General features: G+C 54.3%; 2 protein-coding genes and 1 long non-coding RNA gene across 9 annotated transcripts; 1 reads left to right on the top strand and 2 right to left on the bottom strand.

The window, feature by feature from the left end:
• Positions 1–4,886: 4,886 nt before the first annotated feature.
• On the bottom strand, positions 4,887–10,483 carry LOC129462608 (brain-specific serine protease 4). Its single transcript, XM_055242721.2, has 7 exons — positions 10,277–10,483; positions 9,526–9,704; positions 8,744–8,770; positions 7,982–8,153; positions 7,474–7,751; positions 5,753–5,910; positions 4,887–5,217 (listed from the first exon to the last, which is right to left on the bottom strand). Exons 2-7 carry the CDS (start codon positions 9,605–9,607, stop codon positions 4,981–4,983), a joined length of 954 nt encoding a protein of 317 aa, XP_055098696.1. The 5' UTR covers positions 9,608–9,704; positions 10,277–10,483; the 3' UTR covers positions 4,887–4,980.
• Positions 10,484–24,321: 13,838 nt separating this feature from the next.
• On the top strand, positions 24,322–52,626 carry PRSS27 (serine protease 27). Of its 7 annotated transcripts, XM_063618370.1 has the most exons (7): positions 24,329–24,567; positions 48,524–48,550; positions 49,166–49,328; positions 49,954–50,061; positions 50,713–50,984; positions 51,351–51,520; positions 52,234–52,626. In XM_063618370.1, exons 5-7 carry the CDS (start codon positions 50,723–50,725, stop codon positions 52,525–52,527), a joined length of 726 nt encoding a protein of 241 aa, XP_063474440.1. In that variant the 5' UTR covers positions 24,329–24,567; positions 48,524–48,550; positions 49,166–49,328; positions 49,954–50,061; positions 50,713–50,722; the 3' UTR covers positions 52,528–52,626. The 7 variants fall into 7 exon arrangements, with proteins under 7 accessions (XP_055098575.1, XP_063474438.1, XP_063474440.1 ...); XM_055242600.2 differs by lacking the exon at positions 49,954–50,061 and having other exon boundaries at positions 24,322–24,698; XM_063618368.1 differs by lacking the exon at positions 49,954–50,061 and having other exon boundaries at positions 24,326–24,567.
• Positions 32,233–35,798, bottom strand: LOC134732527 (uncharacterized). The gene is made up of 3 exons (XR_010115827.1): positions 35,731–35,798; positions 33,043–33,104; positions 32,233–32,307 (listed from the first exon to the last, which is right to left on the bottom strand). It is a non-coding gene; the product is annotated as an uncharacterized lncRNA (long non-coding RNA).
• Positions 52,627–54,700: the final 2,074 nt, after the last annotated feature.

Consider the following 54,700-nt stretch of genomic DNA (forward strand, 5'->3'; position numbering starts at 1 on the left):
GTGGGGAAACCTGAAACTAACTGGGGGACCCTTTGAGGGTCCAAAATTCTTGTGGCTAGTTGGGAGCTCAAGGCCTTCATAATTTGGGTAATTTATATGGGATTCAATTGTGCTGATGAAATCTGGCATCCCGTGTCCATGAAAACAAAGAGTTTTCTGTAAAAAAAAAAAAAAGGTTTTCTGCAAGTCTAAAACTGTTATAAAATAGAAGGTTTGGACTAGATGTATCAGTTAGGAATGCATTTAGCTGCGAGTAAAAGAAAATCCAACCAATCATGGTTTAAAGCAAACAAGAAGCCTGGGACTGGGTGCAGTGGCTCACACCTGTACTCCTAGCACTTTGGGAGGCCGAGGTGGGTGGATCACCTGAGGTCAGGAGTTCAAGACCAGCCTGGTCAACATGGGGAAACCCCATCTCTACTAAAAATACAAAAAAAATTTTTTTTTATGGGCATGGTGGCACATGCCGGTAATCCCAGCTACTCAGGAGGCTGAGGCAGGAGAATTGCTTGAACCCAGGAGGCAGAGGTTGCGGTGAGCCAAGATCTTGACATTGCACTCCAGCCTGGGCAACGAAGGCAAAATTCCATCTCAAAAAACAAAACAAAGGCCGGGGTGGTGGCTCACGCCTGCAATCCCAGCACTTTGGGAGGCTGAGGCAGGTGGATCACCTGAGATCAGGAGTTCAAGACCAGCCTGACAATATGATGAAACCCCGTCTCTACAAAAAATACAAAAATTAGCCGGACATGGTGACATGCACCTGTAATCCCAGCTACTCGGGAGGCTGAGGCAGGAGAATCACTTGAACCCAGGAGGTGGATGTTGCAGTGAGCTGAGATCGCACCATTGCACTCCAGCCTGGGTAACAAGAATGAAACTCCATCTCATAAACAAACAAACAAACAAACAAACAAACAAAAAAACAGGAAGCCTGGAAGGAGGCAGGCTGTGTAGTGCTAGGGCAGCATCTTGACCTCACCATCACACCCATAGCTGTTGAATAGTAGTTCACTGTCATTAGTGTGTCATAAATGGCTGCTGAAATCTGGGCATTGCATGTGCGTTCAGGACTAGAAGAAGGAGGAAGGAGAGAAAGGATGACGACAGCTGTATATGTCCCTTTAATCAGGGAAAAACAGTCTTCCTAAGAAACCACCCATCTCATCGGCCAACACTTAGTCCCATAGGCACATGTGACCATGCAGGAGACAATGAGCAGTTAGCTCTTCCAGGTGGGGGAAGCAGAGAAGAGTTGAAATAGGGGCTGGCTTAGCAACCAAGGGAACCTGCCACGGAGGGAAGTCACGTATTTAAGCATGTGCTTTTAAATGCTTGCTTCGGATGCAAAGTGGAGAAGAGTTAGGAGGTCCCAGGCATAGAAGAAAGTCCCCTCAAGGGCTCATGATTTGAGGAAGGAGTAGCCAGACTTCACAGTCTGCATCTAAGGCAGTTCCTGATGTAATGATATTTGTCGCGGAGGTCAGATGGTCCCCACCGGTGCTCTTAGGGAGGCAGAGAGAGCTCTGCAAAGGGCCGTTCCATGGGAGAGGTGAAAAAGGAGCCAGAGCCATCTGCCCAGGAGTCTAGGATGGACGTGTAGCCGGCCATGTGGGCCCAGTACAACTGGAACATGTGGGGTTCCCTCGAGGAGACAGCCGGGCCTACGGGTCTCTGCAGCCCCTAGAGACAGGTGATGCTGGTGGGGCGGAGATAGCGAGGTCCCCCCCCCTCAGCATGGTTCACATGTGGGACTTGTTCCTGGGCCAGGCTCCAAACAGGGAGAAGGGGGCTGTTCTGTCAGCTGTAGGCTCAGCATGTCCAGCAAAGTTTGGGGACGTGGGCTGGCCCGACTCTGAGTAGGGTGCACATGCTATGAGCCGGCAGGACCCCCGAGGGAAGGGTCCCCGAGAAGTGGGAGACGCACGTGCTGCCTGAGCCCCACAGGGGCTGGGGAGACTCTGTACCCACCTCCTGGAACCCCACCCTGGTTTGGGGAGGGCATCGTTGGAAGTCCTGTTGCCCTGCAGAGGCAGAGTTGACTTCCCGCTCCACCCCCAGCCTGACCCTCAGGGCCCTCGGATGCTGTGGAGCCACTGGGGAAGGCTCGAGAGCCTCCCTTAAGCTCAAGGCTGCCTGGAGGCGACCGTCCAATTCAGAGAAATCCCCACCCTCCTTGGTGAATCCTGCCACTCACGGGGTGGCTTCTCCGCCCTCTCTAGGCGCTATATTCTCAGGGGCTTCTGTCAGGACCCTATTAGAGGGAGTAGATGCACGTGCACCAGGGCATGTGGAGGGATAGGGTTAAGGGACAGGCACCCACGAACCTGAGGGTCGGAGAGCGAGAGTTGACAAGGAGGAGAAACGACAGAAGCAGGGAGAGGAGAGGAAAAAGAGGAAGACGAGGGGCAGGAGAGGGCTCGTCTGGTGGCACAGAGCAGGGGGGCAGAGCTGACAGGGCGGAAGGAGACACTGAAGAGAGAGACTGCAGGACAGGAGCAGGGGAGGGAGGGAGAGAAATGAGGGAGGGGGCACTCAGAGACGGAAGAGGGCAGTGGAGGAGCAGGGGCAGAGGGGGAAACCTAGTGAGGGAGAGAGGCCAGCAAACGAGGGCTGGAGAGGGGAGGGGCTAAAGCCCACAGAGGAGATAAGGGGAGCCAGAGCATCGGGTGACAGATATCAAGAGGGGACCAGGTCACAAAGGGAGGGGCCGTGGGGATTGGCTCCGCTACCTGGGACACCTGAGTCACCCCAGCACTCCCTGGGCTGGTCACTCTGACAAACAGCAGGGCAGTTCTGGTTGGTTGGTTGGTCGTTTTAATAAAAACAACCCCAGGCCAGGCGCGGTGGCTCATGCCTGTAATCCCAGCACTTTGGGAGGCCGAGGTGGGCGGATCACGAGGTCAGGAGATCGAGACCATCCTGGCTAACACGGTGAAACCCCGTCTCTACTAAAAATACAAAAAGAAATTAGCCGGGAGTGGTGGTGGCAACTGTAGTCCCAGCTACTCGGGAGGCTGAGGCAGGAGAATCGCTTGAACCCAAGAGATGGAGGTTGCAGTGAGCCAAGATCGCGCCACTGCACTCCAGCCTGGGCGACAGAGCAAGACTCTGTCTCAGAAAAAAAAAACAAACAAAAAAACAAACCAAAAAAAAACAACCCCATAGCATTTATTGTGATGTGATAATCATATAAAGGTAATCGGGCTGGGCCAGTGACTCACGCCTGTAAGCCTAGCACTCTGGGAGGCCAAGGCAGGTGGATTGCTTGAGGCCAGGAGTTGCAGACCAGCCTGGGCAACACGGTGAAACCCCGTCTCTATAAAAAATTTAAAAATTAGCCAGGCATGGTGGCACACATCTGCAGTCCAGCTACTCGGGAGGCTGAGGTGGGAGGATCACTTGAGCCTAGGAGGTAGAGGCTGCAGTGAGCCAGGGTCACACCACTGCACTCCAGCCTGGGCGACAAAGCAAGCCCTACCTTGAAAAAAGTACATAAATAAATAAGGCAATCAAAACAGTAAGAACAAATATTTTAGAACTGCACTTCCAACAAAGGACACCAAAAAATAAATAAATAAATAACTAAAACTGTGTTGCCTTCTCCAAACTTGGCCATGTCCTCGATCATTTCTGGTTGGAGACATTTCATGGCGGAGTCCTAGTGTCTCTTTCTTCAGCACAATTGGACCTGGTTGTTTTCTAGACTTCGCTTTGGGTGAATCTCTTCTGTATCGGCTACTAAGAGGGTCACATACTCACCAAAGCCAGCGGCACAGCCCTCTAACCACATACCTACTTGTAGCAGGGATGCTGGGGAAAGCCTGCACCCAGGCAGGCTGGGATGAGGGCCCTGGGTCCAGGAGGCCAGAGCCGGCTGCAGATGAGTGACTGTGGGGAAACAGAGTATTAGCCTGCATCCCTAAGCAGGCAGGAAGCCAGACAGACTCCTCCTCTCGGCCTGGGATCAAACTACCACCCACCATGGGGACAGGTGGGGTGACTCAAGCCCTGATGCCCGCAGAGCCGGAGGCCTGCCCTGCCACTGTCCGCAGCTTCTTCCAAACTGGGGATTTTAGAGCCTCGGCAGTGAGTCGCTCGACGAATCGGCTCCTGGGGATGAGGACCCAGCAGCCAGCCCACGGAGACGGGGCTCTGATGGGGCTCACCTGGGTGCCTCCCTCCACCACCACCCTCAGTTCTGCCATCCTGAGGCTCCTGAGGCCTGTGGTGGGGAGAGCAGAAGTGGGGGCTTGGCCTGGGGTGGAGAGGTAGCACCTCACTCTCATGGGGCTGGGTGTCTCCTCACCAGCCCTGTTTTGGAATCCAATGCATAGTTTGGGGGTCCCAACCCCTCTCCTCCCCTTCCTGAAGCACCAGAGCTGGGTCTCCCAGGCCTCTAGACTCTGCCTCTTCTCCATCGGCTGCCCTGCCCTGGTGGGAGAGGGATAAAAGGGAGGGTGGCCCAGGGCTGCAAAGGTCAGGGGTCAGGAGGCTGAACCCTAGGTGGAAGCAGGGGTCAGCGTCAGCCCCAGGTGGACAGGACGGCGCAGTCTCTGGCTAGGGCCAACATCCAACCCCCAACATTAACGCCCTCTGGACCCTTGCTTTCCAGTGTCCCCAGGCATGAGAAAAAACAGACACTGGAGAATAAATAATTTATTGAAATTGGAGGAATAAATAAGATATGTGGGCAGGGTTACAAATAGCTATAAAAATCATTAACATTTATATACACAAAAGCGCTGGGGCCCGGTGGCGGGGCCGGAAGTCGTGGGGGCGGGGCATGAGGCCTTGGAGGCTGGGCCTGAGGCCGTCGGGCGGGTAGGGGAGGGGTCTCCTTTCCGCAGCAGCCGTCCCGGCCCCCAGAGGTAGATGAGCCTATTTACAGCGGGGGAAACCGCCCGAGGCCGCCGCAGATCCAGATCCAGATCTGGATCTGGCCGCCTTTCAGATCCGAGCCCCGCGTCCCGCTGCACCCTAGGAGCGCGCGGCGGCCCCAGAGCCCGGACTCGGTGCCCTGAGGGCCCCAACCCACTGAGCGCGCCCGCGGAGCTGCACCCCTTGCACGATCTTCTCCACCCAGGAGCGGTGCGCAGAGAGGCTGATGTAGACCCCGGGCCTGTTGCGCTCGGCACAGCCCTCGCCCCAGCTGATGATGCCGGCCAGCAGCCAGGCGCCGTCCACCTGGCACATGAGGGGGCCCCCGGAGTCGCCCTGCAGAGAGGAGGCGAGGTTAGGAACCCCCGTGGCACAGGGGGTGGCAGAATCCAGGGCCCATGCCCTGTCAGGGGGCAGATGAGCCCCTTCCCGGGAGCACATTTCTCTTTCCTGGAGGAGACAGGACCTGAGCTCCACCCAGGTGAGAAGTCCCTGGCGGCAGAGTAGGAGCTGCAGCCAGGCCTTAAGACGTCCAGGCCCGGGTGCTGCCGCTGCACCATCTAACCGTCTTCCAGACAGTCCCTGAGCTAGAGCTGGCTCTGGGCACTGAGGCGTGGGAAGCCCCCTGAAGGGAATGAAAGCTCGCGGAGGGCGAGGTGGTGCAGCTGGGATGCCCAATTTAATGTCTGAACAAATAAGTGAGTGGCTGAGCCAGGCTGAGGCTGGTTCTATGGGGACCCGGGACTGTTAGGCACAGCCAGTTCTGGGGAGGAGGCCAGGGAGAGGTTGTGGGGCTCAGTGGGGACAGGGCTGATGCTGGCTCCTTCTCGAGGCCCTCCTGGCCAGGGGTGGGGGGCTCGAGGGGGCTCACCAGACAAGCATCCCGCTCCCCCTCCAAGTAGCCGGCACACAGCATGTCCTCGGTGATGGCTCCCTGTCCTGCGCCCCGCCAGTATAGGCGGCTGCAGACTTCCGAGTCGATGATAGGAACCTTCAGCTTCTGCAGGGTCTGAGGGTGGGGCAAGGGCACTGGGAGGAAAGAGGACAGAATCAGGCTTGGGGGTCTCCCCTCCTCGCTGCCTCCTCAAAGGACTATCCCCCCCACCACCATTCCTCTCAGCAGCGGTTCTCAAAGGCTAACAGATTAGCTCTACCAGGCTCTCCCAAGATGCCTTCAGAAAATTGAAATTCCAGGTCTCCACCTCTGGCCCTGCTGAATTAGAACATGAATGTGAAACCTAAGACCCTGCCTCTTTAATAAATTTTCTGATATCCACAGATGGTTAGAGCCTTTCCTGTCTCAGATACTGCATTACTTCATCCAGCACCAGGACTGCTATAGAAGAAGTGTTCAGTAAATGTCCACTCGATGTTGAAAATTACCAGGACCTGAGGGATCCCCATGCCTTGCCTGGAGCTGGTCTACAGACTGTGGTCTGCAGATTGTGGACTGAAAGTCCGCGATTCTAGCTCTTGAAGAAGCCCCTACAGAGATTATGGGGAGGTTGCAACCTCAGAGTTACTGGGATCCCACACACCTGAGCTAGTGTCATTTCTCTTAATTATTCTGGAGTCTGGTTAAATTTTCATCTGTCTTACACTTTGTTCTTACTTAGTCTCTATCTCTCTCTCTCAAACTCTTTCTTCCAGGTCTTCATTGTATCCTCATTTCTGCCTGTATGTTTCTTTTCCTTGGCCCAGTCTCTATCATCCATCTGCCTGTCGATCTGTCATCTACCTTTCTCTTGCTTCCTCCCTGCTTCTTCCTTTATGTAATCTAGTTTGAGTTTTGAGATGATGCTTTCCAAACCTCCAGAGGTGGTTTGAAAATTATATTTTACAATTAAGGAGGCTGCATTTTCTCCTGAGAATTTTGCCCGCAATTGTGGCATGCTACCACCAGGGGGTGCCTGTTCCCACACTGGAATCAGGCCTCTTTATATTCACCCTGTATTCGGTTTAGTCTCACACACACCTCCTTTCAGCCATTCCTTTATCGATGAATTGAATAGCTTCACGGGTCTGGCTCTTGCCTCAAAACATAGCCAGATACTTTTGAAGTAGAAACGAGGCCAGGCACAGTGGCTCACACCTGTAATCTCGGCACTTTGGGAGGCTGAGGCTGGTGAATTGCTTGAGCCCAAGAGTTCAAGACCAGCCTAGCCAACATAGAAAAACCCTGTCTCTACAAAAAATACAAAAATTAGCCAGGTGTGGTAGCACACACCTGTAGTTTCCAGCTACCTGGGAGGCTGAGGTGGGAGGATCACTTAAGCCTGGGAGGCAAAGGCTGCAGTGAGTTAGGATCATACCACTGCACTCCAGCCTGGGTGAGAGAGTAAGACCCTGTCTCAAAAAAAAAAAAAAAAAAAAAAAAGAAGAAGAAGAGAGAAAGAAAAGAAAAGAAAAGAGAAATGGCCTGAAATTGCCCACCAAGGTTTCTTCTGGATTGCAGCCCATCTTTTCTTCCACCTCTGTCATGCTGTGCCTCTGGCCTCCACCCTTTGTTGCTCATGGTGTCTGTGTCCCTGAGTGTCTGCCATCCTCCGTCCCCATCCACCCCCAACCACCTTGGAGAGGAAGAAGCCGCACCTCCATCTTGGATGCTCCCCCAGCCTGAGATCCAGCAGTGGGTGTTTGGAGGGAGGTGGATAGAGGCATCAGGTAGGCAGATGGGCAGGACCCGCTCTGAGAACTGTATGGAGCGCTCGAGACGCACCAGGGCAATGTCCGCACGGGCACCCTCCTTCCAGGAATACACAGGGTGGGGCTGCACCCAGGCAACACCCACCTTCTGGGACCGAGAGCCAGGGTTCCCCAGCTGCCAGGCCCCCAGCAGCACAGAGAACAGGGATGGTTTGTTCAGGTTGCTGGAAGGAAAGGGAAGGGGAGGATCAGCCAGGCCTGGTCTGGGAGGAGGTACCTGGGGGAACAGCAGGGGTGTGAAGGCCCCTGAAGGCAGGAGAGGCTTCTAGGTAGAATCAAGGGGCACCAAGATTGAACAGAGGCCTGGAAGCAGAGCCTGTGAAGGGAGCCCAGGGCCTGGGGCAAAAAGCCCAGGGCCTTGGAAGATCAAGTGCCCCAGGCCGGCTGTACATACTCCTTGAAACAGTGGGCAGCAGTGATCACCCAGCGGCTGGTGAGCAGGGAGCCGGCGCAGTGGTGGGTCCCATTCTTCTGGATGCTCACGACCCAGGGCCACTCGCTGTCAGTGCTGTCCTCGCCGCCCACAACCCGGTTCAGCTGCTGGGGCTTCCCACAGGCTGGGGGAACTGGAGGGGACAGTCAAGTTTTGTTATCTCCAACTTCCTACAACCCACCCTCGGAATCCCAATCCCTAGGCCTGCACCCCAAGCTCTGCCCACAGCCCAAGCTCCGTTCATGCCCACATCCCAAGTTCCACCCGCACTCCAAGCTCCACCCACACCCCAAGCTCCACCCACACCCCAAGATCCACCCACACCCTAAGCTCCACCTGCACGCCAACCCCACCCACGCCCCAAGCTCCGCCCACCTTCCCGTCCCTTCCCTCCCTCTATCCTCACTCCCTGCTGGTCCTCACCTGGCCCTGGCCTTCCCACTCACTCCCTGTCAGCTGCACCTGGTCTCTCCCTCCCCCTCTTTCCTTACCCTGCTTTCCACTCTGTTCACCTTCCTGGCTCTCTCTCTCCTCTGGCCCCGGCACCTCTCAAGCCTTTCTCCTTGCGTCCATGTCTCCTTTCTGCCTCCCTTCCCCTCCAGCTCTTCCCCCCTCTCACCCCAGCCCCTTTCTGACCTGTGCCCAGCGGAGGGACACACAGACACTGCCTGTGCGTGGGCCTCCTCCCTTCTCCCTCCCGTCAGAGCTGCCAGCTCCACTCACCGGGTATCCTGGCCGCATTGAGGATGGCTGAGGGCAAGAGAAGGAAACAGTTATGCCAGTGAGGGGCCCCAGGACACATTGGTGAGGGGCCCTCAACGCCCAGTGAGGAAGTCCCCCAACACCCAATAAGAAGGGATCCCAGTGCCCAGTGAGGAGGGGTCCCAACACCCAGTGAGGAGGGGTCCCAGCGCCCAGTGAGGAGGGGTCCCCCTGAGTGCCTGGTGGTGAGGAACCCCTAGCCCTCCAGTGCCCAGGGAGGCTCTCAAGTCTGTCACCCCCGGGCCCCTCCTGGCGGGGCATTTCCTGGGGCCTGGCCAGGCCCTGGCTGCACAGCTGTGACCCTGCCCTCCCGCAGCTTCCCGTCCAGCCTGCCTACCGGGGACCAGGACCGGCTCCTCGAGGAGGCACAGACCTGAGCCCCTCGGGTCTGGACGCTGCTGCCGCTGGTGCCCTCCCCTGACCTCCTGCCACAGGAACAAAACAAAACGGTGCTGCCCCAGAGGCAAGCCGCGGAGGACGAGGAGATGGGAGAACACGGAGGCGGGAGGGAGGAGGCGATGGCGACGCCGACGGTAACTGGAGACCGAGGCGCGCTGCGTACTTGCTGCGTTTTCTGTGTAATCCTCACAGCCGTGGAAGAAACCGAGGCACAGAGCAGTTAAGGAGCCAGAGATAAACAGAGAGCAGAAGCAGAAAGGAGATGAGAGAGGCAAGGCGGGGACCGAGGGAGGGAGGGAAGGAGGAGGTGGGAGGGAGGAGGGAGGAGCAGCCTCCGGACGTACCTGTCGATGCCAGCAGCAGCAGGGAGATGCAGGTGCCGAGATAGCCCCCACCCAGGGCTGGGGGTGCTCCAGAAACCACCATGGCTGATGGGGCGGGGGAGCAGGCAGCAGGCTCGAGAGACCCGGGGCGATGCGGGTCAGGGTGTGTAGGTTCCCTGCAGGTCGCCCCAGGTTTTATCCTGGGAGGCGGAATGCCGTCAGACCAGTCCCCAGGTGGCTCCCGCGGCCACCCTGTCTGTGGGTCATGGGCAGGGGGCGGGGCTGCGGGGAGGAAGCCAGCGGCTACAGGGCTCTGGGGGGGCTCTAGCTGAGACCCCAGGCTCCAGCTGTGGGTCCAGGATGTGGCCTCTGGAAGGGCAGGGGAGGGGGCTTCTGCCCAGTGGTCCCTGACATTGACTGTCCAGGGGCAGAGAAAGGTCCCAGGGCACTGAAAGGAAGGGGTTCCGGGCTGGGGAGGGCCTGGGTTTGGAGTGGCTGAAGCCTGGGGTACTGGGTGTTGGGGGGGGGTCCTAGGGCCTTAGGGATCAAGGGGGTGCCCGAAGCTCAGTAACGGCTCCCACCTGCAGGGCCCCTGGCCCCTGTGACTCAGCCCAGAGACCTGGCGCAACCTGGGGTTCGGGAATCCCGTTAACCCACTTCCCGAAAGCTGTGAATCAGGTGAGCGGCGACCTTGGTGGCCTCCTGGTGGCCACCCTCCTGTCGTTCCTGCAGGCGGGGCTCGGCCCTGCCGTTCATACACCTGACGACTCACCTCACCTGGACTCCTGGGAAGGGGAGGAGCCCATGGGCACCAGGGCTCGGCCAAGCAGGGTGGTTGAGAGAGGAGGGGCCCGGGGAAGGGCTGGATTCAAAGAGCTCCTGGGCTGGGCTGTGGGGGGCCAGGTCCTGGGCTGGGAGTGGATTCTCGGTGCTTCCACCCAGCGGCTGCGGCAATGACAACCCGGGGCTGAATCCTGTGATACCTTCCCTGACTCAGTGCCCTGCAGCGCCCCACACTTGGGACACTCCCACCCAAGCAGGGTAGGCTTTCTCCTCGACAAAGAGGCAGGAGCCTGCGCCCCTTCACTCATTCAATCAACAAGCCTCCAGCAGGGCCCTTGCTACTGCCAGGGGTGAATTAAAAACAACTATAGCGTCTGGGTGGGGTGGCTTATTCCTGTAATCCCAGCATTTTGGGAGGCCAAGACGGACAGATCATGAGGTCAGGAGTTCAGGACCAGCCTGGCCAACATAGTAAAACCCCATCTCTACTAAAAATACGAAAAAAAAATTAGCCAGACGTGGTGGCAGGCGCCTTTAGTCCCAGCTACTTGGGAGGCTGAGGCAGGAGAATCGCTTGAACCTGGGAGACGGAGGTTGCAGTGAGCTGAGATCACACCACTGCACTCCAGCCTGGGTGACACAGCGAGACTCTGTTTCAAAAAAAAAAAAAAAAAAAAAAAAAAACCCTAGTAGTGAATATGTATGTAATAAATATATTTATACAAATATAAATATAGTATTTATATAATAGAGCAAACATTGAGGAGTGCCATGCATTGCCTCACCTAATCCTCAAATGTCTTTATTATTCCCACTCTGCAGATGAGGAAACTGAGGCAGCTTAGGGTGGTTAAGTGACTTGCCCAAGATTGCTGGGTGAGTGGTAGAGCCGGACCTGCACCCCGACTCTGGGGGTGGCTGCTTGGACTACCCCCATGGGGGCTTCGGGAGCCTGGAGGAGGTGCCTCACCCTGCCTGGGGTGAGCCCTACCTTGCTCCCTGTAGAGTCAGGGTGTCGTGGGTCAGGAGCTTAGCAGACCACCGAGGCTGCTTCAGGGACTCCACGGCTCTGAGCAGGACGGGTTTTGCCCCGGGGGTGGATTCTGTGCTGCCCACCTCCTCTGTCTGTTAAGGGTTAGGGTGGCAGCAGGACGACTGGCGCTTTCTCGTGGCAGAGAGGCCATGCCCTGCCCCACCGAGAGAGAAGTCAAAAAGCAGGGCCCTTGGGAGCCCCAGAGGATGCATTATTCTCTGTCCCAGGACTCAGAGGGGGTTTGGGGGAACTGCAGGAAAAGGCCACGCAGAGTGGCCGAGGAGGGGCAGTGTCTCTGAGCAGCAGCAGCCCTGGAGCAGAAATTTCCGCTGGGCCACCCCCAACCCTACTCACTGTCCCCTGCTCAGCTCTGCACCCAGGGTGGCCAGGGCCCTCCTGCTCCCCACCCCACTGCCTTCTGGAATAAGGCGGGTGGCCTCCCCAGCTCACCCAGCAAACATGTGTTGAGTACCTGCTGCATGCCAGCCCTGCTGGGCACCAGGACACATGTGACGAATAAGACGCAGGGCCTGTGTTCAGGAAGCACATGACCTCCTGGGGGAGGGAGGCAGGTGACGGATGACAGTGAGGTGTCCGGGAGGTGGGCACAGAACCATGGGACCAGGCGGGGGCTTGGACCCTAGAGGGCCACTGTGAAGCTGGGTGCTGGGGAAACAGTGTGGGCAGGGGGGCTCCCTGTGGACCCCCAGGATCATGTTCAATGCCTGCTGCCCCCTGGGGCTCAGCGAGTGTTTGTTGAATGTATAAATGAGCGTGGAAGAAGCAAGTCTGCAAGTGGCTGGGGACCGACCACTCCAGCCTCCCTCTCTGCCTCCCACCCAGGTTTCCTCTCCATTCCAGCTTTTCTGCCTTTCTGAACAGCTGGCTCACTGCCCCGGAGACACAGCGGCCCTGCCACTGTCCCTGGCCGCTGTCCCTGAGACAGGGTGGCCAGGAAGAGGGCCCTGAGGAGAAGGGCCCGGTAGGAGCCCGGGGAAGCCCTGAGGAGCTGGATGAAGACTTCCTGGCACAAGTCCTGGGGAAGGGCCCCAGACAGCAGTTCCCCAATTCCCAGGGTATAGAGGGTGGAGTCTCTGAAAGGTCACGGGGTGGAGACACTGGCATGATTCAACGTTCACTCAACGAAATATTTATTGAGCACCTGCCAATGCTAGACCCACATGCTGGCCGTCATCCCTGCCTGTGCAAGCACTGGATGAGCTGCACGCCCCTGCCACCCACCCCCCCGCTCCCTGCCACCCACCCCCCCGCCCCCTGCCACCCACTCCCCCGCTCCCTGCCAGCCTGGCCTCAGGGCCTCTGACCCATGTGCACTGGAGTGGTGATGACTGACAGGGCCACTGGGGCATTTCCGTGCCAACAGCAGCTGCCACTGGCAAAAGAAGTGACTCGCTAATGGTGGCATCTCAGATGTGGGCCCAGGAGCTACTTTGAACAGGGCTATACGTTCATTGTCCCACCAAAGGCTATGGAGCCTACCCACCACGCGCTGGAGTTGTCAAGGAAAATAAGACACTCTCCTTGTCCTCGTTAACTCCACCAACAAGTATTTGCTGATCACCGCCTGTGTGCCGGCACTGTCCTAAGTGCTGAAGATACAGCAATGAGCAACCCAAAAGTCATGGACATCGGATGAAACAGAGAATTTTAAACAATAAGTAAATCATTTAGCTCTGTGGAAAACAGGATAGAGATTTCTCAAAGAACTAAAACTAAAACTGCCATTCCACCAGCAATCCCACAACTGGGCATCCACCCAAAGGAAAAGAAGTCATTGAATCAGAGACACCTGCACTCGTGTGTTCATCGCAGCAACACTGTTCACAACAGCAAAGTCATGAAATCAACGTAAGTGTCCGTCAGCAGATGATGGATAAAGAAAATGTGGTGAATATATACACAGTGGGATACTATGAAGCCATAAAAAAGAACACAAAACCATGTCTTTTGCAGCAACGGGGATGGAACTGGACGCCATTATCTTAAGCGGAACAAGTCAAACACAGAAAGACAAATATTGCATGTTCTTATTTATTTATTTATTGAGATGGAGTCTCGCTGTGTCACCAGGCTGCAGTGCAATGGTGCAATCTTGGCTCACTGCAACCTCCACCTCCCGAGTTCAAGCGATTCTCCTTCCTCAGCCTCCCAAGTAGCTGGAACTACATGCGTGCTCCACCACACCCAGCTAATTTTTCTATTTTTAGTAGAGGCAGGGTTTCAGCATGTTTGTCAGGATGGTCTCAATCTCTTGACCTCATGATCCGCCAGACTTGGCCTCCCAAAGGGCTGGGATTACAAGCATGAGCCAGTGTGCCTGGCCTTTTTTTTTTTTTTTTTTTTGAAACAGATTCTTGCTCTGTTGCCCAGGCTGGAGTGCAGTGGTGCAATATGGGCTCACTGCAACCTCTGCCTCCCAGGTTGAAGTGATTCTCCTGCCTCTGCCTCCTGAGTAGCTGCGATTACAGGTGCACACCACCATGCCCAGCTATTTTTTATATTTTTAGTAGAGACGGGGTTTCTCCATATTGGTCAGGCTGGTCTCGAACTCCTGACCTCAGGTGATCTACCCGCCTTGGCCCCTTAAGCATGTTCTCATTTATAAGTGGGAGCAAAGCGGCCGGGCGCGGTGGCTCACGCCTCTAATCTCAGCACTTTGGGAGGCCAAGGCGGGCGGATCACGAGGTCTGGAGGAGATCGAGACCATCCTGGCTAACACGGTGAAACCCCATCTCTACTAAAAATACAAAAAATTAGCCAGGCGTGGTGGCAGGTGCCTGTAGTCCCAGCTCCTCGGGAGGCTGAGGCAAGAGAATGGCGTGAACCCGGGAGGCGGAGCTTGCAGTGAGCCGAGATCAAGCCACTGCACTCCAGCCTGGGCGACAGAGCGAGACTCTGTCTCAAATAAAATAAAATAAAATAATAATAAAATAAAATAAAATAATAATAAAATAAAATAAAATAAATAAAATAAAAAATAAAATAAAATATAAAAATAAATAAAATAAAATAGTGGGAGCAAAGCAATGTGCACCCATGGCCAAAGAGTGGAATAACAGACATTGGAGACTGGGAGGGTGGGAGGGAGGGAGGGGGCAAGGGAGGAGAAATTGGCTATTGGATCCAGTGTTCATGATTTGGGTGATAGACACTAAAAGCCCAGACTTCACCACCACACAATATATCCAGGTAACAAAAATGTGCTTGTACCCTCTACTTTTTTTTTGTTTTTTTGTTTGTTTGTTTGTTTCTGAGACAGAGTCTCACTCTATCACTCAGGTTGGGGTGCTGCAGCGTGATCTCAGTTCATTGCAACCTCGACCTCCTGGGCTCAAGCAATTCTTGGGCTTTCGCCTCCCAAGTAGCTGAGACTACAGTCGTGCGCCACCATGCCTGGCTAATTTTTGTATTTTTAGTAGAGACGGGGTTTCGCCATGTTGGCCAGGCTGGTCTGGAACTCTTGACCTCAGGTGATCCACCCGCCTCAGCCTCCCAAAGTGCTGGTGTGAGGCACCACGCCTGGTCTAGTACCCTCCAAATCGATAAAGATAAAATTTTAAAAATCATTTAGTTCTCACCTGTAATCCCAACACTTTGGGAAGCCGAGGCAGGAGGATCGCCTGAGCCCAGGAGTTTAAGACCAGCCTGGACAACATAGCGAGATCCCTTCTCTATAAATTTTTTTTAAATTTTTAATTATTTAGTCTCATAGTTGATGAAGTCAATGGGGGAAACCAAAGCAGGCAAGAGGCGTGGGGAGTGGGTAGGGCTTGGGGTGGGTGAGGATGAAGGGTCGCAGTCTTAAATAAGTGGCCCCGGCAGTTCTTCCCAATGAGGGTAACATTTGAGGAGAGGCCGGGCGCGGTGGCTCAAGCCTGTAATCCCAGCACTTTGGGAGGCCGAGGCGGGCGGATCACGAGGTCAGGAGATCGAGACCATCCTGGCTAACACGGTGAAACCCCGTCTCTACTAAAAATACAAAAAATTAGCCGGGCGTGTTGGCGGGCGCCTGTAGTCCCAGCTACTCGGGAGGCTGAGGCAGGAGAATGGTGTGAACCCGGGAGCCGGAGCTTGCAGTGAGCCGAGATCGCGCCACTGCACTCCAGCCTGGGCAACAGAGCGAGACTCCGTCTCAAAAAAAAAAAAACAAAAAACAAAAAAAAACAAAACAAAACAAAAAAAAAAACATTTGAGGAGAGACCTGAGAGGGGAGAGAGCTGTGTGGAGCGCTCAGGGGACCGTTCCATCCCCAGGATCGCAAAGGCCAAGGCCGGGATGTGTGGGTCCAGGTTGGCGGTCCCAGGGCGCAGGGAGAGAGCGGCAGAGGGTGTGAAGCATGAAGGCCTTTGGCTTTGTTGAGGGGCCGGAGCCCCCCCAGCGCTGGCTGCATTTTAGCGGGATCCCAGGAGGAGCCACGTTAACACCTGGTTGTGAGGAGGCCGGGGAGAAGCAGGGCTACCTGTCAGGCCCAGGACAGAGGAAATGGGGTGGGGAGAGGGATGGATTCTAGGTCTTTCCCTGAGGCCAAGCAGACAGGACCAAGGGCCAGAGGGCCAGTGCAGTGGGGGCAGTGGCTGCCTGAGGCAAGGGTTAGGGGCAGGATCAGGAGTGACTCTGGATCTGTTTAGCTGGAGACGAGGCCCAGGGCAGGTGAGCTCAAGGCAGAGGTCAGGCTGGAGGGAAACCTGGCATCTGGAGCCTGGGGAGGATTTAAAGTCTGGAGGCTGTTGAGGTGACCAATGAGCGGGTGACATTTGCCATCGGAGACCACGCGGGCGTGGACAGCCAAAGAGTTCCACATCCCTCACTCACCTGCAAATGTGACGGGACTGGAACCGCCACAAAGCAGAGATGTGGGCAGCCAGCACAGTCTCCCAGGCCAAGGGAGCCCCTGTAGGAACCAACCACGTGGCTCTGGCACAGGGGCTTGGTGCTTGGGCTGGCCGAGGCCACCAGACCACGGAGGTCCTCCTGGGCCCCGAAGAGAAGACTCTGCTCAAGGGAAGGGAAGGTACTGCCGGCTTGCAGCAGAGTCAAGCTGGGATCTGAGCTGGGTTAGAGGTGTGGAGGGGACGCAGGAGGCAGGTGGGGAGGTGGGTGAGGGCTGCATCCAGGAAGAAACCGTGTCAGGGACTCTGGGGGAAATGGAGATGGAGCAAGGGGGATGGCAGGTGCCAGCGAGCCAGGCAGGTGGTGGGGTGACCAGCTGCCAGGGATGCCCAGGACCGAGAGCCTGCCTGAAATATTCTCCGGCAGGCTGAGACTGTTGGCTGCCCCAGGCGGTGCCTGTGTCCACTTCGATGGCGGAGGTCGGCAGAGCGTTTCAGGCCCAAGGGGCCCGTGGTTGCAAATTTGGGAAGGTGGGAGATGGGAGTCTAGGATGCCCTGGTGTCTAAGTGGGGCTAAAAGAGGCAGGTCTTCAGTGTCCCTTTAATCCCCCCACCCCACCCAGAGAAGGGCTGCGGTGGGAGCCGTGTGGGGCGGAGAGGCCTTGCAGGGGGTGACGGTAACGTGCTGCCTGCCTCTCCTCCGCAGTTTCAATGTTTATGGAACTCTGACCCTGGCTCGGAGGTTGCTGGCTGTGTTTTGTGCAAGGAGGGGCTGGGTCTTTCTGGGCTGAGGAGGTGGGGAGGCTGGTGGAAGGGGAGGCCACCAGGAAGTTGTGAACCTGGGTGTGAAGCCGCTGTGATCCAGGCAAGCTGCCTGGCCTCACAGAGCCTCCATTTCCTCCTTGGCCCAGCGGCTTGTTCTGGGACCGGGTGTGGAATCCAACCCTCCGGGGGGTCTTGTTAGACCTGCCATGTTGTTTCTTTTCTTAAATTGAACAAATATGCATTTTTTAAAAAAATCTGAATTTCAAATGATGGTGCTGTGAACATGGATGTGTAAGTATCTGTTTGAATCCCTGTTCAAACACACGTGTACACGGATATTCACTGTGGCATCACTGAGAGTGCGTTAGGTGGAAACCACCACGTGTCCATGGACGGGTGAGTGGGTGAACACAATGCGGTCTGTTCCCACCGTGAGAGGACGTGCAGCCTCAGCCTCAGCCTGGATGGACCTGGAGGACGTTGAGTTCAGTGACAGGGGCTGGACACAAAAGGACAGACACTGTATGATCCTCCTAAGAGAGGTCCCTTGAGCAGTCAAATTCATGGAGACAGAACATAGAATGGGCCAGGCACGGTGGCTCATGCCTGTAATTCCAGCACTTTAGGAGGCCGAGGTGGGAGGATTGCTTGAGCCCAGGAGTTTGAGACCAGCGTGAGCAACATGGTGAGACCTCATCTCTACAAAAAATACAAAAAGTAGGCCGGGCGCGGTGGCTCACGCTTCTAATCCCAGCACTTTGGGAGGCCGAGGCGGGCGGATCACGAGGTCAGGAGATCGAGACCATGGTGAAACCCTGTCTCTACTAAAAATGCAAAAAATTAGCCGGGCGTGGTGGCGGGCGCCTGTAGTCCCAGCTACTCGAGAGGCTGAGGCAGGAGAATGGCGTGAACCCGGGAGGCGGAGCTTGCAGTGAGCCGAGATTGCGCCACTGCACTCCAGCCTGGGTGAGAGACTGAGACTCCGTCTCAAAAAAAAAAAAAAAAAAAAAAAATACAAGAAGTAGCTGGGCATAGTGGTGCATGCCTGTAGTCCCAGCTACTCAGGAGGCTCAAGTGGGAGGACGGCTTGAGTCCAGGAGGTTGAGGCTGCAGTGAGCCATGATCATGCCACTGCACTGTTGCAGCCTGGGCAACAGAGTGAGACCTTGGAAAAAAAACAAAAAGAAGGAAGGGAGGAATGGACGGAGGGAGGGAGGGAGAAAAGGAGGAAGGAAGGCAGGCAGGAAGGAAAATGGTGGGTGCCAGGGGCTGGGGAGAGAAACGGGGAAGGAAGGAAGGGAGGGGAGGGGAGGAGAGGGGAGGGGGAAATGGAAAGGAAAGGAGGGGAGGGGCGGAGAGGGGAGGGGGAAATGGAAGGGAAGGGAGGGAGGGATGGAGGGGAACGGTGGGTGCCAGGGGCTGGGGAGGGAAATGGGGAGTGAGGGTTTTCTGGGGCAGAACTTCAGTTTGGGAGGACGCAGAAGTTCTGGAGCTGGATGGTGGGGTTGGCTGCACGGCAGTGTGAATGTGCTGAACGTTACTGAACTGCGCACTGAAGCAAGGTTAAGTGGCCAATTTTACATATATTTTACTAGAACTGAAAAAATAAAGATATCTGGATTCTCACTTTTTCATGAAAAATCAGAAGCTCTGATTGCAGAACAGTCCCCACTTCACCCCTCTGTGACACTGGCCCTACACTGGGTCCCCAAATGCAGGGTCCCGGGGTGATTGAGTTCTGGACACTGCTCTTAGCAGGTGGGGTCTAGGACAGAGCCAGTGCTCCATCTGCTCCTCAGGTGACTCAGGTGAGGCTCGAGTTGAGCTGGACTGAGCAGAGCAGAGCATTGCAAGGCAGCCCACCAGTTCCTTCCTCCCCCTGTGAGCAGGGCTGAGGCGTCCCAGGGCTAAGTGTGGCTGAGTGAAGGGCAAGCTGGCTGCTCTGTGGACGGCCTTTTCTGGGGCACTAATGGTTTTGAGGAATCTGGCCTGTTTGGCCCCAGGGATGTTGCAGCATCCACTGAGGTAACACTGCTCACCAGCTGGCGTTTCACCACCTTCCCACGGGGATGTCCCTCCAGCTGATCAACCTTCTGAGCTGCCCTGGGAATCTGTTTCCTTTGTAACCTGCCCAGCACTTGGGGCTTCCTTGCCTCTCGGGGACTTGGGTCAAACTGGGTTCCAGCCCATCCCAGGTCCCAGTCCTCTGCCTCCACCGTGGGCTCCTTAAGGCCTCAGCTCTGTCCATCTCAGGCCTGGCCCCCAAACTCTGCCCCTCCTCACTTTCCACCAGAAACCCAGCCTGGATTTCCTGCAGCTCAGCAGCTTCCTGAAGCCTCAGGGAGGTCAGGAGGGTGGCCTCGAATTGCCCATCATGTGTCCAGCACATCCAAAGCCAGACACAAGCAGCCCAGCATCCTCTGTCTCTTCCACCTGGGACCAGCCAGAACTGACTCTTGCATCTCAAAGCCCCAACGCTGAGAGCTCAGTCTGGAAGAATTACGCCTCCTCCACTGCCTGGAAGCAGAGAGGGAGGGAAGGACAGGACGGTCTGGGCAGCTGGGATGCAGCCCGTGGGAAGAGTCGAGCTGGGGAAGTGACACAGAGGAACTGGGCGAGCAGGGCCAGCTGACTCCCTGGGTGTCCGTCGCCAGGCTGGGCAGCTCCTACGCTGTCCATGACTCATCAGTGACACAGAGGAGGGGCAGGACCTCAGAGTCCCGAGATCAGAGGTCATGGTGGGGCTGTGTGCCGGTTTCAGAGAGTCTGCAGATCACAGGAGAGGAGGTGGCTGACCACACAGAGATTAGCCACATCTGGGGACACTCTGGGATGAGGGACCCCAGTTCAGTTCCAGAGTGAGCTGTGCAGAGCTGGGATCTGCAGGTCTCTGCCTTCAGGGCCACCTTCCTAGCTGCGACCTAGTCCCCCATGTGACCTGGGCAGCCACGTCATGCCTGCTGGGAGAGGAGGCAGAGAAACCAGCTCTGACCACCCCCGCAGGATGCGAAGCCAAGTCCAACCCGGGTCCTCCTCCCCACTCATCCTTCCAGGGAAATGAGTGACTCTACTAATCACTGCGAATGAGTGGCTTCAGTGATAAGTCAGAGTGTGGAGTTTCTCCACCAGGAGGTCGGACAGCTCTGGGGCAGAGGGGCACACGTGTGTGGGGAAAGTGGGTCAGCAGTTGGGATGGGCTCACCCCTCTGGGCTGGTAGAGATGCAGCTCCCACTTCCACTCCCACAGCTGTCCCTTCAAGCCATAATCTGGGCACTGGGGACTTGGACGTGCAACAGGCATCTCAAAGTAGGAAATGTGGAGTCACTCCAATCCAACCCACCCCCGGGCTTCCCTGCTCAGAAAATGGCACTGCTATTCATCCGGCTCTCCAGCCACGAGCCTGTATGTCGCCCCTGGTTTGTCCTTTTTCTCCTCGCCTGTATCCGTCCATCAGCAAGTCATGGCGTTTCAGGCCTGGAAGTCGCTGGTGGACGCAGGCACTTCCCTACATGTCCACAGGGCCCCGTCCATCTCCTCTGCAACAGGTGGGCGGGTACCTTGCGGTCCCTCAAGTCTCTTCTCTCAGCAATCAGAGCTGTTTAGTGCAACATAAATTAGATCATGGCACTTCCCAGTTTAACTCTGTCTAGCAGGGCCCACTGCATTCAGGAGATCCTCTAACTCCTGGCGTCCTCCCTCGGGGCTTGGCGTCATCAGCCCCTGCTGACCTCTCTGCCCGCCGATGGTCACCCTGCCCAGCTCACTCATGTCCAGCCACACTGGTCCTCTATTTGCCCTAAGCCCTTTTCTACCTAAGGGCCTTGGCACACGCTGCTCCATCTATCCCTGTTCAGAGCTGACAGGTCTCCTCAGGTCTTAGTTTAAGTGACACTCTCCCTGTTATTCTTTTACTCATCCCTACAGGGAAAACTAAGGAAGATACGAAATGAGCAAGTGAAATGATTGTATATACTTTTGAGGGGAAGCTGGAGCCACCAGGGATTACCCCGTCCTATAGGGGTACTCACCTTGCTTAGGCTACTCTGTAAAGACAGAAGTTCATTGGCAGGAAACTGATAGTGATGTAAATAATCCCTGTGCATAGAAATGCTACTGTGGGTATCAACAGTTCTGACAGCTCCACATCCACTGGCGAATTCATTTCAGCATTATTTATCTGACTGTGAGTGTATGGTGCTTTGAATAAGTTGCTATATATATATATATATATATATAATTTTTTTTTTTTAGACGAAGTCTTGCTCTGTCACCCAGGCTGGAGTGCAGTGGCTCGATCTCTCAGCTCACTGCAATCTCCACCTCCTGGACTCAAGCGATTCTCCTGCCTCAGCCTCCTGAGTAGCTGGGATTACAGGTGCCCACCACCAAGCCCTGCCAATTTTTGTATTTTTAGTAGAGACCGGGTTTTGCCATGTTGATCAGGCTGGTCTCAAACTCCTGAGCCCAGGTGATCGACTGGCCTCGGCCTCCCAAAGTGCTGGGCTACAGGCGTGAGCCACTGCGCCTGGCTGAACATGACACTTTTAACAGCTTAGTATTTTATCTTCAGTGCCTGTCATGTAGTGGCCTCCCAATATTGTTGAATCAATTGATGAATTAAGTGAAACACCATTTACAAATTTTTACTTAATAAAACAAGCTACAGATCATTTTTTTTGGATATTATTGGAATCATACTGTGACATTATCTTAATCTGCTTTTAAAATTCAATATGGCATTTTCTCATATCAGTAAACCATTCATAACATGATTATTAATGTCTATATAATATTCCACTATATAATTGTTACAGTTTGGCTGTGTCCCCAAAGTTCATGTGTTAGAAACTTAATCCCCAAAGCAAAAATGTTGAGAGGACGGCCGGGCGTTGTGGCTCACGCCTGTAATCCCAGCACTTTGGGAGGCCGAGGTGGGTGGATCACCTCCGGTCAGGAGTTCGAGACCAGCCTGACCAGTATGGTGAAACCGTTTCTACTAAAAATACAAAAATTAGCCAGGCATGGTGGCAGGTGCCTATAATCCCAGCTACTTGGGAGGCTGAGGCTGGAGAATTGCTTGAACCTGAGAGGTGGAGGTTGCAGTGAGCTGAGATCGTGCCACTGCACTCCAGCCTGGGCGACAGAGTGAGACGCCATCTCAAAAAAAAAAAAAAAAATGTTGAGAGGTGGGACCTTTCCCAGGTGATTAGGTCATAAAGCCTATGCCCTCCTGTATGGATTAATGCCATTATTTTGGGAGTGGGTTGGTTATCATGGGGTGGGTTCCCGAAAAAATGTGTGAGTTCCACCCCCTTACTCTCTTATGTATATGCTCTCTTGCCATGTGTTGCCTTCCGCCATGTTGAGGCAGCAAGAAGGCCCTCATCAGATGCAGCCCCTCAATCTTGGACTTCCCAGTCTCCAGAACCATGTGCCAATGAATTTCTGTTTATTATAAATTACCCAGTCTCAGGCATTTTGTTACAGCAACACAAAACAGACTAAGACAATAACATATTATAATTTACTCAATCCCATGCCCTCTGATACTGGACATTCATTCCTTTTTCTTTTGTATGTAATGTGTCAATAAGTAACCTTGTTCATCAGTCTTTGAAAGAATCTCTGGTTATTTCCTCAAGCTACATTCCTAGAAGGGAAATTGCTAGGATAAAGGTTTTAAATGTATTTACAGTTTTTGATGATATATATTATCAAATTACACTCTTGAAAAGTTATGTAGTGCTTAGGCATAATAGCTCATGCCCATAATCTCAACACTTTGGGAAGCCAAGGCAGGAGGATCGCTTGAGGCCAGGAGTTTAAGACCAGCCTGGGCAACATAGCAAGACACTGTCTCTACATAAAAATGTTTAAAAATCAGCTTGGTGTAGCGATGCACACCTGTAGTCCCAGCTACTTGGGAGATTGAGGCAAGAGGATTGCTTGAGCCCAGGAGTCCAAGGTTGCAGTAAGCTATGATCGTGCCACTGCACTCCAGCCTGGGCCACATAGTGAGACCCTGTCTAAAAAAGCTAAATAAAAGAGAGAAAACTTGTATGTGATTTGTTTTTCTTCCCTTTCTTTACCATAGAAAAATAGGATCCAAAAATTTCCGCAAATATCCTGGCAGGGCTTGGAAACTCAGTCTTTCTTGCCCTTGAGGAAAAGAGAACTAGTTTTTTGGCTTTTAATGATTTGGTGTCAAGGTCTATTGTCTTTGTCTAAAGTCATGGTGTCTTTGCTATTCGTGCTGAATACTTGGTGTTTTCCAAAGTAAGTATACGATTAACTAACATTATTATTATTTTTTTTTCTGAGACAGTGTCTCGCTCTGTCGCCCAGGTTGGAGTGCAGTGGCACCATCTCTGCTCACTGCAAGCTCCACCTCCCAGGTTCACGCCATTCTCCTGCCTCAGCCTCCCGAGTAGCTGGGACTACAGGCGCCCGCCACCAAGCCCAGCTAATTTTTTGTATTTTTAATAGAGACGGGGTTTCACTGTGTTAGCCAGGATGGTCTCGATCTCCTGACCTCGTGATCCACCCACCTCGGCCTCCCAAAGTGCTGGGATTACAGGCGTGAGCCACCGCGCCCGGCCAACTAACTTGTTTTCAAAATAAGTATAGAACTAACCAACCATACCTGCTTAACTGATGGTTCTCTTAATCTTGATTCCAAGGGTCTTAACTATCTGGATGTACTCATTGTATGCTAAACAGACACCAAAAGGGTTGACTAATCTTATTTTTATGTACAGAGAATCAATTCCCGAAAAATGCTGCAGGTTATGCATTTGTTTTAAAATTTTAAAGGTCATAATATTAATACATATTTATACCCTTAGAATTCCCAATTTGGCCGCAAATAGAGTCTCATTCTATTATGCCATTGAAAGTAATGATAAAAACCGCAGTTACTTTTGCACTAACTTAATAAAACCATGATTAAAAAATAATAATAATAAATAGACATTTAAAAAGCGGTGGGCGGGTGGGGGGAGAGGGGGTGGCGCGGGGGCGAGCCGGAGAAGCAGGCGTCAGTGTTTGCTAAAGAAACCGAGGCCCAGAAGAGAGTTAAATGTTTTGCCCAAGGTCAGGCAAAGAGTTGGCAGGAGGTCTAGAGGAGAATCCAGGCTTCCTCATCTAAACTCCAGACTTTTCCGCCCAAGCAGAGCATGCCCTGGGGCTAACCCCTCCAGGAAGCCTGAAGTCTCCTTCCCTGCATTTCCCCCGGGGCTGCTGCCTCAAGGTGACTCAGAAGGAAGCTGTTGTCTCTAGTTCCTCCTCACCAATCCAGCTGGTCTTAGGATCGGGAAAAATATAAGCTAATTGTCTGGTGATTAATTAACTCCAGCCAACTAATGATCTGAACTTGCCGCGGATACCAAGCCAGCGGAAGTGCGGTTAACTGCCCAAGGGATGCCCGGAAGACCGGCCGAGCCAACTTCCGGCCACAGAGGCTGCCCGGCAGGGGTTATGGCGGCCACCAGAGTGAGCCGGTTTGGTATCCGGGGCCACTTGGGACACTGCGGATGGACAGCGCTGGTTTTCAATACCAGGGACCTGATGAGTCCGGAACTGGTGGGTTCTTGGTCTCACTGACTTCAAGAATGAAGCCGCGGACCCTCACAGTGAGTGTTACAGCTCTTAAGGTGGCGCGTCTGGAGTTTGTTCCTTTTGATGTTCGGATGTGTTTGGAGTTTCTTCCTTCTGGTGGGTTCGCGGTCTCGCTGGCTCAGGAGTGAAGCTGCAGACGTTCTCGGTGAGTGTTATAGCTCTTAAGGCAGCGCCTCTGGAGCTGTTCATTCCTCCCGGTGGGCTCGTGATCTCGCTGGCTTCAGGAGTGAAGCTGCAGACCTTTGTGGTGAGTGTTACAGCTCATAAAAGCCGTGTGGACCCAAAGAGTGAGCAGTAGCAAGATTTATTGCAAAGAGCGAAAGAACAGCCTCCACAGTGTGGAAGGGGACCCCAGCCGGTTGCCACTGCTGGCTCGGGCAGCCTGCTTTTATTCTCTCATCTGGCTCCACCCACATCCTGCTGATTCGTAGAGCCCAGTGGTCTGTTTTGACAGGGCGCTAACTGGTGTGTTTACAATCCCTGAGCTAGACATAAAGGTTCTCCATGTCCTCACTAGATTAACGAGATAACAGAGTATCTACACAAAGGTTCGATACAGAGTGTCGATTGGTGCATTCACAAACCCTGAGCTAGACACAGGGTGCTGATCAGTGTGTTTACAAACCTTGAGCTAGATACAGAGCGCCGATTGGTGTATTTACAATCCCTGAGCTAGACAAAGGTTCTCCAAGTTCCCACCAGACTCAGGAGCCCAGCTGGCTTCACCCAGTGGATCCCACGCCATGCGCCCGCACTCCTCAGCCCTTGGGTAGTCGATGGGACTGGGCGCCGTAGAGCAGGGGGTGGCGCTCGTCCGGGAGGCTCGGGCCGAACAGGAGCCCATGGAGGGGGTGTGAGGCTCAGGCATGGCGGGCTGCAGGTCCCGAGTCCTGCCCCACAGGAAGGCAGCTAAGGCCCGGTGAGAAATCGAGCACAGCAACGGTGGGCTGCAACTGTTCGGGGACCCAGTACACCCTCCGCAGCCGCTGTCCCGGGTGCTAAGCCCCTCATTGCCTGGGGCCGGCAGGGCTGGCCGGCTGCTCCGAGTGTGGGGCCCGCCAAGCCCACGCCCACCCAGAACTGCAGCTGGACCGCAAGCACGGTGCGCGCAGTCCCTGTTCCCACTCGTGCCTCTCCCTCCACACCTCCCTGCAAGCTGAGGGAGCCGGCTCTGACCTTGGCCAGCCCAGAAAGGGGCTCCCAGAGTGCAGCGTGGGCTGAAGGGCTCCTCAAGTGCCACCAAAGTGGGAGCCCCGGCAGAGGAGGTGCTGAGAGCGAGCGAGGGCTGTGAGGACTGCCAGCACGCTGTCACCTCTCACTAAGTCCAGGTGGGGAGCGGCCTCTCGGCGCCCCAGACCCCTGCCACCGCGCCTGTGACGGGCCACGCCCAAAATAATCAGGAAAAGCATCTCAGTCCTCCATGTGGGCGGAGAAGAGACCCAGCGACCGAGCCCGGGGGCCTCAGGTCCCCAGCTGCGCGTTGGCCTGTGTCTGTCGCCCCCCGGTGGCCGCGTGAGGGACTGGAGCCCGGCTTTGCTCCTCCCGTTGGCCTCCTTCCTCTTCCTGGCTTTGCGTGTCCCGACCACTAAAAGCCCCACAGATGACGAAGTAAAATGAGCACCGTCAAAAACCGCATCTGAAGACAGTGCTCATGAGCGCATGGTTAAGTTTCAGACGTTTTGCAAGCTGGATGTTACATACATTTTTTGATGTCATTGTTAAAAAATAAATTTTATAAGCCTACAATTAAATACATTATATTAAAAGCAAAGGTAGACGCCGGCGCGGTGGCTCACGCCTGTAATCCCAGCACTTTGGGAGGCTGAGGCGGTGGATCACCTGAGGTCAGGAGTTCAAGACCAACCTGGGCAAAATGGCGAAACCCATCTCCACTAAAAATACAAAAATTAGCTGGGCGTGGTGGCGCATGCCTGTAATCCCAGCTACTTGGGAGGCTGAGGCAGGAGAATCGCTTGAACCTGGAGGTGGAGGTTGCAGTGATCTGAGATCATGCCACTGCACTCCAGCCTGGGAGACAGAGCAAGACTTACTGTCCAAAAAATAATAAACAAACAAATGAAGGAAGAAAACACTCAAAATGTATCTCTGGTTAATTCTTTTGCTGTTTTGCTACTGTCTGTGTTCTTGGAGTGATTTACATCCATCTTATCTCTATGGTGGGAATACTATATAATAGTGTGCTATTGCACATTTCTTTCCAGCTGTACGTTTAATGACATCATATTGGAGACTTGAAATCGGCTATGGTGGGAATATTTACACCATAGAAACTGGCAAACTGTAGAAATCAGGGCTTTTTTTTTTTTCTTCCCAGAAAGTTGTTAGACATTCAGCAGCATACTACTGGAGTCACCGTGGAGAGACAGAACAAGGTCCGTGTCTTTTTGGGGTCAGCATAGGAACATAATCATTTTCTGTTTTATTAAGACTCAGCACAGAAACGGACACATGGTGCTCCATGAGTGTTTGAGGAAGAGCAGGAGAGAGGAAATTGTGTGCTTCACTGGGCTCTCAATTTACTTATCAGTTTGCCTAACCTTGACCCTCACCGGGACTCTCACCTCAACCTTTTCTCTCCAGTTATCCTAACAGCCCTTGGTGCACCACGTGCAAGGCCTGAATGCTAACAATTGAAAGCTTTTCTTTTTTTTTTTTTTTTTTTGAGACGGAGTCTCGCTCTGTCGCCCAGGCTGGAGTGCAGTGGCGCGATCTCGGCTCACTGCAAGCTCCGCCTCCCGGGTTCACGCCATTCTCCTGCCTCAGCCTCTCCGAGTAGCTGGGACTACAGGCGCCCGCCACCACGCCCGGCTAATTTTTTTGTATTTTTAGTAGAGACGGGGTTTCACCGTGGTCTCAATCTCCTGACCTCGTGATCCATCCGCCTCGGCCTTCCATAGTGCTGGGATTACAAGCGTGAGCCACCGCGCCTGGCCGAACTTTTTTTTTTTTTTTTTTGAGACACAGTCTTGCTCTGTCGCCCAGGCTAGAGTGCGGTGGCGCAATTTCAGCTCACCGCAACCTCCGCCTCCCGGGTTGAAGCGATTCTCCTGCCTCAGCCTCCCATGTAGCTGAGATTACAAGTGCCCGCTACCACGTCCAGCTAATTTTTGTATTTTTAGTAGAGACAGGGTTTCACTATGTTGCCCAGGCTGGTCTCAAACTCCTGACCTCAGGTGATCCCCATGGCTCAGCCTCCCAAAGTGCTGTGATTACAGGTGTCAGCCACTGCGCCCGACCTGAACTCATTTTCCCTTGTCATTTGGGTTATCGTTTGTTCTGCTTGTTTTGTTTTTTTGTTTGTTTGTTTGTTGAGATGGAATTTCGCTCCTGTTGCCCAGGCTGGAGTGCAATGGCACAATATTGGCTCACAGCAACCTCTGCCTCCTGGGTTCAAGCAATTATTGTGCCTCAGCCTCCTGAGTAGCTGGGATTACAGGCACCTGCCACTACACCCAGCTAATTTTTTGTGTGTTTTTAGTACAGACTGGATTTTACCATGTTGGCCAGGCTGGTCTCGAACTCCTGACCTCAGGTGATCAGCTGACCTCGGCCTCCCAAAGTGCAGGGATTACAGGGGTGAGCCACTGCACCCGGCCTGTCGCGGTTTATAATTAGAGATTTCTCTGCTAAATGATGTCTTGTCTTCTCCCTTACATTGTGAGGTGAGGTCTGTTTGGGTCACCTCTGTATTCTCCAAACCCGGGACAGTATTGGGCTCAAATCTGCTCAGAAATGACTGAATGAATTAATGAATGAATACGTTTGGAGTCTCCTCTTCCCACTCCTCGCCCTCCCTCCTTTCATGTGCGTCCGTGTGAAGAGACCACCAAACAGGCTTTGTGTGAGCAATAAAGCTTTTAATCACCTGGGTGCAGGCGGGCTGAGTCCGAAAAGGGAGTCAGTGAAGGGAGATGGGGTGGGGCCGTTTTAGAGGATTTGGGTGGGTAAAGGAAAATTACAGTCAAAGGGAGATTGTTCTCTGGTGGGCAGAGTGGGGGTCACAAGATGCTCAGTTGGGGAGCTTTTGAGCCAGGATGAGCCAGGAGAAAGAATTTCACGAGACAATGTCATCAGTTAAGGCAGGAACCGGCCATCTGGATGTGTACCTACAGGTCACAGGGGATGTGATGGTTCAGCTTGGGCTCAGAGGCCTGACATTCCTGTCTTCTTATATTAGTAAGAAAAATAAAATGAAATAGTGGTAAAGTGTTGGGACAGCGAAAATTTTGGGGGGTGGTATGGAGAGATAATGGGCAGTTTCTCAGGGCTGCTTCAAGCGGGATTAGGGGTGGCGTGGGAACCTAGAGTGGGAGAGATTAAGCTGAAGGGAGGTCTTGTGGTAAGGGGTGATATTGTGGGGATGTTAGAAGAAACATTTGTTGTATAGAATGATTGGTGATGGTCTGGATATGGTTTTGGGTTAATTGAGAAACTAAATGGAATAAGAGAAGGAGAAAAACAGGTATAAAAGGTCTAAGAATTGGGAGGACCTAGGACATCTGATTAGAGAGTGCCTAAGGAGATTCAGCATAGTCCTGCCAGCAAAGATTATTTATTTACTTCAAGAGTTTAGAGTGGCAGTTTGGGGAGAGCACCAGGAGATATCAGCTGTGCTGGCTTGGAGAAACAGCATAAACTGGCAGTGTCAACAAGAGCAGGGCATGTATGAGTAGTTGAGAGCGGTGAATAGGAGTATGACTAGACAGAAGATAGTAGGGATGACAAATTTTTTGGGGCACAGTCTAAGTTGGTCTGGTGTCTGGAATGAGACTGGGGCCTAATAAAAAGGAGTGTCTATACAGGAGCTTAAATGGGCTGTATGTTGTAGTATTCCGAGGACAGGCCTGAATTCTGAGAAGCGAAATTGGTAAAAGTATTGTCCAGTCCTTTTTAAGTTGGTGGCTGAGCTTGGTGAGGTGTGTTTTCAATAGATCATTAGTCTGTCACCGAATACTAACAGCCTGAAAAAATGCTTGGCTGATTTCACTAATAAAGGCTGGTCTGTTATCAGACCGTATAGAGGTGGGAAGGCTAAAGCGAGGAATTATGTCTGACAGAAGGGAAGAAATGACTGCGGTGGCCTTCTCAGACCCTGTAGGAAAGGCCTCTACCTATCCAGTGAAAGTGTCTACTTAGACTAAGAAGTATTTTAGTTATCTGACTCGGGGCATGTTGGGTAAAGCTAATTTACCAGTCCTAGGTGGGGGCAAATCTTCAAGCTTGATGTGTAGGGAAGGGAGGGGGCCTGAATAATCCCTGAGGAGTAGTAGAATAGCAGATGGAACCCTGAGAAGTTATTTCCTTGAGGACAGATTTCCACGATGGAAAGGAAATGAGAGGTTCTAAGAGGTGGGCTAGTGGCTTGTACTATAGCATAGCCTGCCTTTGCTGGTGTGTGGCGATTAGGCCTGGTGGAACTGCCATCAATAAATCAAGCGTGATCAGGGTGAGGAACAGGAAAGAAGGAAATATGGGGAAATGGGGTGAATGTCAGGTGGATCAGAGAGATACAGTCATGGGGGTCAGGTGTGGTATCAGGAATAATGTGGGAGGCCAGATTGAAGTCCGGGCCAGGAACAATGGTAATTGTGGGACTTAACAAAGAGTGAGTACAGCTGAAGGAGCCGGGGAGCAGGAAGTATATGCATCAGGTGTGAGTAAGAAAATAGATTTTGGAAATTATGAGAGCTGTAGAGAGTGAATTGAGCATAGTTTGTGATTTTTAGGGCCTCTAAAAGTATTAAAGCGGTGGCAGCCGGTGCACGCAGACATGAGGGCTAGGCTAAAACATTAAGGTCAAGTTGTTTGGACAGAAAGGCTACAGGGTGTGGTCCTGGCTCTTGTGTAAGAATTCTGACCACACTAACCATGTCTAGGAAGGAAACGAGTTGTTGTTTTTTAAGTGATTGAGGTTTGGGAGATTTATTGGACACGATCAGCAGGGAGAGCATGTGTGTTTTTATGAGAATTATGCCGAGATAGGTAACAGATGAGGATGAAATTTGGGCTTGACTGAAGTAATGGGGGCTGTCTGTGAAGCCTTGCGGCACTACAGCCCAGGTGATTTGCTGAGCCTAATGGGTGTCAGGGTCAGTCTAAGTGACAGCAAAGAGAGGCTGGGATGAAGGGTGCAAAGGAATAGTAAAGAAAGCATGTTTGAGATCCAGAACAGAATAATGGGTTGTAGAGGGAGGTATGAGGATAGCAGAGTATATGGGTTTGGCTCCACGGGGTGGATAGGCAAAACAATTTGGTTGATAAGGCACAGATTCTGAACTTGTAAGCTTTGTCTGGTTTTTGGACAGGTAAAATGGGGGAATTGTCAGGAGAGTTTATAGGTTTTAGAAGCCCATGCTGTAGCAGGCGAGTGATAACAGGCTTTAATCCTTTTAAAGCGTGCTGTGGGATGGGATATTGGCGTTGAGTGGGGTAAGGGTGATTAGGTTTTAATGGTATGGTAACGGGCATGTGATCAGTTGCCAGGGAAGGAGTAGAGATGTCCCATAATTGTGGGTTAAGGTGGGGGGATATGAGAGGAAGACGCGAAGGAGGCTTTGGGTTGGGGAGAAGGGTGGCAATGAGATGCGGCTGTAGTCCAGGAACAGTCAGGGAAGCAGATAATTAGGTTAAAATATCTTGGCCTAATAAGGGAACTGGGCAGGTGGGGATAACTAAAAAAGAGTGCTTAAAAGAGTGTTGTCCAAATTGGCACCAGAGTGGGGGAGTTTCCAGGGGTTTAGAAGCCTGGCTGTCAATACCCACAACAGTTATGGAAGCAAGGGAAACAGGCCTTTGAAAAGAAGGTAATTTGGAGTGGGTAGCCTCCGTATTGATTAAGAAGGAGGCTACCCACTTTCCACTGTGAGAGTTACGCGAAGCTCGGCGTCCGTGATGGTCTAGGGGGCTTCCGAGGCGATCGGGCAGCGTCAGTCTTCAGCCGCTAAGCCAAGAAGATCTGGGAAGCAGTCAGAGAGCCTTGGGCCAGAGTTCCAGGGGCTCTGGGAGTGGCCGCCAGGTGAGTTGGACAGTCTGATTTCCAGTGGGGTCCCGCACAGATGGGACACGGCTTAGGAGGAATCCTGGGCTGCGGGCATTCCTTGGCCTGGTGGTCAGATTTCTGGCACTTGTAGCAAGCTCCTGGGGGAGGAGGTTCTGGAGGAACACCTGGCCGCTGTGGTTCAGGCATTTGGAAGTTCTTGTGTGCTGGAGATGTGGCTGGGGTTTGTCTCACAGTGGAGGCAAGGAATTGCAACTTCTTTCTATCATTGTACACCTTGAAGGCGAGGTTAATTAAATCCTGTTGTGGGGTTTGTGGGGTTTGAGGGCCGGAATTTAATTTTTGGAGTTTTATTTAATATCGGGAGCAGATTGGGTAATAAAATGTATTTTGAGAATAAGACGGCCTTTTGACCTTTTAGGGTCTAGGGCTGTAAAGTGTCTCAGGGTTGCTGCCAAAGGAGTCATGAACTGGGCTGGATTTTTATATTTGATGAAAAAGAGCCTAAATGCTATCTGATTTGGGATAAAGAAAAAGGAGCATTAACCTTGACTATGCCTTTAGCTGCAGCCACCTCTTTAAGACTAAATTGCTGGGCAGGTGGGGGAGGGCTAGTCATGGAATGAACCTGGAAGCCGGACCAGGTGTGAGGACGGGAGGTGATAAAAGGATTATAGGGTGGAGGAGCAGAGGCTGAGGAAGAATTGGGACCTAGCTCGGCATGGCGAGGAGCAACCTGGGGGAGGAGGGGGAGAGATCAGATGGGTCTGTAGAAAAGGAGGATTAGAAAGACTCAGCGACGCTTGGGGTTGGGACTGAGGGGACAGGTGGGAGGTGAAGAAGGAAGATTTGGGATGAGTTGCATTTCGAACAGAGACTAGAGAGGGACCGATGTGTAAAAGAATGCCTGGACGTCAGGCATCTCATACCATTTGCCCATTTTACGACAAGAATTATTTAGATCTTGTAGGATGGAAAAGTTGAAAGAAGTGCTGTTTTCCGGCTATTTGGAGCTACTGTCGAGCTTGTATTGGGCTCAAGCGGCATTTTAGAAGAAAATAAGATGCTTAGATTTTAGGTCAGGTGAGAGTTGAAGAGGTTTTAAGTTTTTGAGGACACAGGCTAAGGGAGAAAAAGGAATGGAGAGTGGAAGGTTGCCCATAATGAAGGAAGCAAGCCTAGAGAAAAGAGAGTAGAGACACGGAGGGAAGGGATTTGGGGGTTCTTACCTTCTAGAAAAGTGTGAAAGGGGTTGGGGCATGGAAATAAGGGGTTGGGGTGCAGAGATAAGAGGTTAGGGTACTTGCACCTCCTCTAGAAAAGCGGGACTTGCCACTCAGGGTGAAGGAGAAGGGGTTGGGGATTTCTTGCCCCCCAGAAAGGCAGAGAAGGGGTAGAGATATGGAGAGAAGGGGTTGGGGTACTTGCCCCTTCCTCAGAAAAGCGGGACTTGCTCCTAAGGGTGAAGTACCAAGGCAGGCGTCCCTGCGTGGTCTTGTAGCAGGACGAGTCACAGACAAAACTCCTCAGACCCTGGATTAAAGAAAGAGGTTTTTTATTCAGCCGGGAGCATCAGCAGACTCATGTCTTAAGAGCCGAGTTCTCCGAAAAAGAAATTCCTAGCCCTTTTAAGGGCTTACGACTCTAAGGGGTCTATGTGAAAAAGTCATAATAGCTGAAGCAAGCGTGAGGAACGTGACTGGGGGCTACATACATCAGCTAACAGAACAAAAAGTTTTACAATGCTTTCTCATAAAATGTCTGCAATCTACAGATAACACCAGTAGTTTTGGTCGGGGTTAATATTATTATTTTAACCACCAGGGCCAGGTGGTATCGCCAAGGTGGTCTAGCTATTTATCTTCTGTTTCTTTCCAACTTTTTGCTTTCTCCCTTTTCTGCTGTCTTATAAACTAGGGAAAAGGGGAGGTTGGGGAGAAACTGGGAAGGACAACAGGAGAAGTGGTGGTCTCATACCATATTTCCCCCTTTTGAAAATTTTCACTTTTTAGTGGAAGTTCTCACTCTCATCCTTTCTGAGTCTCTTTGTGAGATAGAGCGATAGTGATTCATAGAATACACGTGTGCTGAAGTTTTCTGATGAACCAAAGTAGCAACAAGGCTTTTTATCATTTGAAAAAGCAAGGGTAGGCCGGGCACGGTGGCTCACACCTGTAATCCCAGCACTTTGGGAGGCCGAGGGGGGGCGGATCACGAGGTCCGGAGATCGAGACCATCCTGGCTAACACGGTGAAACCCCGTCTCTACTAAAAAATACAAAAAAAAAAAATTAGCCGGGCGAAGTGGCGGGCGCCTGTGGTCCCAGCTACGCGGGAGGCTGAGGCAGGAGAATGGCGTGAACCCCGGGGGACAGAGCCTGCAGTGAGCCGAGATCGTGCCACTGCACTCCAGCCTGGGTGAAAGAGCGAGACTCCTTCTCAAAAAAAAAAAAAAAAAAAAAAAAAGAAAAAGCAAGGGTAACACACAGGGGAGCAGCAAGCAAGTTCCTATCACTAGCAATACACCTACAATGAGGGTTTTAAATCCTCCTATAGCTGGAAACCACTTTCCAAATAAAGACTCAGGATCAAACTTGTGCCAAACCTGTGCAGGCGTATGTGCCACCTTTGTCCTGTCCCTGACTACGTTTTCAACCACCTGTCCTTGATCATCTATTTGTGGGCAGCAATTGGTTAAGTTAAATTTTCCACAAACTCCTCCTCCAGCTGCTAGCAAGTAGTCCAAGGCCAGTCTATTCTGATAGACAGCATTCCTCATTTGGGTTTCCTGCCGAGCCGTCTCGTGCCCACGTGGCAGCCCTATAATACTGTATGATCCTTTCAGGGGGCCACTCATTATCTTTCCGGTTTCCTAAACTATGCCTCTCTTTTCTCGGGTGGTGTAGACAGGGAAACCTATGAGCTCACCCGTTTTTATGGGTAATAAGAAAAAGGACAGTTTAATAATGCCAGTAACACAACTGCCTGCCCATTGATTAGGTAACCGAATGCAGGCTCTGTGCCCACATATGCAGTATAGTCCAGCGGGAGCCGTCCAGTCCTGATGAGATTCTGGATGAGCCCAAGCAGTTTTTAATTTAGAAAATTTACTAAATGGGTTCTTTTCAGTGTGGTTTAGGCCCCACCAGGTAATTGTCTTTGTTATGCTTTTATACAACTTCTGTCCTATACACTTAAGCTTTCCTACAGGGATGATAAAGTCTGTCCCTTCTCTAGCTGTACAGTATTGTCCAATAATCGAGGTTTTTTAGGACCCAGAAGTTGCTAGCTTGGGCCTTCTGAACTGGAATTATATCAGGAGCTGGGTCAGTAGGCACCAACTCTCGGGCTTCCCAAGGCCATCGGTCTCGGATAGTGGTTCCCCCGCATACCTAACACGAAGTAACATTAGGGGAATGAGCTACATTTTCTGCTAATTGGAGAAACAAATTTTTTGTCTTTTTCGGAAGTTCTGGTGCTGGCAGATTCAGCTCCTCATAAAAGGTTTGAAATACTGGTTTGGGAGAGCGCTTGTGGACCTCCCCTCTAATTAAAATGGCAACTTGGGGGTTTAACCCTGTCCCATTGATCCCCAGGGTTACACGTTCTCCCTTTTTCCAATGGGGATCTAGGGGATTGGTAATTATTAGTTCTAGTGGGTTACAGTGACCGGCAGCACAGGAGGGGTTGGCTTCCCCCTTCTGAAGATAAACTGGGTCCTTTTTGTTCTTTTTCCAAGTAGCCCAAATAACACATGGCCAATAGGAAGAATTTTCACAAACCCCTGACTCATCACAAACATATTTATATTCTACTCTGTAGCTCCTTTCCCAGTTAAGAGAACCACGTCCTGTTCCTAGCTTGTTACTATTAATGGCTGCACAAGCGTCAAATCTTAAAGTTATTTGCTTGGGGATTCCTTTTTCTTCTGTTCTGGTTATTATTTTACTTGTATCACCTAGGAAAAGGCCAGTTCTTATTCTTATTTCAAAAACGGTGGCTGCAGAGGGCTCAGATGGGTTATAACACACGTCAGGTCAATCATTTCCCGAGCTACATACCTTGTACTGAGTGGTATTATACAAACAAGTTTCTTTTAATGCTTCCATACATTCATAATAACTATAGAACAGAAAGATTGTTTTAATTTGCTGTCCTACCTCGGTGACCTGATGAATACGCTGGGAACAGTCCCTAGTTTGAGTAAGGTCAGTTGAAGCCCTTACTGTATAAGTCCAAAATTTAAGAAAAATGAATCCCACGATGAGCTTCCTCATGCTTCGGCCATGCGTGGACCAGTCAGCTTCCGGGTGTGACTGGAGCAGGACTTGTCATCTTCTTCAGGGTCACTCTGCAAGGGTTGTCTGGGCTTGGTCTTGCCTCCCAGGTTTCAGGTGCTGCAGGTTTTGTATGACTGTGGTAGATCCAAGCTGGGATTCCCTCTACCTTCACAGCAGTGGGAGTGGTCAGGACGACAGTCTGGGGTCCTGTCCACCGTGGACACAAAGAGGCTACGTTCCAGTCCTTGATCCACACTCGATCACCTGGGGAGAAAGGGTGAACTGGGGAGAATAAGCTAACAGGGCATCTCTCATTTACCCAGGCTGAGATAGTGTAATTTTTCCTAAAGCCTGTAGCTGTCGCTGTAACTCAATTTCACCTAACTCTCGGGGAGTGCCTGGAAGTTCCCGCAATATAGGAGGGGGCCTATGATATAATATTTCATAAGGGGAATGTCCTGTTCTTTTAGAAGGGGTACATCTAATTTTAAATAATACCACAGGGAGAGCCTGTATCCATTTTAATCCTGTTTCCCAACATACTTTCCCTAAACTATTGTTGACAGTCCGATTCATCCACTGCACCTTTCTGGAACTCTGAGGCCAGTAGGCGGCATGCAGTTTCCATGTGATTCCCAATACCTTTGCGGTCTTCTGTACCAAGTCAGCCACAAACGCAGGCCCGTTACCTGAGCCGATCCGTAAGGGCAGTCCCAATCTAGGAATAAGATCTCGAAGAAGCACACGAGTTTCTTCACGGGCTTTCTCAGTTCGTGTTGGATAAGCCTCCGCCCACCCGGAGTAGGTACACACAAGAACTAGTAAATACCTGTTACCTCCACACTTTGGCATCTCTGTGAAGTCCACCTGGAGATCTTCAAAGGGGGCTGCTCCATCAGCTCATATGCCGGGTGGAACAGCTGGACCTTGTCTTACATTACGCTGTTGGCAGGTAACACACCGCCGCGTCACCGTTTTGGCAAGGGCTGACCAATGCAAGATGTAGAAATACCGGCCTAACAACTTTTCAAGTGATTCCTGACCTAGATGGGTCGCTTCATGCACAGCCAGTGCTGCAGCTCCTAGCAGCTGTGGCACAGCTACTCTCCCATCTGGTAACCGAATCCATCCTTCTTCCATCACTTGTCCTCCCTCTGCCTGGAGAAAGTCCTTTTCTTCTTTAGAATAAGTAGGTACAAGATCAGGTGCTTGAGGGAGCAGGGGGGCTGTGACTGATGCCCGGAAGGGGGCAGATGCTGCTTTTCGAGCCTCTGAGTCAGCATGGGAATTTCCCAAGCCCACCAAGGTGGAAGCTCGCTGGTGTCCTCTGCAACGCATAACTGTCACCTTGTGGGGTTTCCATACTGCTTCTAATAATTACAAGATTTCTTGTTGATGTTTTGTCTTTTCCCCCAGAGTTCAATAGGCACTTTTCTTTTGTAATGCTCCATGCACTTGAAGGGTTAAAAAGGCATATCAAGAGTTAGTGTGAATGTTTACAGTCTTACCTTCACTGAGTTCTAAGGCCCGAATTAAAGCAATGAGTTCAGCTTTCTGAGCTGAAGTGCCCTGGGGCAACGATCTGGCTTCAACAACAGTGTCCAGAGTTACCACCGCATACCCTGCACATCTCTCTCCTTGTGGGTTGATGAAGCTGCCCCCATCCACGTATAGTTCCCAGTCTGCTGATGCCCAAGGCTGGTCCCGGAGGTCAGGTCTGCTACAGTAAACTGAGTCCAACACTTCTACACAGTCATGCTCGACAGGGCTCTCAGATACGGGGAGCAAGGTAGCGGGGTTCAGGGTGTTCCAAACTTCAATGGTTATACGGAGATTTTCACAGAGCAAACTTTGGTACTTAGTCTCGCAGTCCTTAGCCAATGATGTCCTTTAGTATTTATTAAAGTCACCACAGCATGGGGGGCCTTTATGTTCAGGTTTTGCCCAAGAGTCAGCTTATCTGCTACTTGTACTAGCAGGGCAGTTGCTGCCAAGGCCCTCAAACACGGGGGCCATCCTTTAGAAACCCCGTCTAGTTGTTGAGAGAGGTAGGCCACCGGCCTCAGCCAGGGCCCCACAGTTTGGGTTAAAACTCCAACTGCCATCTTTGCTCTCTCTGACACATACAATGTAAAAGGCTCTGTGAGATCGGATAGCCCCAGGGCTGGGGCCAACATAAGTCTTTCCTTTAACTCATGAAAGGCTTGCTGTTGTGGGGATCCCCATTCAAAAAGTTCCCGGTCCCCCCCTTTGTGACCTCATACAAAGGCTTAGCTAATACTGCAAAGTTTGGGATCCACAGTCTGCAAAACTCTACAGTCCCTAAGAATTCTCTCACCTGCCTTCTGGTCTTAGGCACCTGTAGATTACAAATGACCTGCTTTCTTTCTGATCCCAGGCTGTGCTCCCCCATCGGATAGTAAATCCCAAGTAACATACCTGCTGTCGGCAAATCTGAGCTTTTTTCTTGGACATCTTATACCCACAGTCCTCCAGGTGTTCCCTTGGTGCACCCGACTGCTATGGAGTGTCCCAGCAAACGTCATCAACGTACTGGAACAACACGCAGCCTAGGTCTCTGGTGGGAAACTTCTGGAGGTCTCGAGCCAACACCTCCCCGAAGATGGTGGGGGAGTTCTTGAACCCTTGGGGAAGCCGGGTCCAAGTGTACTGAGTAGTGACACTTGACTCCGGCTCTTCCCACTGAAAGGCAAACAGCTTCTGGCTCTCAGGCGCTAATGTGATAGGAAAGAAGGCGTCTTTCAGGTCCAAGCAGGTGAACCAGCTGTCCTCAGCTGGCAGCAACCCCAGCAATGTGTACGGGTTAGGTACTGTTGGATGTAAAGTCACTGTAGCCTGATTAACCAAGCGCAAATCCTGTACTGGCCTGTAGTCCTTGGTCCCAGGCTTGGGAACAGGCAGGAGGTGAGTGTTCCATGGAGACTGACAAGGAACTCTAATTCCAAAGGTTCTTAGGCGCTTGAGATGGACCTGGATACCTTCAAGAGCTTTTCTGGGGATTGGGTACTGTTTTTGCCTAACCAGCTGGGCCCCAGGCTTAACTTCTATAAGTACGGGGGCTTGGTTGACTGCCAACCCTGGAGGGTTGTCTTCTGCCCACACTCTTGGCCACCGCTTAGCCAGAGCTGGTCTTATCTCTTGGCCCGACTCAGTTAAGAAAAGTCTCCATTCCTCCTCTCGGGGGGCTGTAAGTGTCATAATGACTCCCGTTCCGGGTAACTTTAGCAGCAAAGAGCCGTGCTCTGTCAAAGAGATAGTGGCTCTCAGTTTGCTAAGCAAGTCCCTTCCCAACAAGGGCAAGGGACAATCAGGCATGTACAAAAACTGATGAGTCACTGTGTGTCCTCCTACAGTGCAAGTCCCAGGCAAGCAGAAAGCTTGCTTTGCTGAAACCCCCGTGGCTCTGATGTCAATAGTCTTTTTGGATAAGGGGGCGACCGGGGCGTTTACTACCAAATGTTCAGCACCAGTATCTACAAGACAATCAATGTCTTTACCCCCAACTGTCATCCTGACCATAGGCTCTTTGGGGGTCCTTGAGCCCGGTCCCCCTCAGTCCAGTAACCATTCCGCCGGGTTGAGCAGGGCCCCTTCCTCCTTATCTGGAGCCTCCTGCTCTGAGTCACCTTGTTTTCCTTTTGCCTGAGGGCATTGGTTCTTCCAATGTCCTATTTCTTTACAATAAGCACACTGATTACGCTGCAAGCTCTGACAGCCAGGCTGAGTTTCTTTCCTGGGGCCCCCCTTCCCTTGCCTCTTTGGGGGGACCCCTCTGATTCCTGCAGCTAACAGGCAGGTCGGCGTCTCGCCGGGCCTGACGTTCATTCTCTGTGCGGTGTTCCTTACGGCTTACTGCATCCCTGTTTACAAACACCTGCTTAGCTCTTTCTAATAATTGTGATGTATTTGTCCCTGCAAGCCCAGCCTGTTTCTGCAGTTTTCTTCTCATGTCTTCTGCGCTTTGACGGACTCAAGCCATGTGAAGCATGTGCTGATTTTCAGGGCTATCGGGATCAAAGGGAGTATACATACGATAGGCCTCACACAATCTCTCATGGAATTGTGCTGGACTTTCTTCTTTTCCCCGAATGACCTCAGAGACCTTGTTAACGTTTGTGGCCTTCTGGGCCCCCCTCTTTAATCCTTCCAAGAGAGCTTCCCTATATCGGTTTAGCCTTTGCATATGCTTTCATTTGGGTCCCACTGGGGGTCGGTTCCAAGTAACTGGGTCCTTCCATACTCTTGGGGGTTTTGGTAATCAGCCGGTGCATGTTCCTCTAGCCACTTAGTTGCTGCTTGGAGCACTCTCCGCCTTTCATCTGTGTTAAAGAGGAACATGAGCAACTGGTGGCAATCAGCCCAAGTGGGGTTATGGGTCTGGATAATAGTTTGGAGCAAATCAATTAGAGCTTGTGGCTTTTCAGTATAGGACAGGGTATTGTTTTTCCAGTTGAGAAGGTCGGCAGAGGTGAAGGGCTGGTAAAAACACGCCTCTCCACCACGTGCCCATCCTCATCTACCCCAGTATACCGCTGCTCTCTCAGGGGCATTTGTATCCCCATTTTGGGTCTTAAACGAGCTGTCAAGGGAGGGGTTTCTCCCGAGGCTTCACCTCCTCTCTTGTCTACTCTGGGTGGCCTAGGGATATGTTTGTCTTGCAGAGGCGCAAGCACTGTGGACTCAAAAGTGGGGAGCCTCTTTCCCTGGTAAGGGGAGGGCACCACTGGGATCACTGGTGCCATCTCCTGCAATGGATCTTCTGACGTTGGGTCGAACAGAACTTCAGGAGTTGATTTCCCTCGGCGGGTGGAGCGGGATCCTTCCTTGGCTATCTGCCCCTTTGCTACTAGCACTGCTGCTGCCTGCCCTCTTAGCCACTGGGGGGGGTCTAGCACCAGCTGTAACCAAGTGTCTATGTATGGAAACTGGTCTGAGTGTCCTGACTTACCAGTTACCTTGTGCCATACCTTAGAAACAAGGGACCTGTCCAGGCTTCCTTCTGATGGCCAACCCACTTCTAATGTTGGCCAATCTATTTCACACAAAGTTCTCAGTTTCCCTGGTGTCGTAGTAACCCCATAGGCTCCATTAAATCCCTTCTTAAAATTTTTCAACATAGTTCCTAGAGGAGTAGACTTACTTTGTGTCTGACCCATGTTTCCTCAAGACAAAACACCAAGCTCACACCACACGCACACCACAGAACAAAGAATGGGTAAAAAAGACACGCACACATTTTTTCAGTTTTCACCAAACCAGAATCAAAACCAAACTCAGAGTATCCAGAAATCCAAGCCAGGTCAAACTAAAACCAAAGTATCAAGCAATTCAAGTCAAGTCAAAAACAAAAACCAAAGTGCCGGTACAGGCACGCCGTGGGTGATCAGGCCACGCTTCCACTCGAATGGAGTGGGCAAGTTCCAAAGACCGGTCTTACCAAGTTTCAAATGTCCAGACTCCAAGTGTCTGTTCCTTTCCGGTGTTCAGCCACTGCGTTGATCCTCCACGGGGGCCCACCACACACTGCTCTGACGAGGCGTTCCACCGGGGCAATTGCCTACCCGGCAGCGCTCTCAGGATCCGTGTCGCTCAAGCTGGCCAGAGTCCCCCGCAGGGATGCTTCACAGGGCAGGCCTAAGCCACCTAAGGGGCTGCCTCGACTGTCCATCAATTACCTCGCTTCCCGGTCAGGGAACCAAGAAATGTAGCAGGACGAGTTGCAGACGAAAGTCCTCAGACACCGAATTAAAGAAAGAAGAGGTTTTTCATTCAGCCGGGAGCGTCAGCAGACTTGTGTCTTAAGAGCCGAGCTCTCCAAAAAAGAAATTCCTAGCCCTTTTAAGGGCTTACAACTCTAAGGGGTCTGCATGAAAAAGTCATAATAGCTGAAGCAAGCGTGAGGAACGTGACTGGGGGCTACATACATCAGCTAACAGAACAGAAAGTTTTACAGTGCTTTCTCATACAATGTCTGCAATCTACAGATAACACCAGTAGTTTTGGTCAGGGGTTAATATTATTTTTATTTCAACCACCAGGGCCAGGTGCTGGCGCCAAGGTCGTCTAGCTATCTATCTTCTGTTTCTTTGCAACTTTTTGCTTTCTCCCTTTTTTTTTTTTTTTTTTTTTTTTGAGACGGAGTCTTGCTCTGTCACCCAGGCTGGAGTGCAGTGGCACAATCTCGGCTCACAGCAAACTCTGCCTCCCGGGTTCATGCCATTCTCCTGCCTCAGCCTCTCCGAGTAGCTGGGACTACAGGCACCCGCCACCACGCCCGGCTAATTTTTTCTATTTTTAGTAGAGACGGGGTTTCACCGTGGTCTCGATCTCCTGACCTCGTGATCCGCCCGCCTCGGCCTCCCAAAGTGCTGGGATTACAAGCGTGAGCCACCGCGCCCGGCCTTCTTTCTCCCTTTTCTTCTGTCTTATAAAGTAGGGAAAAACTGGGAAGGACAACAGGAGAAGTGGTGGTCTCATACCATAGTCTGACACCTCTGAAACCTGGGTGAATAATCAGAGAGGCGTCCCTGCAATGATTAAACACCTGGGGAAGGCTGCCTTCCCAGTCCGTGACTGGCGCCGGAGTTTTGGGTCTACGGATAAAACGTGTCTCCTTTGTCTCTACCAGAAAATGAAAGGAATTTAAATTAAGAGAAGGGAGAGACTGAAGACTGGAAAGGAGAAACTGGTTGAGGGACAGTGAGAGAGGTTGGAGAAGAGAGTAAGAAGAGGCCGCTTACCCGATTTAAAATTGGTGAGATGTTCCTTGGGCTGGTTGGTCTGAGGACCTGAGATCGTAGGTGGATCTTTCTCACAGAGCAAAGAACAGGAGGACAGGGGATTGATCTCCCAAGGGAGGTCCCCCGATCCGAGTCACGGCACCAAATTTCATGCGCGTCCGTGTGTGAAGAGACCACCAAACAGGCTTTGTGTGAGCAATAAAGCTTTTAATCACCTGGGTGCAGGTGGGCTGAGTCCGAAAAGGGAGTCAGTGAAGGGAGATGGGGTGGGGCCGTTTTATAGGATTTGGGTGGGTAAAGGAAAATTACAGTCAAAGGGGGGTTGTTCTCAGGCGGGCAGAGTGAGGGTCACAAGGTGCTCAGTAGGGGAGCTTTTGAGCCAGGATGAGCCAGGAGAAGGAATTTCACGAGACAATGTCATCAGTTAAGGCAGGAACCGGCCATCTGGTTGTGTACGGTCATCTGGTTGTATACGTGCAGGCCACAGCGGATATGATGGCTTAGCTTGGGCTCAGAGGCCTGACACCTCCTTCCCTCCAGCCCCCCAGGGGCTGCCCAGCCCGCCTCCCACCCCAGACCCGGGAACTCCAGGGACTAGAGGGGGAGGGAAGGTGGGAGGAGGCGGCAGAGGCGGAGCCGAGGGAGGGCGGGGCTAGGGAGGGCGGTGCGGGGAGCCAGAGCCCTGACCAAGAGGCTGGGAGCGCCACTTCTGCACCCCTGGCCGCTGGCCGCCGGCGCCGCGCCCCGCGCCCCGCGCCCCGCGCCCCGCGCCCACCAGAGGGCAGCACCACGACCCGCGCGGACAAGGCTGAGGCGGGAACAGCCGCACCCCCAGCCCCGCCCGGAGCCGCCCGGCCCCGCCCGCGAGTACCGCACCCCGGCGCCGGCGGGAAAACTGAGGCCCGACGCCCCCGACCCCACGGCTCGGCCCCACTCTGTCTCTGACGTCAGCTCCGTGCACCAAATACCTTCCTCCCCGAGCCTCTTCCGCCGCGGCGCCGCGCCCAGAGCCAGGCGGGGACACTGAAACGGTCACCCCGGCCCGGCCTTCCCGGAGCCGTTTCCGCCCCGCCTGGTGCCAGGAAGCCCCCGCCCCGCCCCGCCCCGCCCAAGGGATGGTAGCCGGGACCGGGGTCGGCCGCCTGGGCCGGGCTGGCGCACGCCTGAGGGGCTTCTGGGGCCTGGTGACCCGGGAGGAGGGTCGCTGCGGCCAACCCCGGACCCTGCCCCGTGTCCCATCGCCTCCCCTGCCCTAGGCCCCGCGAACACCCCTGGCCTTGACTTTCCCACTAGCGCGGCCCAGCCCCACTGTGTTCCATAAAATACTGAATGAGGCCCGGCGCGGTGGTTCACGCCTGTAATCTCAGCACTTTGGCAGGCCGAGGAGGGCGGATCACAAGGTCAGGAGATCGAGGCTAGCCTGGCCAACACTGTGAAACCCCGTCTCTACTAAAAATACAAAACATTAGCCGGGCGTGGTAGCTGGCACCTGTAGTCCCAGCTACTCAGGAGGCTGAGGCAGGAGAATGGCTTGAACTTGGGAGATGGAGCGTGCAGTGAGCCGAGATTGCGCTCCAGCCTGGGTGACAGATCGAGACTCCGTCTCAAAAAATTAAAAAATAATAATAATGAAGCTGGACGGACTTCGCGTGCACCGCGGTCAGCTCGGGGTCTGCTGGGGCGTCTGGGTCAGCTCAGGGTCCAGGAACCCAGGCCAACGGCACCCCGTGCTGTGCTGGGGTGAGGGGTCTGCCCGGGGGTCTCGGGGTTCAGGGCCAGGTCACGGAGGAGTCGGCCCTGGGCGCTTCCTTCCTGAGGAGAGGAGCTTGGCAGGCCGGGCGGACGGGTTGGGCGGCATAGCCGGGCCTGTGCTCATCTCCAGCATAAAACTCCACTTCATGGAGCCTGCACCTCGCTTGTGCTCCAACGCTTCTGCCACTGCCGACCACGGCCCTGCGCCCCAGCCAGGCCTGAGGACATGAGGTGGCCCGTGGCGGTGCCGCTCCTGCTGCTGCTGTGTTTTGGTGAGTCGCGAACGTGCAGGGTCCTGGTGGTGCAGTCCCCCAACAGGCCCCGCTGCACTGCCTGGGGCTCCGGCTCACGGCTCAGCCCCCTCCTCCCTGGGACAGGCTATCATCCCTCCTGCCCGTGAGCAGGTGGGAAGGCTCCAGATGTGCCAACTGGGGAGTCCAAAGTGGGGCGGGCAAGGTGGGAGGTGTGCGCACAGGCCCCACAGGACCCCACCACCGTAACTGGGCAGGGCCTTCTCCCATGCCTCTCTGCTGGCACTGGTGTGCCAGCTCTGGCCAGGCTCCCTGCTTCCTGCCACCTCAGCCTCTCACCCCATTCTCTAGGTGAGGACAGGGGCCTCCTATTTGCAGGATGTGAACTCAGGCTCCAAGTGCCTGGACCATCATCCTCAGGGTGGGAGGGTGGCCGAGCCGAGGGCTGCTGCCTGTGCCCAGAAGCCCCAGCAGGCTGGCTGCGGGCTCAGTAGAGAGCTGGGGGCAGGGGGTGCAGGTGGCAGAGGGCCCTGTCTCCTGCTGACAGAGGAACTGGTGATGCGCCACCATGCCCTCTCCCAGTCCTGGGTCAGGGACAGCAGGTGCAAGCCAGGGGGCCCCACCTGCCAGGCCCCTCCCTGCAGGCCGGGACACTCTCTGTCAGGGAAACCCTCTCACATTCCTGGGCTAGCCCGGCCAGCCTGGCAGCCACCACACTTCCCTGTCCTCAAGTCACCTCCTAGGGCTGGGTCAGGTCATCCCAGGCTGCAGCTTAGCCAGGACTCCAGGCTTCCTCGTTCCCCTGGGTAGGAGGGCACCAGGGTGGCCCCTCAGTGGCCCGGTCTCCCCCGCCCCATTCCCCCAGCCTCCCAGCACAAGGGTGATGGTGCCCTCTGAGCGAGCCATCTGCACAGGAGGTGGAAGGCAGTGACTGCCCCTGAGCAGGGTGAGGAACCAAGGTCATTGCCAAAACTCTTTGGCAATGAGTTTTGCAGTCGGTTCACAGCTGTGACCAGAGGCTGGACTCCTGGACACGTCCTCACTCCCAGCCCGAGGGTGGCATCCCCACCAGGTCTCTGGCTGGTACCCACTAAGCTTCACCATCCCCACCAGCTCCCAGCGAATCAGAGGCCCAGGCCCCAAACAATGCTCCTGACACCCCCGGCACCCCTGGCTGTTGCTTCCAGCCCCCACAGGGCGCCCACCCTGAAGGGCTCAGCTGTCCACATCACCCATTTCCAATCAGCCCCCACAGCCACACTTGTGTCCGTCCACACATTCCCTGAGATCAGGCCCCCCAGATGCAGCCCTTGCCTTCTCGGAGCTGCTGGGCTAAGATAAGACTTGATTCTGGCTCCAGGGTGATGTAGGCAGAGCTCCCATCAGAAGGACAGAGAGCTCAAGAGAGAGTATGGGGCTTCCAAGATAATGCAAGCAAGCAAGGAAGACTTCCTGGAGGAGGCAGCATTCAGTTGGGCCTTGATCTCTAGATAAAGACTAGAACTTGGCTGGGCGCGGTGGCTCACACCTGTAATCCCAGCGCTTTGGGAGGCCGAGGCGGGCGGATCATGGGGTCAGGAGATCGAGACCATGGTGAAACCCCGTCTCTACTAAAAATACAAAAAATTAGTCTGACGCAGTGGTGGGCGCCTGTAGTCCCAGCTACTCAGGAGGCTGAGGCAGGAGAATGGCGTGAACCCAGGAGGTGGAGCTTGCAGTGAGCTGAGATCGCACCACTGCACTCCAGCTTGGGTGACAGAGCGAGATTCCATCTCAAAAAAAAAAAAAGTCTGGGTGCGGTGCCTCACGCATGTAATCCCAGAACTTTGGGAGGCCGAGGTGGGCGGATCATGGGGCTAGGAGATCGAGACCATTCTGGCTAACATGGTGAAACCCCTGTCTACTAAAAATACAAAAAAATTAGCCGGTCGTGGCGGCGGGCGCCTGTAGTCCCAGCTACTCAGGAGGCTGAGGCAGGAAGGAGAATGGCCTGAACCCGGGAGGCAGAGCTTGCAGTGAGCTGAGATCGCGCCACTGCACTCCAGCCTGGGTGACAGAGCGAGACTCCGTCTCAAAAAAAAAAAAAAAAAAGACTAGGACTTATGGAGACCGGGGGAAGGGCATCCAGATTGTGGGGTGAGGGGAGCAAGCAGTCAGAGACCAGAAGACTCTGCCTAAATGAGAAGCACAGGGCTACTTTAGGAAGGAAGGATCTGCATGGGGAGGAGTTACCGCTGAAGGGGGCAGTGCTCAGGCAGGGAGCATGGAGACACAGCTCCTGCAGACTCCCAGAGGGCGAGAAGGCCTGACAGTGCACCCCTTTCTGCAAGCAGGATCCTCAGGCCTGGAAGGAGCAAGGGATCGGGGGGTGGGGGGGGGCAGGGAATAACCCTCCCAGGAGTGTTTGCGTTTTAAAGGGCACTTAATTAGCACAAATCAATGAGCAGAGCATCCAGGGCAGACTCTCCATTTCCTGTTGCCCCTGATTCTGCTTCTGCAGGGCACCCCTTTGCCTGCCCTGCACCTTCTCCACCTCCTCCTCCTGCCCATCCACAGCTGCCCCCTCGCCGCCTGCTGCCTTATCGTCCAGCAACCCCCAGGGGTGTCTGTGCCCACCAATGGTGTTGGGGAGGGTGTCCCCCAGACTGTGAGGCAGACAGGTAGGAAGAGGATGCCGTAAAGACCCTGGGGGTGCTTGGGCCCTCTGTGGCCACTTCCTGTCCCCACAGCCCTTCGACTCCAGGGGACTGGTATCTTTTCTGGGCAGAGTGAAGACATGGTCCACAGCAGCTGGCCCGGGCACCAGAAGGCACTGGGGGTCAAGGGGAAGCTGAGGGCCTAGGTGTGGGGAGGTGGCTGTTCTGACCCCTCCCCAGCTACGGGCAAATCTGCCCCCACAGAGTCAGATGTGCGGAGTGCAGGGGTGGTGAGAGGACTCTCTCAAGGCCAGGAAGTTCCAGGCTTTGCTACCCTGGGGCTGTACACTGTGGTCCTGGCTGGGGTCTCCAAGCTGGGGTAGAGGCTCCAGTGTTTGGTTAAAGGCCCAGCAAAAGGCCCTTTGTGTCCTGGGGTGTGGGAGGCAATGGACCCCAGAAAATACGTTCCCATCCTTGGTTCCCCCGAATGACCCCATACCTTACTTCTCTTCCTGGCCCCTCACCTTATCTGCTCCAAAACCCCCTTGCACGGCCCAGCAGGGGGTCCTGGGCCTCGCCTGCCAAGCCTGCTGCATGCCTGGGAGAAGGGTCAGCTCTTGGGACTCTGGAATCTTGAGAAGGCTGATCCCTGATGGCCAATGCAGACCACTGTACCTTCTCTACTCCCCTGAGGCCAGGGAGAAGCCTGTGGGGCTCGGGCCTCAGCCTCAGGACCAAAGTGAGACTTGGGGAAGGAGCTCTTTCCAGAGTAGACTGAGAGAAAGCCTGGGCAGCTCAAATGCAGAGAGAGCTCCCGGGCCTCTTCCACTCTGAGCTGTTCCAGGAGGAAAGGCCAACCCTACAGTGCCAGGGCTGGAGGCTGGACCCTCCCCAGAAACTTCCAGACAAGGATGGGTGTGGAGTGTGGAGGGAGAGAACCCTTGCCAGGATGAGACGGGGACATCGAGCTTGGGGATCCCTTCACTGGCATCTCCTGACCAGCTCCCCATGTGGCAAGGAGCATCCACCCTTGCAGATAAGCTCTGGCCCATGGGCCTGGGCCTGAGCATATGGCAGAGCCAGCCCTGGGGGGGAAACTGCAGGCCCTGGGGGGGAACCTGCAGGCCCTTGGGCTCTCCTGTGAGGTCCCTATGTGGACTGTCCCTCTGGAGTCCTCAGGAGCTGGGGAGGGTCAGTGGAGGGGGGCTGCAGGGTTGGGGAGGGCAGGCCAGGCTGCAGCTGGCCTGGCTGATCACCCTCTCCTCATTTCCAGGGTCTCAGGGGGTCAAGGCAGCAACAGGTAAGCACCCAAGGCCCTGGGGTGGGAGGGACAGGAGCCAGCTGGACTGAGCCAGGGACACTCACACCCAGAGGGAATTCGGAATGCACAGGACACAGGAATTCCAGAGGAGGGGAAAGTGGGGGCTGCGTGGAACTGGAGCCCAGAAAGGAGAGGAGGAGGAAGGTCCACACAGGAGCAGGACGGGCAGCACAGAGCATTGAGGCGTGGCACAGGATGAGGGCGTCGGGGTCTGAGGATCACCCTGAACAGTGACTGTCCCCCTCTGGGTGGCTCCCTTGCAGAGGGCATGACACCCGTTCCATCCTTCCAGACACCTGTTTGGGTCAGGCCCTGGGACAAGCCCCTTCCCTGGGTTATCTCAGTGCCTCCGTGGCCCCCAAGAGGCAACTGTTAGGTTGCCCTTCCTGGCGAGGAGAGTGAGACTTGGGGGGCAGCTGGGGAGGGTCTGCCTGTATGCCAGACTGCCCCGAAGCCCAGGCCTCCGACTTCCCCAAGGTCTTCGGGCAGGTCGGGGCAGGAGGGACGAGGACTGGAGTGTGAGGCTGAGGGCTGGGCCTCGACCATGGAACCAGCCCCAGTGAGCGCCCCCACCCGCTCCCCATGCTCCCCCAGCCTGTGGGCAACCCAGGATGTTGAATCGAATGGTGGGCGGGCAGGACGCGCAGGAGGGCGAGTGGCCCTGGCAAGTCAGCATCCAGCGCAACGGAAGCCACTTCTGCGGGGGCAGCCTCATCGCGGAGCGGTGGGTCCTGACGGCCGCACACTGCTTCCCCAAGTGAGTCCGCCCGCCCCCGCCCCCGCCCCCGCCCCCGCCCCCGCCCATAGCGCTGACAGCTCCCCGCGCGCGACTGGTTCAGCACCGTGGACAGCGCCCGCCGCGCCAAATCCTGCGGGTGACCTCCCTGCGGGCTCCTGGTCCAGCCCCGCCGCCTTCCAAGCCAGATGCTTCCCTTAGGTCCAACTCCAGGGCTAACTTCCAGTTGCAACCGCTGCTCCCGCCCGCGGGAGGCGCCTCACACCGCCCCCCGACCCCCTCCATCCCCTCCACCCACTCACCCACTCCCTGTGGGTCCCTGCAGAAGCGGCCCGGCAGGCTCTGCCCATCAGCCCGTCCTGGCCTTTCCCCATCTCGCACACACCTCAGCTCCAGGACGCTCTTCCCGGGGGGAACTCTGCTCACAAAGCGCAAGGACCAGACAGAACGGCCCTTCCTCCCCTCACCCACCTGAGCCACCCCAGAAAGCCCTGAGCAGAGGCCAGGCCACCCAACCCTCGGCTGTGTATGAACTACCTGGCCCCACACCTTCCGGGTGTCCCAAACCCCTCACCTCACACCTCACCACCACAGCTCTAATTATTTTAAACCCCACATCTGTTTCTCTTTTCTTCTTGATCTTTAGAAGAATATCATGACAAAAAAAAACCCACATCTTAAATTCAGATACTCATGGCCAAGCACGGTGGCTCACACCTGTAATCCCAGCACTTTGGGAGGCCAAGGCGGGCAGGTCAGTTGAGCCCAGGAGTTCAAGACCAGCCTGGGCAACATAGCAAGACCCTGTCTCTACTAAAAATTAAAAAAAAAAAAAAAAAGAAACCCAGGTGCAGTGGTCCCTGTGGTCCCAAGTACTCAGGAAGCTGAGGCGGGAGGACGGCTTGAGCCCAGGAGTTGGAGGCTGCAGTGAGTTACAGTTGTGCCGCTGCACTCCAGCCTGGGTGACAGAATGAGCACTCTGTCTCTAGGGGAAAAAAAAAATCGGAAACTCGGGCTGAGAGAGGGCAGGTCACCTACCAGAGGCCCGCAGGTGGGGCTGGCCCTGCTGCACCTGGAGGGTGGTTCTCTCCCAGCCAGCCTTTCAGGTAGGCACTGTGACTGTCCCCACAGCACAGGTGAGAAAGCTGCGTCACAGAGAACTTGTTAGGTGACTTGCCCAAGGCCACACAGCGGCCAGGGGTGGAGGTGGAAATCTGAGTCAGGCGGTCTGGCTTCAATGTCAACACGGATCACCGCTGCACCTGGCTGTCCTAGAAATGGCTCTCAAAGACAGCGTGCAGAGAGAGGTGTGGGGCACGGTGGTGGCCAGAGGGGCCCCAGCCCCTCCCGGGCCTGTCCCCACATGAGGGGCCGCCTCACACCGCCTCTCTGTTTCTCCCGCCAGCACCTCTGAGATGTCCCTGTACGAGGTCCTGCTGGGGGCAAGGCAGCTAGTGCAGCCGGGGCCACACGCTGTGTATGCCCGGGTGAGGCGGGTGGAGAGCAACCCCCTGTACCAGGGCATGGCGTCCAGCGCCGACGTGGCCCTGGTGGAGCTGGAGGCACCAGTGCCCTTCACCAATTACGTCCTCCCCGTGTGCCTGCCTGACCCCTCGGTGATCTTTGAGACGGGCATGAACTGCTGGGTCACTGGCTGGGGCAGCCCCAGTGAGCAAGGTAAGGGGACAGGGCTGGGAAAGAATGGGGGATGTGCCTCAACAAGGCCCAGGGCGGCTTGGGGACCACTCTGAACCCCCAATCTTCATGTTGCTATATTAATACGTACACACGGTCTCTGTTCACACAGGTGGGGCTGAGGGGAGCAGCAGCAGACCCAGAAGGAAGAGGGGGTGAAGGGAGAGGGGGACAGAAAGGGCCTAGCCTGCTGCCTGGAAGGAGGGAGGATGTCTGCCCCACAGTGCCCTAAGCCAGAGATGGTCTAAACATGAGGAAACGACAGGCAGGATGGAGTGGTGGTTCCCAGGGCCGTGGGTTCTTGATGAGGAAGTCCGTTGAGCCCCGGGCTGTTCCGCCCCTCTCCAGACCTCCTGCCCAAACCGCGGATCCTGCAGAAACTCGCTGTGCCCATCATCGACACGCCCAAGTGCAACCTGCTCTACAGCAAAGACACCGAGTTTGGCTACCAACCCAAAACCATCAAGAATGACATGCTGTGCGCCGGCTTCGAAGAGGGCAAGAAGGACGCCTGCAAGGTGGGAGCCATGTCGTGTCCACGGGGACTCGGTCCCCACCTCCAGGCCCAGGGCAGGGTGGGATCATGCCCCGCTCCATGGGCTGTGCATTCAACCAGCTGAGTAGCTTGCTTTGAAAAGGCAGATTCCAGGGCCGGGCGCGGTGGCTCACGCCTGTAATCCCAGCACTTTGGGAGGCCAAGGAGGGTGGTTCACAAGGTCAGGAGATTGAGACCATCCTGGCTAACATGGTGAAACCCTTGTCTCTACTAAAAATACAAAAAATTAGCCGGGCGTGGTGGCGGGCGCCTGTAGTCCCAGCTACTAGGGAGGCTGAGGCAGGAGAATGGCGTGAACCTGGGAGGCAGAGCTTGCAGTGAGCCAAGATCGCGCCAGTGCACTCCAGCCTGGGCGACAGAGCGAGACTCCATCTCAAAAAACAAAAAGGAAGAGCAGATTCCTGGACCCCACCCCAGAAGGATCAGAGTCAGTGGGTCTGGGGTGGGGCACAGGAAACTGCATTTTCGACACACACACACACACACCCTAGTTGATCTGGGGACACTAAAGAATAGGCACTCTAGACAACCAGCCTGGAGGGGAGGGGGAGCCCGGCAGAGAGGCTCTGGGATGGAGAGAAGGAATCCAGTGTGGAGCTACACGCCTCCTGTGGGGCTGCAACTGAGTCTCTGAACTCAAGGTGGGCTCTGACGGTGCCTCTGCATCCCCCGCAGGGCGACTCGGGCGGCCCTCTGGTGTGCCTCGTGGGTCAGTCGTGGCTGCAGGCCGGGGTGATCAGCTGGGGTGAGGGCTGCGCCCGCCAGAACCGCCCAGGTGTCTACATCCGTGTCACCGCCCACCACAACTGGATCCATCGGATCATCCCCAAACTGCAGTTCCAGCCAGCGAGGTCGGGCGGCCAGAAGCGGGACACCCGGGGCCAGGAGACCCTTGAGCAGAGCTCTGCACCCAGCCTGGCTGCCCACACCATCCTGCTGGTCCTCCCAGCGCTGCTGTTGCACCTGTGAGCCCCACCAGACTCCTTTGTAAATAGCGCTCCTTCCTCCTCTCTCAAATACCGTTATTTTATTTATGCTTCTTCCAATAAAAACCCAGCCTGTGTGTCAGCTGCCCACATGGGGATCCTTGGGGGACCCCGGTGGGTGAGGAGCTGTGAGTTGCAGGATGAAGCCCAGGTGGGAGATGTGGAGGGCTCTGGTCATCTCTGAATCAGCAGAAGGGAGCTGCAGCTGGTGCCCGAGGCGAGGACAGCATCAGAGCATGGGACCCGTCATGGGCCCCGCACAGGAGGCCACCTGCTGCCACCTGTGCCTCTGTTCTCTCACCTTAAAGGCCGCCACAGGGTGGGCACTGGGGACAGCGATAGACACAGGTGGAAAGACCCTCAGGGCCATGCAGGAGCCGTGCTGGGGGGAGAGGAGGGCATGGAGGGGCTGGCTGGGCATGGGCACCTCAGCCTCCCAAGCCTGCACTTCTGGTTGCCCGTGTCTCAGTGCCACCCAACTTTTCTAAACCACTTCAGCAGGAGTGGTGACAGTTGTCCCCTCGGGTGGGTGCCCACACCTGTACTTTCCTGCTCCACTGCTCCTGGCACCCTTGCCCGGCATCTCCCCTTGACCCTCGGCTCCTCTTCCTCCACCCCATCCCTCAGTCTCCACCCCCATGCAGGAGTCCAGAGGAGCAGGTGGTGGCAAGGGGGTTAGGCTGGACATGCACATGAGTACATCACACCCACACGCACCCACGCACACGCACACAGGCACTGTGGCCTGCACAGCGCCAGGAAGAAATCAGGCCCTGGGTATTCACCAAGGAATCAAACCAACATCCACTCTGCAAGCAGCTGCCGGAGACCAGCCCTGGGGACACTGTGGGGAGCAAAACAGAAGGAATTCCCCGCTGGGTCCGACCCACTTCCCCAAGGGCTGCCCAGTGGCCCCCGTGGGCCATTTCTTGCACTCCTCCAGCCCAGGGGTGGGCGGGCAGGTCTGGGGGGCCTGTGCACACAGCCCCATGGGGGAGCAGATGCACGAAGCCCAGGCAGAGGGAAAGGCAGGCCCAGGGAGCAGCACTGGGTGGTCCTAGCCGAGCAGGGACTGGCCAGGCCTCGCAGCCTCAGAGAGCCCTGGGTGAACCTGCACCCTGCTCTGGGCTGTGCAAGGAGCCCCAGGCCCCTGTGGTCAGGGGGGAGGCTACAGGTTAGATGGTCTTGGGAGGGCAGCCCCTGCTGTCTTTGTGATGAGACCCCACCCAGACCCAGGATGTCAACAGGCAGATGCCCGTGGGAGAGGAGCAGAAACAACTCTCTACAGACTAGGGGTTGAGAAGGGAAAACAGGTCTATTTCATGCAATTAACAGCTCCCACGAAGCATGCTGTGAGAAGGACGTTAGGAAGGGAACAGTCCAGGTTGCCACAGGTCCCTTTTCCATCCTGGGGCGGGGGTGCAGCTCAGACTTTGCACGCCGCTGCGAAGCAGGGCTCTGAGCCATCTGCCAGGTGGGCGGCAGCAGGGCCCCTGCCAGCTCCGGGAGCGACTCGAGGGAGAGCCTGGCACAGGCCCGCGCACATGCTGTGGCTTACCGGGAGGTAGGCAGAGCGGGCGGCAGCCTTCATCCCCAGGCTCAGCTGGCCCAAGTGCACACATACACACACACACACACCATACCCATGCCACTCACAGGCACACACAACACATGCATGTCACATGCCACACACAGGCACACACCACATACCGAGCACACACCACATGCCACACATCACATACAGCACACACGTGCATGCCACACACACCATGTGCACACAGGCACACACCACACCCACACCACGTACAGCCAGTAGGTACACACACATACACACACATACACACACACACACAGAGCAGGAGCCCTGGGAAAGAAGTCTGTCGGCTCTGTTAGGGCCAGAACTGCGGTGAGGGGTCAGCCACAGGCCGGGCCTCCCTGTGCCGAGCCCCAGGCCTGGGAACACTGGGGAGGAAGAGGTGGTCTGAGGGCAAAGTGACCCATCTTGGGGGGCATGGCTCAGTGCAGAGGTGCCGGAAGTCATCGTCCCTCACACAGATGCCACATCAGGGCCTTGGTGGCTGCACTGTGGGGTCAGCTCTTCATCGCCCCAGCCGGCCACTGCCACAAGCTTTAGGAGGAAAGAGGGTGCTAGAAGT

This window comes from Symphalangus syndactylus, chromosome 14 (genome assembly GCF_028878055.3).
Source record: "Symphalangus syndactylus isolate Jambi chromosome 14, NHGRI_mSymSyn1-v2.1_pri, whole genome shotgun sequence".
NCBI lineage: Eukaryota > Metazoa > Chordata > Mammalia > Primates > Hylobatidae > Symphalangus > Symphalangus syndactylus.

What these genes read in the sequence shown, in the direction of transcription:
- LOC129462608 (XM_055242721.2), bottom strand. Translation starts at nt 9,607, where the DNA reads ATGGTGGTTTCTGGAGCACCCCCAGCCCTGGGTGGGGGCTATCTCGGC. An exon ending in GCTGCTGCTGGCATCGACAG is followed by an intron (nt 8,771 to 9,525) that starts GTACGTCCGGAG and finishes TCTTGCCCTCAG; the next exon opens with CCATCCTCAATGCGGCCAGG. An exon ending in GGGGAGCATCCAAGATGGAG is followed by an intron (nt 5,911 to 7,473) that starts GTGCGGCTTCTT and finishes CTTTCCTCCCAG; the next exon opens with TGCCCTTGCCCCACCCTCAG.
- PRSS27 (XM_055242600.2), top strand. Translation starts at nt 24,617, where the DNA reads ATGTTCGGATGTGTTTGGAGTTTCTTCCTTCTGGTGGGTTCGCGGTCT. An exon ending in TGAAGCTGCAGACGTTCTCG is followed by an intron (nt 24,699 to 48,523) that starts GTGAGTGTTATA and finishes CCTCATTTCCAG; the next exon opens with GGTCTCAGGGGGTCAAGGCA. An exon ending in GCAAGAAGGACGCCTGCAAG is followed by an intron (nt 51,521 to 52,233) that starts GTGGGAGCCATG and finishes CATCCCCCGCAG; the next exon opens with GGCGACTCGGGCGGCCCTCT.